General features: G+C 40.4%; 1 protein-coding gene across 1 annotated transcript; it reads left to right on the top strand.

Moving 5' to 3' along the window:
• Positions 1 to 18,064: 18,064 nt before the first annotated feature.
• Positions 18,065 to 32,369, top strand: LOC116902869 (TRPM8 channel-associated factor 3). Its single transcript, XM_032905199.1, has 8 exons — positions 18,065 to 18,095; positions 22,284 to 22,920; positions 25,264 to 26,228; positions 26,511 to 26,608; positions 27,499 to 27,712; positions 27,984 to 28,223; positions 29,523 to 29,860; positions 31,757 to 32,369. Exons 2-8 carry the CDS (start codon positions 22,298 to 22,300, stop codon positions 32,021 to 32,023), a joined length of 2,745 nt encoding a protein of 914 aa, XP_032761090.1. The 5' UTR covers positions 18,065 to 18,095; positions 22,284 to 22,297; the 3' UTR covers positions 32,024 to 32,369.
• Positions 32,370 to 72,089: the final 39,720 nt, after the last annotated feature.

Here is a 72,089-nt window from a genome sequence, read left to right as displayed (position 1 = left end):
TGGGGGAGCTGTAAGGGGGATGTATGGGGGGAATACCTGTATGAGGGAGCGGAAGGGGAGGGAATGGGTGCTCATGGACAGGAAACCGGGAAGGGGAATAACATTTAAAATGTAAGTAAAGAAATATATCTAATAAAAAAAACTGTCTCTATTAGTGAAGAGAAATCATGTAAACAAGAAACTCCACTTTAAAGAAAAGTATCCCTGCCACACATGTGATCCACCATGTATACAGCCACCAAAACTAGGTAAGATGCTGACAGGAACTAGATATAGATCTCTCCTGAGAGACACAGCCAGAGCATGTCAAATACAGAGGTAAATGCTAGTAGCAAGCCACTGAACTGAGAATGGGACCCCTGTTGGAGGAATTAGAGAAAGGACTGAAAGAGCTGAAGGGCCCTGCAACCCCATAAGAACAACAATACCAACGAACCAGAGCTTCCAAGGACTAAACCACTACCCAAAGACTATATACATGGACTGACCCTGGCTCCAACTGCATACGTAGCAGAGAATAGCCTTGTTGGGCACCAATGGAAGGAGAAGCCCTTGGTCCTGCCGAGGTTGGACCCCCAGTGTAGGGGGAATATTGGGGGGGCAGTGGATGGGGAGGGGAGCACCTTTAGAGAAGAAGGGGAGGGGGATGGGATAGGGTGCTTATGTCCAGGAAACCAGGAAAGGGAATAACATTTGAAATGTAATTAAAGAAATATCTAATAAAAAAGAAGAAAAACAAAAAAAATATGTCACATTACATCTTACAAAGGGGATCCAACATCTTGGCAGCCCATGTGAGCAACTGGACCCGTTTTATGTAAAAATTCTTTCAGCTGACCCTGTGCTCCATGCCCTCCCTTTTTTATCTGGTAAATTTGTGAACACTGTTTGGCTTTATTGTTCTCTCAAATCAGCAGAACACAGAATGGGAAAAGTTTTTTATTTTTTTATTTTTACCAACTGCACATCTGAAAGAGGGCTATATTAAAGTTTTCTAGAGTAACAGAACATATATATATATATATATATATATATATATATAGAGAGAGAGAGAGAGAGAGAGAGAGAGAGAGATTTATTAGAATGACTTACAGGCTGTGGCCCAGATAATCCAACAATAGTTGCCTAAGAATGGAAGGCTCCAATAGTTGCTGTCTCAATTCACAAGGCTGGCTGTCTCATCTGAACCTCAGTGCATCATGGAATCCCAAAGAATTTCAAATGCCAGTAAGATAATGGACTTGCTAGGAAGGGCTTCCTTCTTTTTTTTTTAAATTGGATATTGCTTTTATTTACATTTCAAATGTTATTCCCTTCCCTGGTTTAAGCACCCTATCCCATCCCCTCCCCTTCTTCTATAAGGGTGTTCCCCTCCACAAGCACTCCCCCTTTCCACCTCCCCAACCTGACATTCCCCTACGTTGGGGTGTCCAGCCTTGGAAGAACCAAAGGCTTCTCCTCCCATTGGTGCCCAACAAGGGAAAGGGCTTCCTTCCGTTATGTTCTTTGTATGGGTTGGCAGCAGAAGATGTGATCCAGATCAAAGGTAATATATCCTGCTTCAAGAGACTTGGATTAAAGGTTTATTTCCCCATCTTAAAGATTTAGATTAGAAGTGGGTCTTCCCACTTCAAATGTTAATTAAGAAAAAATCTTCACATGTGTATCCAGTCATTTGGCTGTTTATTAATTTCAAGTGGAGTCAAATTGACGTCCAAGAATCGCCATCACATCTCATAAAACTGCAAAGCTTCTGTAAGGCAAAGGACACTGTTGTTAGGACAAAACAACAACCAACAGATTGGGGAAAGGTCTTTACCAGTCCTACAACTGATAGAGGGCTAATATCCAAAATATACAAAGAACTCACGAAGTTAGACAGCAGGGAGACAAATAACCCTATTAAAAAATGGGTTTCAGAGCTAAACAAAGAATTCACAGCTGAGGAATGCCAAATGGCTAAGAAACACCTAAAGAAATGTTCAACATCTTTAGTCATAAGGGAAATGCAAATCAAAACAACCCTGAGATTCCACCTCACACCAGTCACAATGGCAAAGATCAAAAACTCAGGTGACAGAAGATGCTGGCAAGGATGTGGAGACAGGAACACTCTTCCATTGTTGGTGGGATTGCAGACTGGTACATTCTGGAAATCAGTCTGGAGGTTTCTCAGAAAATTGGACATTGAACTACCTGAGGACCCAGCTATACCTCTCTTGGGCATATACCCAAAAGATTTCCCAACATATAACAAAGACACATGTTTTACTATGTTCATAGCAGCCTTATTTATAATACCCAGAAGCTGGAAAGAGCCCAGATGTCCATCAACAGAGGAATGGATACAGAAAATGTGGTACATCTACACAATGGAATATTACACAGCTATCAAAAACAATGACTTTATGAAATTCATAGGCAAATGGTTGGAACTGGAAAATATCATCCTGAGTGAGGTAACCCAATCACAGTAAAACACACATGGTATGCACTCATTGATAAGTGGCTATTAGCCCAAATGCTTGAATTGCCCTAGATGCACAGAACACATGAAACTCAAGAGGGATGACCAAAATGCGAATCCTTCACTTCTTCTTTAAAAGGGGAACAAGAATACCCTTGGCAGGGAATAGGGAGGCAAAGTTTAAAACAGAAGCAGAAGGAACACCCATTCAGAGCCTGCCCCACATGTGGCCTATACATATACAGCCACCCAATTAAACAAGATGGATGAAGCAAAGAAGTGCAGGCCGACAGGAACTGGATGTAGATCTCTCCTGAGAGACACAGCCAGAATACAGCAAATACAGAGGCGAATGCCAGCAGCAAACCACTGGACTGAGAACGGGACCCCTGTTGAAGGAATCAGAGAAAGGACTAAAAGAGCTTGAAGGGGCTTGAGACCCCATATGAACAACAATGCCAAGCAACCAGATCTTCCAGGGACTAAGCCACTACCCAAAGACTATATACATGGACTGACCCTGGGCTCCAACCTCATAGGTAACAATGAATAGCCTAGTAAGAGCACCAGTGGAAGGGGAAGCACTTGGTCCTGCGAAGACTGAACCCCCAGTGAATGTGATTGTTGGGGGGAGAGCAGTAATGGGAAGAGGATGGGGAGGGGAACACCCATATAGAAGGGGAGGGGGAGGAGTTAGGGGGATGTTGGCCTGGAAATTGGGAAAGGGAATAATGTTTGTCATGTAAATAAGAAATACCCAATTTAATAAAGATGGAGGGGAAAAAAAGAATAGCCATCACAAGGACTAATATCTAAAATACTTACAGAACTCAAAAAGTGGAAATCAAGAATGCAAAAAAAAATATTAAAAATGGGATACACATCTAAACAGAGAATTCTTAAAGGGGAAAACACAAATGAATGGGAAATACTTAAATGTTCAGAATCCTTAGTCACTAGGAACATGAGAATTAAATCTACTTTAGAATTGTATCTTACACCAGTCAGAATGACTAAGACCAATAAACAAATAATAGCTCATGCTGGGGAGGACGTCAAGTATGAGGAACACATATCCACTGGTGGTGGGAGTGCAAACTTGTACGGCCACTATGGTCATTCCTCAGGAAGCTGGGAATTGATCCACCCCAAGATTCAACTACACCACTCTTGGGTGTAGGACACACTGTTCTACTACACAGACACAAGCCCAACCATGTTTATAGCTGCCCTATTTATAATAGCCAGAGATTGGAAACAATTTCAAGGCTGCTCAACAGAAGAATGAATTTTAAAATGTGGTACATTACACAGTAGAATACGACTCAACTGTTAAAAAACAATAGCATGAAATTTGCAGATAAATAGCTAGAAAAAATCATCCCGAGTTAGGTAACACAGACACAAAAGGCTGGTATGTATTCATTTATATGTAGATGCTAGCTATTAGGTCTTTAATATGTAGACTACAATACATATAATCACAGAAGTCAGGTATAGAGTATGGAACTAGGGGAGGACTGTATCATCCCAAGAAGGGAAAATAAAATAGATAGTTATAGATAGATGGGGGATGCTAGAACAAGAGAATCAAATAGGGAAGAAGGAAAAGGGAGAACTAAGGAGGGAAATGGGGAGGAAGGACTAAAACTGATAGCTATTTGAGGTGTTTATAAGAAAACCTAATACAATAGAAGCTTCCTAAGTATATACATATATGAAAATTATCTAAATGGAATTACCAAATAACAGGGAAAACAGAACCCCTACCAGAGATCTCTCATTATCAAATGAAGCCACCAGTGCCAGGAATAAGTTACATACAATCACGGTTTGGGCAAAAGGGGCCCCATGGGAACCCACCAACAACCCAGGCTATCAACAAGGCTCTAGGTTGCTCTCCACAAACAGATAGTGAGGCTCTACTGTTGAAGACAACACCTACACAACTTGTTGAACTTGGAGAATTTGAGCTGCTGCCTACATGGAGTCTTCCCTCCTAATGACTAGTGTTCATAGTACTTAGAGCTACTCAGCACACCAGCAAAGGAGAAAGACAAACACCAACTAGCTACAAAGTCTTCAATGTGCAATGCAGAACTGCATGTAAAATGTGCTAGTGAAATAGTGGAACAAATTTTGTGAGGCTACCTACAAATATCTGATTGAATTCAGGACCCACTGAAACCCATCCCTGATATCACTTGAGTAGCCAAGAACCTGAAATTAGATAGGCCAGAAACCCGGGGGCAAACCAAATACTATTATTTTGCTAAAGGAACATTGTAATAAAAGGACTTTTAATAGCATTCGGCAATGAAATGGCTTTTAATAACATTCTGCTGTACTCGCAGATCAGTGCCTCACCCAGGCATCATTGAAGAAGTTTCTTTTCGCAGTAAACAATGATAAACAGAGCCACTGCTGGACAAGGTCCAGAGAGTGAGAAACATGGAATGCTCAATCCTATGTGGGGTGTCTCCATCAACTCCCATCCCTCAAAGCTCATAGAACCCAAAGGAAGAGAGAAGGAAAGAGATAAGAGCTGAGAGGAATAGAAAACACCAAGTAAAGACCTAAACATCACAGGACTGATGTGCATATGACCATTCAGAGACTGTGGCAGCACGTACAGGCCTGCACAGGCCTGAGCCCAGTGGGGTCCCAGTGCTGACAGGGGAAGTGAATCCCTAACCCATCCCTAACCCAGAAGCAATCTCCAAATAAAAACACTTGAAAATGAAAAATTAGTTTTTTCCAATGGAGTCTCACTGGATATACAAACCACTCTAAAGGACTCATGCCCAGAGGTAAATGACAAGATGAACTCAAGATGAATAATGTTTTGGGGAGGTTTTGCTGTTGTTGTCATTGTTGCTGTTTGTTTTCTTGTTTTGTCTTATAATGCTTTAGCTTGGATTTTTTTTGTATTTTCTTTTTTTTTTTTTCAGGTTATCGTGTCAAGCCAGGAGAGGAAGAGAGGAAGGGGGAGAGAGAGAGAGAGAGAGAGAGAGAGAGAGAGAGAGAGAGAGAGAGAGAGAGAGAGTTTTTGTATTTTATTTTGTTATGTGTTTCCTTACCATACAGGTCTTTGCCTATTTATTATGATTTCTAATTTTGTGTTCATGATGATGTGTGTTTCTTGTACTTTTTCTTTGTCTCTTTGTTTTTCTGTTTATTTCTTTGTTTTGTTCTATTTGGATTTGTTTGTTCTCATCTTATTTATTCATTTCTTTTTTGTTTTTAGGCAATTTGTTTATTTATTTTGTAATGCCTGTTTTCGGAGAGAAATCGAGAAAGGATGTAGATTTAAGTGGACAGGGGGTGGGAAGGTGGGGAGAATCTGGGAAGAGTTTGGGGAGGTACAACCATATCAATTAAAAAATAATTATATATAAAAGAATTTTCTGTTCTTTCATAAAGAATAGGATGAGAAAATCAAATTATTTTATTGAGGATTACATGTGGAAGGAGAGAAGGAAGCAATAAAAACAGCAATTCTAAAGCTACTTCCTCTTACTTCCAGTCCATGAGTCCAGTCCCACAATGACTATGTGTCCATTGTTACAGTAAATATTGAATTGCAATCAATATTTTCTACCCTGCCTTTGATCATTCAGTTCCCAGACAAAAGACACACAACTTTTATGTTTGTTATAAGCTTTTAATGCACTAGAGCTCGACAGATATCTACCCTCCAGGCTATTATGTCTACTTCCCTATCAATGGCCCCAAGCTATAACTTGCTGTGTTGCATCTGGGCTGCTCTTAACTCCAATTAGGCAGCCCTCGTGACCATGTTCTCATTACTGATCTAACACATGGTGTCTCTCCTCTTTCCATATTCTTCCTTCTCCCCCTCTCAGTCTCTCCATTGACCCCAAGTCTGGGAACCAAACACCCCACCTACCTCTCTTCTGCCCAGCTATGTAGCCTGTATGCATCTTTATTCACTAATCAGGGATAACTTGGGGCAAGGTTACATAGCAACACTTGGGTCTAAGATTGGATTCTCTCATCCCTGGAGGCAACCAGACCTTGGGGACCAGTACTTAGTATTACAATAATTGCAAAAGACCAAACCTCAACACTCAATTACTGAACCAGCGAAGGTTTACCATGGAAAATTAGCATCCAACATAAGTGGCCTCACTGGAAAACCAAATCATGTAAAGCAACTCACAGTGATTAAAAATAAATTGTCTACACTTAGAAATGGAGTTGAGGCAAAAAACCAATGCTTTCTTGTTCCTGCAGGGACAGGAACTTGAGGTGCCTTGTGCTTCTGTCAGATAACAAGACAACTTTATCAAAGATGCAGCCTTTATGGTGCCCTTGCAGTCCACTCTTCAGAAACATAACTTTCATTTCTCTTGGCTGATCCTGAGTAGACCATTTGAGCAGATATAGTGCGTGGATGGTCACTAAGAGCCACTCTGAATTATAGTAGTGATTTGTGGATCGGGTCAATGAACTATACTAGTCGGGGAGGGGTGGCCGGAACAAGAGCAAAACAAAAAACTCTGCCCTTAAAGAATTTCACTAAAACCAAACAAGCTAAAAGTCTATATTTCACCCTATATTTATATCCACTACCAAGGATCTAGTGGTTTGCTGCTTAAAATGTTCTGTGTTTATTTCCCCCTCACAGGAACCATATAAGAAGTTGTGTTACTGCCCCCATTTCTGGAGGAGAAAATAAAGATACAAAGATGAGAGACAGAAAGGCTGAACTTCTGACTGAGGCAGCTGGATTCCAGACCTTCTCACAGGACAGCGCTAACCTGCTGTCAGACCAGCACAGCGCATGGTTCTGCCTGCATCAAACCCTCCTCAGCTTCTGGATCACAGAGTCTGGATTCAAGAAGAAAATGATTACTGGACGATAAAGGCCATCACAAGGCACACATTATACCAATGGTTCTCAACCTTCCTAATACTGCAACCCTTTAATATATTTCCTCGTTTTGTGGTGACCCCCCCAACTATAACATTATTTTGTTTCTATTTCATAACTGTGCTATTGTTATGGATTGTAATGTAAATATCTGTGTTGTCCCATGGTCTTCAGCAATCCATGTAAAATTGTTATTAGATTCCCCCCAAGGGTGGTCACAAGCCACAGGTTAAGAACCACTGCCTTAGGGCATTATTAACATCATGTTCCCCCTACCTGAGAGGATTTAAACACTCAAAAAAATGAGAGTTCTCTAGAGTCTTAGAGAAAGTTGGTCTTAAGTTTGGGCCTATATATTTTTTAAGGAACTCCAATTGCATTGTTACTATATTGGACAGGAAAACCCTGACCTTTGTATAGGGTATTAGACCCAATGTATACGAACTCTACCTCCCTAGCATGCAGATGCAATCTGAGGTAAGAAGTTGCCCTAACAAGGTTTAGGGGATGACTTATTACTAGTTGTAAAGAAGACACAAATATCCTACCTCCCTGCCCTTTGCAGAATAGGATATAACTGCTAACTTATTAACAGAATGGATGATTAATATCAGAAAAACAGAAGTTTCAGATTTTGTCTTACTAAGTGAGACGCAAAACAACCTCCCACCGAGAAATACTGCCAAAAGGAAATAACCAACACAACTAAGAGGAGTGGTGTCATTTCTGTGGTGGCTGGGCCCCACTTACAGTACATTCTGTGTCACCTACTGTGTTTTTCTCGACCCCTTGTGTCCACTCACAAACATTACAGCTTCTCCCCTTTAAATATAATGGAAACTGCTCTATCAAGGTAAACAGTCCATTGTCCTAGTTTTAGTTAAAACAAAATATTATGTTACTTTTCTCCTGAAGCAAATTATTTTTCAATATGATTTTAATTCTCTGTCTCTAAAATTCTCCCAAGTGAATATGCTTTAGCTGGAGGGAAATGTTCACATATACTTTAGTTCACAATATTGTGCAAGGATGGATTTAGGATCTTAGGATACAACAGCTTTGCCTTCACTAATTAAATACATGCAATATATCTAAATCACACCCTCTTCAGCTTATATCTTCAAAGGATAAATAATTATTAGAAGTAATCAGTTCAAGAACTTTTGAAAACTGATGTCACATGGTTTGGGCTGTCACAACATCTAGTCTCAAAGAAATGCCCTTCAAACAAACATGACTTCTCTCACTTAAACATCATCTTGTGAAGAAAACATTGGCAGGCCATTATGATGTTATAACTAATTTAAATATCTCATTTAATATTTGGACAGACTTCTCCTATCCAATCCTCTGGGTACGAGAGTCTCTGAGGGAGGCACGAAGGTAGTTTGATTCAACATGACTGAGTAGCTAGTGTTGATTCAAACTTCAGAAGTCTGACCCCAAGTAATTTATTTTAGGCATGTTTAGGCACAGCACAATGTGGAGGACTTTTTCCTGGTGATAAATAATTCAATCCATGAGCACAATGAAGCTTAACACATGACTGCATCAAAGATCCTTGTAAAGTACAGGTGAAATCTTTAATAAAGATGAGTTCTATAGGTTGCTTACATGTGACAGCTCCCATAAAGATGGCTTCTATAGATTGACAGGCTCATGATAAGGGTCTGAGGGAAGATCCAGTGTCCCAGTCACACAGTGTAAATGTCACAGGCTATTAACCACGTCTGCTCCCAGCCTTCTGGGTAGAAAACAGATTGTTTATCTCTCCCTTTGATCAGACAACCCTGTATGTTTAACATTCCTGGTGCTCCAGTGCCTATCTGTGAGCTCCCATATCTGGAGTATGCATAAATTAGTGACCTCCTCCTGTGGGGGAAAGAAGTAATATGAAACCAAAGATATCATGGAACCACAATAAAAGCTGACTTTATATTTGGCTCAGAAAAGGTCACTTGGCCAGATGCAACCGCCCCTTGAGCTGAACAAACACAATCAATCTACTCATAGAAAAACATCTAGTATGCATTAGTCTGTTTTTCCTTTGCTATAACAATACTAGAGGTAGGCACTTGACAGAGGTTAGTTGGTATACAGTTCTGGAGATGGAAAGTCAAAGTGCCAAATCTTGTAATGGCCTTCTTCATGCAAGATGTTTATGTGTACAGGACAAAAGACAAGAAATACACAGATGGGGTGTGTGTGTGTGTGTGTGTGTGTGTGTGTGTGTGTGTGTGTTTGTATACCCTGAAGGTTCGACATCTCAACACCAGAATTAAATTAAGCTTCAACCCCCTTTTCTTTATTATTTATTCACTTTACATCCCCCTCACTGCCCTCTTCAGATCTTCCCCTTCCACAATACTTCCCCCTACTCTTCTCCCCTTGTCCTCTGAGAGGGAGGGAGGGCTCTGAGTATCCCCCACCTTGGCACATCAAGTCTCTGCTGGGCTAGGTGCATCCTCCTCCACTGAGGTCAGACAAGGCAGGCCAGCTAGAAGAATATATACCATGGACAGGATAGCCCCTGCTCCATTTGTTCGGGACCCACATGAAGACCAAGGAGCACATCTGCTACCTATGTGCGGGAGGCCTAGGTCTAGCACATGTATCTTCTTTGGCTGGTGGTTCAGTCTCTGAGAACCCCAAGGGTCCAGACTAGCTGACACTGTTGGTCTTCCTGTGGAGTTCCTATCCCCTTCAGGCCTGCAATCCCAACCCTACTCTTCCATAAGAGGCCCCAAAGATGCATCCACTGTTTGGTTCTGGATGTTTAGATCCATCTGAGTCAGCTGCTGGATAGAGCCTCTCCGAGGACAGCCATTCTAGACTCCTGTCTGCAAACCTAACAGAGTACCATTAATAGTGTCAGGGATTGGGGTATGCCCATGGGATGGGTCTCAATTTGGGCCAGTTTGGGGGTTGGCCATTCCCTCAGCTCTGCTTCATCCATGGTCCCTGAATTTCTTGAAAACAGGATAAATTGGGGGTCAAAAGTTTTGAGAAGTCTGCCATCCACAGTGGACTGTCATTCTCCAGCTACCTCTCTGTCCACCCTCATCTGTCCTGTGGATAGTGAACTATATAAGTTAACTTTTCTTCCTCCACTCATCTGCTTGAGCAGTCTGCTATTCCTCCGGATCTCAATTCTCCCACAACCTCTCTGCTTACCTTCATCAGACCTGCAGATCCTGAATCATACAGGTTAACTTCCCTTCCTCCACCCATCTTCCCTGCTGTCTGAATTCCCTGGGGCACCCCAAGTTACCCTGAACAGTCTACTATCCATGGTGTACCTGATTCCCCTGCCACTTCTCTGCCCACTTTTATCAGGACTGCATATCCTGACCCATACCGACCTGCTGATCTAGAACCATACAGTCCAAGGATACCAATCAAAGGCCTGTCACACCAGGACCATTAAGGTTAACCTCCCTCCCAATGCCTACCACAACAGGAACATCCAGAGACCTTATTGCTTATTTCCTGTGTTTTCTTGGATGTAATTATCCTCCTTCAGTTGGAGTTTTTCTTCTAGTATTTTTTGTATTACTGGATCTGTGGATAGATATAATTTGGATTGGTCTTGAAATATCTTGTTTTCTCCATCTACAGTGATTGAGAATTTTGCTGGGTATAGTAGTCTAGGTTGATATATGTGGGTTTTTTAGAGGTTAGAAGATATCTATTCAGACCCTTCTACCTTTTAGAGTTTCTGTTAACAAGTCAGGTGTAATTCTGATAGGCCTGCCTTTTGGTACCTGTCCTTTTTCCCTTGCTGTTTTTAATATTCTTTCTTTGTTCTGTACATTTCGTGTTTTGATTATTATGTGGCAGGAGGTGTTTGTTTCTGGTCCAGTCTCATTAGTGTTTTATAACCTTCTTGTATGTTAACAAGCATCTTTTTTTTTTTTTTTTTTTAGTTTGGGGAAGTTTTCTTCTATGGCTTTGTTTACATTTATTTCTGGTCCTTGGAGCTGGGACTCTTCACCTTCTTCTATTCCTGTTATTTTTAGGTAGATTTTCTTGTGGTATCCCAGATTCCCTGAACATTTTGTGTCAAGAATTTTTAGATTTAACATTTATTTTCTTTGACTGAAATTGTATCAGTTTCTTCTATTGTATCTTCTACGCCTGTGATTCTCACTTCCATTTACTGTATTTTGTTGAAGATGCTTACATCTGTTCTTCCTGTTCTCTTTCCTGGGTTCTCCAGCCCCAGGATTCCCTCAATTTATGTTTTCTTTGTTGTTGCTATTTCCCCTTTCAGGTCTTACCCAGGCTTGTTTATTTCCTTCACCTGTTTAATTGTATTCTCATATATCTATTTAAGGTATTTATTTGTTTCCCCTTTAAAGACCTCTACCTGTTTGATTATATTTTCTTGTATTTCTTTAAGAAATTTATTCATTTCCTCTTTAAAGGCCCCTACCATTTTATAAGATTGGATTTAAGGTCATTTTCTTGTGCTTCAGTTGTGTTTGGATATCCCGGGCTTGATGTTGTAGGGTAGCTGTGCTCAGAAGTTGTCATATTGTCCTGGCTTTCGTGAATTGTGTTCTTTGAAGAGTCTTTAGCCATCTAGATGGCTTTAGTTCCTATATTTTCCTGCTGTAGTAGGTATTAGAAGAGAGGTTAACCTTGATGGTCTTGGTGTAGCAGGCATCTGATGGACATTCCTGGATTGTTTTGATTCAGGATCTGCAGGTCTATATGATTCAAGAGTCACAGATCCAATGAAGGTGGGCAGAGAGGTCGTGGGAGAAAAGAAGTCCACTCAGGATAACAGGTTGTTCGTGGCAGTTCAATGTTCCCAAAGGACTCAGGGAGCAGGGAAGCTTACAATGTATGGTTCAGGATCCACAGATCTGATGGAAGGAGTGGTTGGGGGTGGTACCTTGGGATAGCAGGCAGCTTAGGGAGCCTCTTGACTTGCTCCAGAGGACTCAGCAAATAGAAAGATGGATGGGGAACACTCATAAATGTTTTCAAATGTGGTAATTAAGACTTTGGTTTCCAGATTTTGTAATCTCTTCTTTGAAAATTGTTTTTAGGTTTCTATAGAATATATATTGCATATTGTTGTATAATATATATTCACCTCATACACCCTACACTGCTTTCTCCCACTCCTTCCCACTAATCCTCTTTCTCTTCCTCATACTTTCATATACCATAGATATAGATAGATAGATAGATAGATAGATAGATAGATAGATAGATAGATAGAGATCATGAAATAATATATAATGGAATGTATATATAGAGAGGGACTTCCATGTTATGTATATACAATACCTAACACATAACTTTATTTTCAGTCCATTTCCAATATACATATGCATTTATCTCTGTGAGCAGGTGTTTAAGAAGTGAAGCAGAAATAGCCTTTGCAGGGAAAACAAAAATCAAGAGAATTTGTTACACCATCTCAGCCCTCTAAGTGTTTAAGACAAATAACTATTCTGAGTGAGAGAAAGAATGGTAGCCATCATCATGAAAACAGCATGAAAATAATTCTCTCTGTAGATCAGATACACAAAAGAGAAAGAGTATCAAAACTCATTAATAAAGAAAGCAGAAAATCAAAAGGGATGAAGAAAGGCATAAAAGACATGGAAAGCAACTGAAGAGGATGAATAGATTAATGGTAAGACCCAATGTTGTGCTCTGAAAAGAAACTCTCTTCAATGGTGAAGGAATTTGTAAACAGAAAATAAGGATTTACTGTGGAAGAAAACAAAAGCAAGAAGGGAGAAGCAGGAAGTACAGCTGAAAAAATGCCTTTACATCAAAAAATTATTGTATATTAATAAAGATCAATTTGTTGCTAGGAAATAACAATTATAGACATAAATGTGCTTAATGCTGAATACACACAATTGTAATTTCAAAAATTCTTAGAAATAAATAGAGAAGTCGACTCAAATATAATATCTGAGGACTTTGACAGTCTATTGCATCAGGGAAGATTATTTGAAGAACAAAGACAAGTGCATATATATGTAAATGAAATTGACACTCAAAAAGCAATACAAAATATTGATTTTATAAAGAGATTTTTTTAAATGAAATCACAAAGCAACAGGTTTTGTATAGACTAACAAGAGAGAAAGAAGGAATTTAATAGGTAAAAGGAAACATTATAGTTGATACAAAGAAATAAAAGACTCATAGGAGAAAGTCATGGGAAATCATGTGCCAATTAAATCTTAGAAAACATGGATAAATTCCCGGAATGATGTAATCCACCGTATGAGTTATAGGTGCATTGCTGTGACAAAATTCCTGATAGAACAATCTAAGGGAGAAAGGATTTCTTTTGGTCACAGTTCAGAGGATACAGTTACTCATAAAGGCAAAGCTTGTTAAAATGCATGCTAGTAGTAGTGTACATCTGAGGCCCCAGCCCCTCTGCAGACCAGAAAGCAGAGACATCCTGGGGTAGAACCTTGCTAGATGCTTACTGTCAGGACTTACCTCAAGTAATGCAATTTCTGCAGCTGGGCTCTATCCACCTCCTAATGGTTCCATGATCTCTCAAAGCAGCACCACTAGTTGGGGACCAAGTGTTTAGAGATATGAGCCAGTGGGTAACATTTCATGTGCACAACAGAGTTTATGCACATATGACCTCACAGAGACTGTAACAATATGCCCAAGGTTGTATAAGTTCAAGTCAGATGGATTTCCAGGACTAAGAAGGGGAAGTATACACAGACCCAGCCACAACCAAGATGCTATCTGAAACTGATACTCACTGATAAAGGAAAGAAAAATCAAGTTTCCCAGTGGACTTTCACTGGGTATAGTAACCATACTTCATGGTAGAAACAGAGTTCAATTCTCAGCATCCATATTGGACCACTAACAACTACCTGTTACCCCAGCTCCAGGGACTCTAACAGAATCTTCTGGCTTCTCTAAACTCCTCTGCATACTCTGACACAGACATATACATACATAAAAATGATATATTTTAAAAGAAAGAAATATCAATAAAAAAGAAATATCATTGTGCATTCCCAGATTGTGTACAATGATTGTATGTCAGTTAAAAATAAGCACGGTAGTGTACAAGTTTACCTTTCCTGACCTTAAAGGCCTCTTCACCACTTACCTACTCTGTTTGACTCAGATTCTATACTATTAACATATTTGGGAAGATTTTTCAGTAGTTCTTCCTGTTGCAGTTATGAATTATAAAGTATTGAGCCAGAGAGCAGGCCTCAAAAGTAAAGAAAATATTTGTCACACAAATGTGAAGACCTCCAAATCCAAAGTCAGTGTTGGGTGGGCAGGAAAGCTTCTGTAATTCTGGCTTCCAAAGACACAGACAAGACAATTTCAAACTAAGAAAGCTAGCCATGTTAGTGGTGTTGGTGAGATCTGGGTTCACTGAGAGACCTTGCAATAATGCACAAGGTAAAAGATCCATTGAGGAAGATTCCCACACTCAACCTGTGACCTTGACATACACACACATTTGTCCATGAGCACCCTACAAGGACATATGCAAACATGCACACTCACATGAATATGTCCCCCACACATGCAAAAAGAAAAATAAGTTAAATTAATTAAAATAAAAACTAGCCCAGATTTAAATTACATAGATATTTTTAAAATTTATTAAGCTATATTCCTCATTTGGTACAAAACAGTGAGCACTTTAAAAGCAGCAAAAAGAAACAAATGAATTCAGCAAATTAGTTAGTAAGCATTTGGCCAATGGACTAGTGAGTAGATTCTAGTGAATGATGCTTGACCTGTTGCCTTTTGGTGAGTCAATGGATGAACCAGCACTGTGCCTGGGAATCTTAAGAGGGGTCACAGTTAAGTAGCCCATGACCTATCCCACTACATTGTTTTGTGCCTTTCATCACAGTGACTGCCACCCAACTCACTAGTACTGATATTCCAGTTTCCTCATCAAAGGTCAAAGGGAAGGAACAGGTTTTCTCAGGAAATTCTTCAGTGGGGTTTGCCCAGAATGGTTGAAGATCTCACTGCCTTCACTCATATTTTAAAGCCTTTGCCTCAGTCAGCCACTATGGTTTATAATATTTAACCATTGTCCAAGTTTCATTTAGAAACATAGGAGCAAAAGGGTCTATTTAGCTCACCAATTCAGGTTTCAATCCAGTGAGGAAGTCAAGGTACAAGGAACTTGAAACAACCAATTGAATCCATAGTCAGGAGCAGAAGGAGAATAAATGATTGCTTCTCACTTTATTGCTTGTACTCAGCTCATTTCCCCTACTCTTTAACAGCTCTGCATACACTGCCTAAGGAATGATACTAACCACAGTGGCTCGAATATTCCAATGTCACCTAACTTTATTAAGAGAATCTTAGAAGGTCTCTGATGACCCAGGAGTGCTAAGGAAGTGCCACAACAATACCTCAGCCCATGACTGGTCCCCAGTGATCCTGGTCAATCCAGTTGCAGCCAGAAGTGAGTAAGTAGGTGGTAGAGTGAAAGAAGCAAGCAGATAGGTGGCAGAACGATGGCAGATGAAGAGAAACCAAGAGGTTTATGCACTGTGAAGGGAGGTAGAACTGGAAAGATGAAGATGGTTGGGTGCTGTTCTTGTTCCTTGGGAAATGATGAACTACACTGTCCATCAATAGAACCAGTAACAAACACACGTGGCAGTGGGCCTGTGTCCTCTTCCTTTGAGAAAATCGACCACTATGTGAGTTACAGTACCTGCAGAAATGAGATCCACCACTGAGAGGACGTGTCCTGCTGTGTTTACTTCTTATCATTGGCCTATCTGCTAATCTCTCTAGTTGGTTGTGGTGGCAGTTCAGCCATGAGACTGTTCGACTCTACGTTGAATTAGTTTTACTGTGCTGTGTTTAACGTTAGCCAGAAATTTATTTCCTTTGTAATCTTTGGGTTGGATAAACATTTAAAGATACCCAGAGGCCTCTCAACCTCATGGCCTGCCTTGCAGCATAAGCCACTATAATGTGCAAGTATGAGGTGGAGGAATGGGAGAGAAAGTGTATGGAATGGTTTGAGCATAATGAAGAGAAGCAGCTCTGGAGACTCGAGGGTGGATAGGCCTGATGTGAGTAGCCTGTGATGCCACCTGAGGACATGATGAAGTCCCTGACCATGCTGCTTCAGAAGGACATGTCTGTGGCCATGCAGCAGCAGGGGTCTGTATTGATATCTATAGCCCATGTTACTGCCAAAGACCATATGGATTTCCCAAGAAATCCAAGAGCTCTGCAGAACTGGCCCCACTCCTCACTGATTGCAGCACTCAGGAGAGCTGGCACCACCCATTATTAGCTGCAACACTCTGGAAAACAGGTCCTGCAACCCTCCCAGGCAGGTAGAGCTGACCTTCATGGTACGGATGGGAGCCAGTCAGAACTGAGGGCTTTAGCACAGGAGAGCTGTCACTGTCTCTCATCTGACATGCAGTGGAATGGGTGTGGGTGAGGGAGAGATACCCTTCTTTGTCTCCCCTCAGAGATAGCTAGCTCTGGAGTCATGTGAATGGGAGATTTATCCCTGTCCCTCATAGGCTGCAGCACTGGGGAGAGAGGGCCCTGTAACTTACCTGGTCAGCAGGGGGCAGGGGGAGCTGGCCTTGCCTATTGCTGGCTGCAGCATTGAGTGCGCTACTTGGGGCAATGCTGGAGAGCTCACCCTGGTGGTGAGGGTATTGGACAACTGGCAGACTGAGCAACTCAGCTACCACCCAGGCCCAGATCCAGGGCTATGAGTTGGCCCAACCCAACATCTACCCTAACTATGATGTTGGAACTCATGAAGGAGCAGGTTCTTCTGCTCTAAATCTAAAGCTGCAGGATCTCCATGACCCCGGACAACAACATGATATCTGAGAGGAGTCCCAGTGAAGTAGCAGATGCCAGAGGCCTCGAACCAGACCAATGACTCATTGCAATGAGTATTTACAAGTAAACGTGTGGACAAAATGGTATACTGTGCAACACACTAGGACACATTTCAGCTTCCACTAAGAGTGTTGTTGGTAGTGGTGGCGGTGTTTTTCTTTTCTGTTCTTTGTGTACTTCGGATTTTTATTTTCTCGGGATGAGGTCGTTGCAAGGGCAGAGGGCTAATATGAAGGCTCGAGGAGCCAAGTGGGGCTGGAGAGTGTGGTGCGAAATTTACAAAGAATCAATAAAAAGTTTTTTAAGTGGTTCTTAGAAAAAATACAATCATCCATAGTCATAACCAGAGACAAACCCCCAATGTAGACAATTCTTTATTGAAACTCTCTCGTTGGATCATTCAAGGTTGTCTTGTATCGAGTTGATAATTAAAGCTAGCATTCTTCTTGTTTACTGTTTAGTATGATGGAAGCTTTAAGAGATCTCATTGCTTACCACAGAGACAGACCAGTTTAAAGAGGAGGAAGCTGATTACTGAAATTGAGCTACTGCTGCACCTGAAGGAACTAGAAAATCTCAGAGCTTAAGTCACTTCAGCAAGGGTTATGGATGCAGACCCCTCAAGAAATGACTCACAGGCTTACAAGAAATACAGCTTGAGTGTCCCTCCAAGGTTCAACAAAGTCTCTAACCCAAGCGCCACCCTTCCAAGAGGAAGCAGGAAGGACAATAACTAAAAGGTGAACACACCTCCCTTCTTATATACAGAATCTCCAGTTTGTCCACCCTAAGTTGACAGAGACATCTCTCCTCCTCAGGAGACCTGAGCTACAGTCAGAAGACACACAGGTGAGTGATGTGACTCTTGCCAAAATATTTGCTGTGTAGGTATGGAGGAGGGTATAAAAGCATCCTTTCTTTGGATTTTAGAGTTAAGAGCTATGCTTTGGGCTGTGCTAACACTACTGCTTATTATGTTCTCCAATGCTGTAAAAAAAATACCCTAAAAGGAGTGGTTTATAAAGAAAATATGCTAATTTGGACTCATAGATCCAAAGGCTGCAGAGTCCAAGATCTAGCAGCCACACTGGTAAGAGTCAGACTTATATTGTTTTATTTCATACTAGAAAAAGGGCAAGACAAACTAATTCATGTGGGAGAAGAAGTGTGAGGAGAAGCCTCACTTTATGCAAACCCATCTTCTTGGGGCTTATTCAGATCCTAGAAAGAATGCTTCATTCCTGAATGTATGAACAGTGTTCCTGGAGTAAGGTAGAATGCCTCTCAAAGACCCAATCACCTATTAATGCCCCACAACTCTCAGTGATATTACATTAGCAATCAATTTTTGCATGAGTTCTGAGGGGGAAATACATACTTAAACCATAACTCACAGAGAGGTGGTGTGGACTTGGACCCATGTATTACTAAAGGCATAAGTGTTGGGCTTGGTTCAGTTAGTTTGGTTAGTAAAATGTGTGGCTAGCATGCATGAGTCCCTGGATTTGATCTTCAGTACTGAAAAGTGGGTGCAGTGGTACATGTTTGTAATCTTGGGTTTCAGGAAGGAAGGACAGGAACATCAGAAGTTCAAGGCCATCATCAGTTAGAGAATTGAGGCCAGCCTAGGTTAGATAGAGATCATGCTTTTGAAAAAACAAAGGAAAAAGAAGGAGGAGGAGGAGGAGGAGGAGGAAGAGGAGGGGGAGGAGGAGGAGGAGGGAGAGGGAGAGGGAGAGAGAGAGAGAGAGAGAGAGGAGAGAGAGAGAGAGATGTGATGCCCATATGGAAGTCAGAAGACAGCTCTTGAGAATCAGTTCTCTCCTTCCACCATGTAGATTCCGGATATCACACTCAAGTTGTCAGGCTTAAAGGCAAGCACCTTAATTCCCTGAGCCATCTTACCCAGCTTGTTAAATAATTTTGAATAGGGATGTGTACCATGTCCTTAAGACAAATCTCTACCTGTGTCTTTTTACCCAAGATGCCTTCTCCTCATCCCTCACTTAACAGATGCTGAAGTCAGCAGGTTTTGTAGACCATCTATCCTATGCATGGCCTCCCATCTCCTATCATTAGGTGGGTGACTGTGTGTTTCTCTCTCCCATTTCTGGATTGATTCTACCATACTGAGAATTTATGATAAGGTCTCCTAAGATGTGAGGAGCCAACTATCCTTCCACCTTCAAGCAAAGACAGTAGATGAGTCTTTAAACCTTTCATTTCCTTCTGAAATGATGCTGAGTTCGAGGAGTATTCCTCCTGGAATTTGTTGACTGACCTTTCCCATTTCTTTGTTCAAGTAAAGGTTTCTTTGTATATGTCTCAGGCTACCTCAATAACAGTCCAAAGAACCCATGTGCTAGGTAGAATACTGGCAAATCTACAGCTTTAGAAAGAGCATGCAGGGCATAGTGTGCTCACACATGCTCTTTCTGAAACTTGCATAGGGTGGGCAGGTCTTTTAACTGTCTGAAAACTAGTCATTGACTATAGCTGACATGTCGAGCTAGTGTTGAAACTGGGGTGTCTTTTGTGGCCTTCATGTTTTTCAAAATGAACAAAGCTCTCACTTCATGTGTTGGTTGGGAAGCCTCTCAGAGTAATAAAGTAGCAGCACCAAAAATAATTTTATGCCTAAGGGTCACCACAGCATGAGGAACACATGTAAAGGGTCACAGCCTTCGGAAGGCTGAGAACCACTGTTTTTTAACATCAATTTTATTTCTTTGAGTTTCTTCTCCATCAGTTTTCCTTCATTTAGGAAATATACTCTCATGAATTATACTGTAAATATAATTAGAGAGAGGGGTTTGACAAAGGGATCACAACCCACAGGTTGAGAACCACTATTACAAAGGATTGGCTAATAAATTTGCTTAGGAGACATTAGGTTACACAAGTGAACTTTAGCTTAAAGAGCACTGCCTCCAAAATGCCTCAAAGTATGCTAACCAGCTAGAGATAAGCTTAATTTAGGGTGCTGGAATTTACACGTTTATTTTCCTATTAGGCTCCATTCCCACAACAAAGAAGATTGTCCTGAATTCTAACCAGCCATTATGCCCATCCCCAATGTCATACCTGCAAAGGCAGCTCAAGGGGGCAGCACTGGGTCACAATCATCATTAAGTCCTAGTCTGCCATTAAGTCACCTGTGCTCTTATCAGGAAAAAATATAATTTTACTAGATGGACAAGATGACCCTAAGAAATAACTTTGGCAATAGCTTTGCTGTGTAAACCTCCTTACTACCTAAGCAACCAGACTTGCAGTCTCCTGTCTCTGTTTAAATTGTTCAGAGTGTGACCTGTGGCCAGGACAAAGATTTAAAGATGACAGTGTTTGATGAATGCATAAACCTAGGTGTATGTAAGTTAAAACCTTTTGCTCAGCCCTAATTCTTATTTGGACGTTAGCCCCAGCAATCTAGGCACTTTAGCAAAGAGCTTTTTCTTCATATCTAAGAGTGTGCAGAGTTATCTCACTGGGAAGGCGATGCCTGCTCACAATCTGACTTCGACATGAATCAAAGCCATGTTTTGAGTCTAAAGATCCTGTACCCCACGCCTTCTAAGAACAAGTCTCTGTTCTCGGAAATTTTGGGATCTAGCTTCTGTTGTTAGTAAATGCGTATTGTCAAACAGCGAAAAGGGGGAGGATAGGAATGGCATTTTACACAAAATGACCTCTTGTACACTAAAAACCTCAACCTTTTTAAATAGAGTCTTTATTGAGAATAGAACAGAATATAGAGCTGAAACGTCATGCAAAGAGGATCCTAGACTTCCATTTGTGGGCTGAAAGCAGGGTTCTTATTTCCCAGGAGTGAGGCACCATCTCTAGCTACATGTCTCTTGGGCTAACAAGTACCCTAACAAAAAGTAACATAGGGAAAGAAGGCTTTATTTGACTTCATAATTCCAGGGTCCAGTCCATCATGTCAAGGGCATCACAGGGTAAGGAGCTTAAGGATATCACACCACATCTACCCGCAGTCATGAACACAGGCAGATGCATGTATCGTGCCTACTACTGGCTTGCTGTAGAACTAGCCAGATTTCTCTACTCTTACGTAGTCCAGGACCCAACATATGAAATGATGCCTCTCCAAGTCAAATTGGGTCTTTCCACTTCGATTAACAATCAAGACAACCACCCCCAAGACACGTTCACAGACCAACTTGATTCATATAATTCCTGGTTGAGATTCTTTTCCCAGGTGGATCTAGGTCCTGTCAACTGGATAGTAACTAGCACAGAAAGTTTCTGACCAGAGGAGGAGTTTGTGTGATCATTGATAATTACAATTGGCACCTGAAATCTGAAGATTCGGGAACAAGTTAGAGGCGCCAGAAGTGGAAAAATAACTGATATTTTGCAAAGTTTGATGATAGGGTGTTTGAAGTAGAGAGAGGACAAGGGCAAATAAGATTCTAAAACTGTGCTGTTCTCCATCATTCTGAGCAACTGGGGAGAGCGATAAGCATGTGGAAGTCAGCTTTTGACAGATGCAGATGCCTATGCCAGTCTCTACACAAATCAACCTTTATATCAAACTTCTGAAGGTTGATAGTATCTTCTTTACACAGAAGGAAATAAATTCAAATGTTTGCTCCTTTGAAAAGGTAAAGATGAGCTCAGTTCCTCACAAATAGCAGTAGGAACTGATATGCTTATGAAAACAAGAGTTGTGTGCATCACAGGAGTCTGGCCCAGGGTCAGTCATGGGGGTCATTACAGCTCTTCTACATGAAGAGTAGCTGTAAGTACAGTGTCTGGTGGGCAGCGTGGGGCTAGAAGAGAGGAGAACTAAGACAATGGAAAAAAGCCATAGTGAGCATCTGGGTGGAAGTAAAGAGAGGATAGCAAGAAATAACCAAACAGTGAAAATGCATCCTGAGGATGAAGCTCTCCAGAGGAAATGAAAGCTTGAGTACAGACTTCATTGTGTAAGATTGTGAAAACACTTCTTGATTTCGTTTATTCAGCATCCATTCATTCATTCACCATGCTGAGTCTCTGTTTCCTCTGTAGCAGCTGGCAGAACCATGGCAACAACTCCCGATGCTGCTTTTGAGGCCCTCATGAATGGAGTGACCAGTTGGAATCTTCCCAAAGAACCCACTCCCAGTGAGCTTCTCCTTACTGGAGAGGCAGCCTTCCCAGTGATGGTGAATGACAAGGACCAGGTGCTCATTGCTGCCTCTTTCTATGGCCAAGGCCGCCTGGTGGTCCTGTCCCATGAGAGCTACCTGCTGCATGCTGGCTTGGCTCCATTTCTTCTCAATGCAGTGAGCTGGCTCTGCCCCTCCCCAGGGGCTCCCATTGCAGTGCATTCTTCCTTGGCATCATTAGTTAAAATCCTCGGGGACTCTGGGGTAAACGCACTGGTTCAGCCTGAGCCTGGAGAGGCTCTGGGAGTTTATTGCATTGATGCCTACAGTGAAACCTTGACTGAGAAGCTGATCTGGTTCATGAAGAATGGAGGAGGCTTGCTAATTGGGGGCCAGGCTTTGACTTGGGCTGTTCACCATGGCCATGAAAAGGTGCTGTCCAGTTTTCCTGGAAACCAGGTGACAAGTGTGGCTGGAGTGTACTTCACAGATATCTCTGGGAATAGAGACTGGTTCAAGGTTTCTAAGGAGATACCCAATCTCACACTCTACGTCCAGTAAGTGATGCTTTCCTCGTGGGAATCTCGTTCTTGTTAAATAACAGTCCAATTACCCCATTTTTAAAGGAGATTTCAGCCTAACGATGGATAAATTGGTCATCACAGAGTGAAATAATTATAACTACTAATGCAATTATCACATATGGTGGTTTTCTTAGTTAATGTTTTGTTGTATGAAAAGATGCCATGACCACAGAAACTCTTATAAAGGAAAACATTTAGTTAGGGGCTGTTTTACGCATTCACAGGTTTAGTCCATTATCATCCCAATGAAAAGCAGGGTAGTACACAGGCAGACACAATGCTGGAGAAGAAGCTGAGACTTCTACATCTAGATTGGCACGCAGCAGGAAAGGAAAGACTCTGGAACTGTCTTGAGCTTCTGAAACCTCAAAACCCATCCCAGTGACACATTTTCTCAAGGAGTACCATTCCCTAGTGCTATTTTATACTTGAGTTTATGGGGGCCATAGCTATACAAACTACCACAGTAGTTAAGCCACAATATCTTATGTTCTCTGGTAGACTGGTTATTAAATATCTTGAGGTCAGGGTATTTTGTTGTACTTACAATTAAATAGCCTCATTATTAGTAATTAGAGAGAAGTGGTTACAACTTAAAAGGGAAGTTATGAAAAGATCCACAAAATATATAAAATATAAATTGTGTTTGTTTTATGTCTGGGGAGATGATTTGAAAGAAAAAGTGCTTGCCAAGCAAGTGTGAGGACTACAATTAAATCCCAAGCAACCACATAAATGCTAGGTTGGCATGGAGGCCATCCAATGATCCCAGTATGTAGGAGGCAGAGATAAGGGGTCCCCGGAGGAAGTTTTCTATTGGGCTATGTGAACAGGTAAGCTCTGGGTTCAACTGAGAGATCCAACCTCAATAGATAAGGTGGAGAGTGATCAAAAAAGATTTCTAAACATCAGCCTCAGGCCACCATGTATGTGAATGCACACTCTTAAATCTGTGTCTACACACAGATGTGAGTACACACGCACTAGTAAACAGGCATACATACACATACCCCCTCACACAGAGAGACTTTGAAAAGGAATTGTGTCTGTTCTGCTTACCATTGTATTATTCAAACACTGTGCAGGACCTGACATTGTAAGTAGGGACTAAGTGTGAATGAATGAAACAATGAATCAATAAATCAATGAATTAATCAATCAAGTCAAATACAATGTCAACCTATTCCACATGAAGGAAAATGTAACATGAATGCAGCTTTACATTCAGAAACCTCTCTCTCCAGGAGCAGAGTGTGGTGAGATAGCGAGGGCCAGCCCTGCAGTATCCTCTTCCATAACAGAGCAGGATTCTACATAAAGATGAGATAAAAATTAGAAAAATAGGGTTTTTTTCCATGACTGAAGGATTGAACCAATTACCCAATGCTTTTGACTCCAAAAAGATTGCTTTAAGAGTAACTAAAGGTTTTTTTTTGGGGGGGGCGGGGGCCGTTGGTCCAATCCCAGCACTTGAAAGCAGAGGCAGGCAGAACAGGTTTTAAAACAAGCAGAGATATACAGAGAAACCCTGTGTCGAAAAACGAAAACCAAACCAAACAAAAAGGAGTAAATACCACATGATGGAGGAGAGCAAAGGTATAAATTATTATCAATATGTGTTGTTAAAGATTCCACATGAATATCTATATAAATTATATCACATTCAAGTTTCCCACCTAGTCTAAGAAGGTGAATTCTGGATTCAAAAGTATTTGTTTATGAAGTGTTTATTGAAATTGAAAATTGCCATTTTAAAAAGCCATATTAATCTATGACAAAATATAGCTTATATTATTATGAGTATCGAATATTTTGATTTTTTGGTTGGTTTTTGATTAATGCCACTTTTCACTTGTATTTTCTGTTACCAATGCATTTATAGCAATTCCCACTTCTTTCTTAAAGTTCTTCCTCTCCTTTTTTTCCATGTCCATCTTTTCCTCTGATTAAGTGTTCTTCCTAGTACTAGAGATGCTACTCTTTGACTTTTTAACATGTTGTAAATATTTCCTCCCACCTTTTGTCTGTTTGCTTTGGTTTTGCAGTGTTTTGTTTTGGTGTTTATTTATATGCACACACACCTGCTGTGATCAATTTTATCATTTTTCTTTCCTTTCTTCCCTTCTCATCTTACCTTTCCTCTCAGTTAAAAATGATTTGAAGATGCATCCTAGTGAGGTAAAAATAGCATTCTCCTCTGTTCGCTCTTGAAGGTTTTGGACCAAAAGAGCTGAGATCCAGGGAGGTCTCTGCTGACCTACCAATGCTATACTCACTTCTTTAGCAGGCACTGATGTGAAAACTGTCTCTTTCCAGGTGCGAGGATGAGCTCAAGTATGACCAGCAGCAGCTCCTGAAAGGGATGTCTGAGATGGACATTGAGACAGGGCCAGTCCCCTCCCAGCTACTTGTGCATGGACAGCGAGCATTTCCCTTGGGAGTAGACAATTCATTCAACTGCTTTCTTGCAGCTGCCCGCTTCGGCCGTGGTCGGGTGGTGCTGGCGGGGCATGAGAGTTTGATACTTAATCAAACTATGCTGCCGTTTGTACTCAATGCTTTGCGCTGGCTGATGGGGAATCAGACAGGCAGAATTGGGTTAGCTTCAGAAATGAAAGCACTGAAGTCTGTGTTACCAAACAGCAGTTTCGAGTGGAGTGAAACAGAACTTCTAACCAATGACTTGAGTGTGTTTTGCAGCTGCTCCTTGGGCAAAACAGATCCCAAGAAGGTAGAGGAATTTGTTGCAGAAGGTGGAGGCTTGCTAATTGGTGCAGAGGCCTGGATGTGGGGCCGCAGGAACCCAGACTCTAACTGTATGACACAATACCCAAATAACATCATCCTTAAACGCTTTGGCCTTGGCATCATTAGCCAGGTGGTCCAGCGGGGCCGTTTCCCAGTCCCCAACCCTGAGGTGATAAACTATCACATCCGTAGAGCCCTGTCCCAATATGAGTCCGTGATCAACAGCCAGGGTAGTAGCTTACAAGAGGGCTGGTTGAATAAGCTCTCACAAGATTGTTTCTACATGTTTCAAATGACGCATCAGAGGATTTCCATCTACGATTCTGTGAAGGAACATGCGCTGAAAATGATCCAAAGCCAGGGCTTCCCAAGTGTGACTGAGCAACACCCAATCACAAAGGGCAGCTCTCAGGCTTTTCTGCTCTCCCTGGCTTATGAATTATTCAAATCCGGAGTTGACAGATCTCAGCTACTTCCCCCTCCCACCTTACTACCTCCTACAGAATCTCCAATGACTATTAAAATAAGCACAGGTAAGAAATGGAGAGCGAGCGAGCGGGTCCTGGGCCCATAGAGAAAGAGAGCCGGCTAGCTTCAGCATCACTTCAGGGTGCCCCACCCCCACCGCCCCAAAGTCCATCTTCTTTCTTCTCTATAATCTTTAGCGAAGTTAAGTCTAGGAAGACAGGCAGCTGGGGCACTTTGAGGACATCTGGGAGATCCTGTAGCTCTAGGATTGGGGGAACTTGGGGAGTTTTGGAAGAAGGTGGAATCGTGGATGAAAAGACTGCAACCTTTCTTATGACTCTCATCAGGCAACGACAACTCCTGGGTAAGCACAGGACTCTACTTACCTGAAGGGCAGGTTGCACAAGTAACACTTCCGACTGAAGCCACTCGTGCCAAACTGAAGGTAAAGCACTTGTTTCCCTTCTGACACATCCATAGCAACTTTACCGCCTCTTCTAGTCATATTTTTTTTCTTATTTGGAACAGGGTTTCTCTATGTTGCTCTGGCTGTCATGAAACTTGTGTAGATCCTCCTGCCTCGCTTCAGCAGTATTTTAGATTCTCCCAACGTTCTTACAGACATAGGTCAGAAACACACTTTTTTTTAATAAACAAAGACAATAGTCACTAAAAAGCTGAGTTGTGGCACATAATAGATGGTTAAGAGACTCATTTCTTTTATTATCTTACTATCAAAGTTTCTCTCATTGTTTTTCTTTCCTGGGGTATCTGAAATACTATCTAAATATTTTCCAAGCTTCAACTCCATAAACCATTTCCATAGTCGTCTCTTCTTGAGACCCAAGGAAAATGGCATAGCCATAGGAATTGTGTTTCCTGACATAGACATAGGCAGAGTGTTTTCTGACATAGCCATAGGCAGTGTGTTTTCTGAGTTAATATTTACCTTGGAACTCCTTTTGCCTTTTTATAAGCCCCAAGTATTTATGAACAGATAAGGGAGCCCTAAAGAAAGTGAATAAATGGTACTAATATTTTACTTATGCATGAGATGAGACATTTATCATTCTGAGGTTATCTTCTTTCCACCTCTACCAGGTCTTTTAGATACACACACACACACACACACACACACACACACACACACACACACACACACACACACACAAATTCTATAGTTTCTGTCTCATTTATTTGGGAACTAGTCAGGATAGAGAAAAGATTATCACTTTTAGAAATGCACTCTTACTTCCTCAACTTTGACTCTGTTTAACTATATATAAGAGAGGATGGCTCTGTCATTCTCATGAAGACTTGTGCTCACTATGATAGGTCCTCATTGGCTGCCACATAGACAACATAAGCCAAGCAAAAACTTACATCCGTCCTCCTGTGATGACCTATGTGTACCACTTAACTTCATCCCAGACGTCCATCTCCTGGCTCTATGGGGGCCTTCTCTACATCATGGTGCCCAACAAATACAATCAGGATAATGTGTCTGTCACCATCAGTGGAGCTGTGTCTGCTCCATACTTCAGGCTGGGTAAGTAGGAGACGGATTTTATAATGGGACACAAAGCTGAGGGAAAACTAGAGGAAGAGAAGGGATCTGGTTTGAGAGAAGGCAATGGAGTGATTGGAGGAAAGCTGAGTCTCAAGACAGAAAGTGGGATAAAAATCTGAGCACTCCCTTCTGGGAGATCAGAAAGGAGACATGGAAAGACAAAGGAGACTTATTACTGTGTGGTCTACAGTCAAAGTTGAAATCTAGAAAAAAGATGGTGTGGGTCAGGCTATGTAACCTTTATTTCCAGGTAAGACGACCCAGGAGGAATGGAAGAATCTGATCGAACACAGCAAAGCTCCGTGGGGAGAACTAGCCACAGACAATATCATTCTGACAATTCCAACAGTAAACCTCAAAGTCCTTCAGGACCCCTACCCACTGCTCCAACTCTGGGACAAGATAGTAAAGGCTGTAGCCAAGCTGGCAGCCCGACCCTTCCCTTTCCAAAGACCTGAGAGGGTTGTACTTGACAAGCAGATTTCATTTGGTAGGTACTTCATGGTAAATCTATGAGAGCTGACTTTCAGTTGGACTGACATAATTTTATGGAGACCAGCTGGGGAAGGGGGGATAGTCCACATCCTTTAAATCTCAAACACACAAAGAGTTACGGGATAGTAAGACTGAAAAGCAAAATCTGTAAATTTTTCACATAGAAAACCATATGAAACCATGCCATCAAGAAACATAATTAAATGGAGTCAAAGTTGGGGAAGTAAAAATGCATTTCTAAAAGTGATAATCTTTTCTCTATCCCAGCTTGTTCCCAAACAAATAAGAAGAAACTATAGGATTTATTTGATAAGCATTACAGCACAATAACTGGGCAGTTATTAATCTATTCTAATCTTAGAAGATAATCTGGTTACCTCCCTGCCAATCCCCAAGATACTTACTTGCATTTTAGTATTGATTTGACTCTCTCTAACCCAAGTGTTTTTCTATGGTGTCTTTTGAACTCTCTCCTCATGGTGAATCTCTCTCTCTCTCTCTCTCTCTCTCTCTCTCTCTCTCTCTCTCTCTCTCTCTCTCTCTCTCTCCCCTCTCTCTCTGCCACCCTGGCTGGAATCAGATTCTCTCTCTTCTACCCAGCCATTGGCTGACCAGATTTTACTGACAAAGAAGAGAATAAATAGGAGCAATGTTTGCACAACATTGAGGCAGGAGATAACTTAGAACAAGCATTACAGTGCCATGTCTGGAATGTAGCCAGATACGGGGGCAGAGAAATCAGTATTTGAATAATAGAAGGATAATCTTTACACAGTGTACAAAACAGTACTGGGAAGAAGAAAGACAAGAGATGGGTACTCAGTACCTTTCAGAGGAGCCAGAGGACTTGTTAATGCTGAATAAAACAGGAGAAATAATTGTTGTGGAGGGAACAATGAGGAAAAACTAATTGTCGTCTGCAGACCTTCAAAAATGATTCCTTAAGATTAAGACTAACCTGGAGAAGATTCTTGATATGTTTCCTCATCTAGACATAAGACCTCATGACATGCACACATCACCCATTTGAAAATAAAGGAAATAATAATGAGTGCTGTCAGCCAGCAATACATTCCACATAATCAACCATTCACAGTGAAACACAGATGGACATCAAATTCTGTCTAAGAAACAGAGAAGAAAGCTTAATGGGCTGCAAATAAGCTTAGGTGGTGGGTAGAGCCCACGTGAACTTACTCATGTTCTAGGTCTTCTGGGGTGATAGTGAAGATGCAGATTACAAAAAGGCATCATATGTGTCACTTTTCCTCTTACTTCCCGGTATTTCCCTCAGGTTTTCTTCATTCTGGATACCCCATCATGGGCTTAATTATTATAGTGGAAGGCCTCATTAATGAGTTCAAAATAAGGTCACATGGTGTTTGGGGTGTGACACATGAACTGGGCCACAACCATCAGAAGCCTGGATGGACTTTTCGACCTCACACCACGGAAGCTTTGTGTAATCTCTGGAGTATTTATGTGCACGAGACGGTTTTAAACATCCCCAGGGATCAAGCGCATCCTTCACTGAACCCCGAGCTTAGGAAGCAGAGAGTCAAAGACCATCTGAGCAAGGGAGCACCTCTGAGTAACTGGATTGTATGGACAGCTCTAGAAACTTATCTCCAGGTACTGTGTATATATTCAGGGGGTGGGAACCACCAGACTTCCTGGTAATCCCAAGATCCCTACACAGTGTAGGGAGATGGGTAGATGGTGGACCTTCTTGTAGGTTAGGCATGGCACATATGATGTGGATAACTAAGTGTGTTTCCTCTTCTCTACTCTGTGAAAATCAATAAAATATATGGGATCATTATGGAAAACACAGCAGAATTATATAGGTGTGCTCAGACAATCTATGTTGAAACCCAACTTAACCAAATGCAAATAGATTCTCCTGAGCATCCTTGATAGCTTAGGAGAAATTAATTAATGTCACCCTACTCCAACAATGTATTAGAGTGTAGGGACAGTAGCATGGTAACAAATTGTTCAAAGTGCCATTTTCTTAAGCAAACATCACATATGCATGAAGTCGGACTTCATTGTAAAATAAGTAATATGCAGTATTTTACAACATTTCAAACCCCTTCCCTACCACTTCCCTACTATCTGTGGGAAACACATTGAAAAATATATTCACATAGCCACACTACATTCTCGTATTTCCAGGGAAACAGAGATAAAATAACCTAATTGAGCTAATTAATTAGTAAAGACAAATCTAGAGGCCAGTTTTAATGCTTTAGTGAGTATAGCACTCTGTCTCTGGGTTTTCACTGCCTTTGCGATTTCAGTGAGTCTGAGATAACTTCTGCATCACATCAGCTTCCTTGTTAATAGGAAATCTGTCTTAAAAGCTATAGGACCCAATCACGGTGTCAGTTAAAACATTGATATTCATGACCAATTCAAAGCCTTTGGAGACAAACCACTGGTCTGGGGTCTGGGACTGAATTTCTGGTCAGGTAGCCACCTCCCCCATTACTGGTGTTCCATATTCCAATGTCGCAAGTAAAATCAGTTCTTCCGCACCTTTCAATCTGGTTCTCCAGTACTCTTTTCATAGTCTCCCTATTTCTCAACTGGACTAGTCATGCAGAGTGCTGCCAGCAAGTGCTATAAACCTGAAACCCACCAGTAGTTCCCTGCCGCTTCCTGTAGAACACCACACATCCAGTTCCAGTCCTCACCTGTTACCCAATCTGCTACAGCAGCAAACATCTCACCTTCAGAATGGCTCACCACGGCTCATAGCTACTGACATTTACTAATGATGCCCTTTTCCACCTGACGAACAGTTTTGCATCCTATAAATATCAAGAATCGCCCATGTAGCTTTTAACATGAGTTTCTCCAAAGCCTTTGGGGATTTTTCCTTATTATTTTCCTTTGCAATGTTTATTCCCTGCTTGACATTCTAATGTGGCTTGCATGAACATTCATTGACTGTCTATGCATGTGCCTCTTAGCACAGCTCCATCAATAACTGGTTATAGCTCATATAAATCATCTCCTAATAGTCCAGGCTGTGCTTACAGTTGGGCAAGAGTAAAAGAACCAGGTGGAGCTGGATCGCTCAAGGTTGTTATTCCCAAGGGTCACAGATTCCCAAACTATGAGGCAGCACATTTAAAGTGGAATAATCCCAGCACTCCATTTCCAATGTTTAGCTGCACAAGATGAAAGGATATCACTCTCGTCAGTCAGATCCAGATCTTCAGCATTAGGCTTAGCAGCAAGGGTGATAACTGATTAAATTAATTGCCACTTATTGAGACTTTGATATGAATCAAATGAGTCACAGCACAAAACCTGCCTGAGATTGGATTGAGGAAGCTTGAGATAGGACACCTATCACAGGGGATAAGCTTCTGGAGGAAAAGAAAGGAGAGACCACTGACAAATTAGATCATCATAACAGCGTGGTTTATAACTAAAACCCACCATGTGATTTTATGCACGTGTTCGGGAGCTGACTTGCAGGTTGTATGTCACTCTGCCATTTCCTTCTCTTTGCAGCTCCAGGAGGGGTTTGGGTGGGAGCCATTCATCCAGCTCTTTGCTAACTACCAAACCCTCACTGGCCTTCCTCAAAACAATGAAGACAAGATGAATCTGTGGGTGAAGAAGTTCTCTGAGGTTGTACAGAAGAATCTAGCCCCTTTCTTTAAAGCCTGGGGCTGGCCTGTCCAATATGCTGTGGCCAAAAGCCTTGCCTCTTTGCCAGAGTGGCAGGAAAACCCCATGAAAATGTATACAGCCGAAAGTACAGAACATACAGAGTGAACACACACTAGCTGTTCTCTCTGAGAGAAGATCATTTATGAGATGCAATAGAAAAGCTCTCATAGTTCCACAAAATTCAATTTTAGGGGCGACCCCCCCATTGTTAGAATCATCTTAATTCTTTTTCAGGGTAGAGATTAAATTATGCAGCGGCTTTCAAACTTTGCAATATAGCTGACTCAATCTATTGCCTCAAGATTTATTTTAAGCTATGCGATTTGTTTCCTGACCTTCTTGTTTAGCATTTTTTTTTATGTTCTCTGCTTGTTCACAAAAGCTGCTCGAAGCCAAAGACTTAATTGAAGGACTATATTTTGTTTATAAAAACTTTGTGCTCTTCCTAAAATTAATGTGCAAATATCATTTGTTTGAGTTGTCTCAACAGAATAGGTGACTAACATCTGCTTTGTCAATATTAGTGATATTGTGATGAAGAACTCGCTTGCTTAACTCAGGTGAACCTTTGTGCACAGGAAAACTACCACTTATGAACTATCACAGGCGGGCCTGTCTCAAGTTAGTATGTTACTGGAAGTTAAAGCATTTATATAACACACTGAAATTCATAGACATATATACTCCATGAAGGCAGTGGGTGATATGGATTCATATATACAAATATATATACATATTTATACAAATATATATGTGTCTTTATAATATTATTAGCTTTTACCACAAGTAGACACCTCACCTCTGCCATACAATGGCCACACTGCTTACCAAATATCAGACATTTTTCCTTTGAGAAATAACTGAATGATTCACTGAAAGTTATATCTGTTATTCTTAAAAACATTTTTATTAATATCAGATAGACTAAGACCAAGAAAGTAAACATTGGATTTGCTTGTGCCATACAAACTATGAAATCTATGTAAGATATGCTGCAGTTTGAGGTCAGAAACTTACATTAGATTTCTGTTTCGGAGAATAAATGTCTTTGCAACTCCATGATGTGTAAACATTGAATAGCTATGTATACAAATACAGCCTCCAGGTGAGGAAGCCTAAATTTTAAGGTGACCAATTAGAGATAGAGCAAAAATTTAAAATAGAAGATGGTTCAACAGTTGAAACACTTACCACACAAGTAAGAGGACCAGAGTGGGATACCCAGAACCCACAGAAGAGTTGAATGGGTATAATGGCCTATCTGTAATCTCACCTTTAGCAGGTAGAGAGAAGGGATCCTCAAAGCAAGTTAGATAGCAAACAAACCCTAACAGGCAAACTTTGACTTTGATCAGGGGATTTACCATAAAGAAAAAAAGTGGAAGAGAAAGAAGAAAGTTTCCTGACATCAACCTCTACCCCCCACATCCATGTGCATACATACATACACACATGAACACACATGGGACATACACATGTATATATAGATGTGTGTACCTTATAAAAATACACATAAATGAAAAATTACTATATCAATAAGATAGATCATAGGATGCTAGTTCCACTGCCCTTATCTGAATATATGTTTTTACCTGTTTTGTAAAATTTCCTACTAAGAACTGACTTTCATCTCTACATGGCTGAAATGGGCTGTTAATCAGAGATCCTGATACCCTCAACACAAATGTAAGCATGAATCCATGAATGGTCAACCACAGCCCTCAAGTTGCTGGATCCAGTGACTTTACTACATATGCTTAGAGATTTAAGTAAACCTGCCAATCACTGCCCTTTTTTAAATGCATCACAAAAAACATAGTTAGGGAAGAGTTTCTTTTTAAAATCATGGTGTCTACAAATCATATGAACCTGAATTGTCTTGTATTACCATTATCTTCACATACACACACCCCAACACACACACAAGATTTTGTAAATAAAAGTTGATGAGATATCAAAAAATAAAGAATGATGTCTCCAAGGACATTTTTCAAGAATCTTGATGTAGTCATGACTCAAGCTCCATGGTGGGACTCATATTGTCTTATTTAGTAAATCAATAAAGTGTTGCCTTGCTTCTGTTGATTTGCGTTTCTTTTACCTGTCATATGGAAAAAAAAACAAGTTCCCTTTCTTCAAGCTTGAGCAGTATGGCACCTGTCTTCTTTCTCTGGAATATGTGCTCCTTGTGCCATGTCTTTCTTTAGTTCATATGACCTAAGTTTCAGCATATGAGGACAGTTAGACACAAGATAGTTTACTTCTGATGAAAATGTAGACCAGGGGGTCATCAAGAGTATCATTTATTTTTCACATTTCTGTAACCAAATATCTAACAGAAGTGACCCAAAGGAGCAGAAGTCTAGTTCTGTTCATGATTTTAGAAAATAAAATGCATTGTGGGGACACGAAACCTGCACTCAGAGAGCTGGTTTGCCAAGAGCACTCTCCCTCCTAAGCCATAGCCCACAGGTGAGACCCCACTTTCTCCCCATTGACTGTCCAAGGAGAGACAAGCCAGGAGCACATGGAACACAGGAGCCTCAGGGCAGCCTAGGACAGGACCATTATGGTCTCAATCTACACCCAGAGTTGGCGCTGTCCCACAGCTTTCAGACCCAAAACCTGCAGGCAGAGAGCTGTTCTGCCAGGAGTGCTCTCACTCCAATGATCACAGACTCACAGGCCCACAAAAGGGACAAGCTCCAGTCAGAGACAGCAAGACCAACTAACATCAGAGATAGCCAGATGGTGAGAGGCAAGCACAAGAACATAAGCAGCAGAAAGCAAGATTACTTGGCATCATTTGAGCCCAGTTCTCCTACCACAGCAAATACTGGATATCCCAACACACAGGAAAAGCAACATTTAGATTTAAAATCACATCTCATGATACTGATAGAGAACTTTAAGAAGGATATAAATAAACCCCCATAAAGAAATACATGAGAACACAGGTAAACAAGTAGAAGCCCTTAAAGAGGAAACACAAAAACCCCTTAAAGAATTACAGGAAAACACAACCAAACAGGTGAGGGAATTGAACAAAACCATTCAGGATCTAAAAATGGAAATAGAAACAATAAAGAAATCACAAAGAGAGACAACCCTGGAAATAGAAAACCCAGGAAAGAGATCAGGAGTCACAGATGCAATCATCACCAACAGAATACAAGAGATTAAGGAGAGAATCTCAGGAGAAGAAGATACCATAGAAAACAATGACAAAACTGTTAAAGGAAATGTAAACACAAAAAGATCCTAACTCAAAATATCCAGGAAATCCAGGACACAATAAGAAGATCAAACCTAAGAATAACAGGTATAGAAGAGAATGAAGATTCCCAACTTAAAGGGCCAGAAAATATCTTCAACAAAATTGTAGAAGAAAACTTCCCTAACCTAAAGAAAGAGATGCCCATAAACATACAAGAAGCCTACAAAACTCCAAATAGATTGGACCAGAAAAGAAATCCCTCCCATCACATAATAGTCAAAACACCAAATACACAAAACAAAGAAAGAATATTAAAAGCATAAGGGAAAAAGGTCAAGTAACAAATAAAAGCAGACCTATCAGAATTACACCAGACTTCTCACCAGAGACTGTGAAAGCCAGAAGATCCTGGACAGATGTCATACAGACCCTAAGAGAACACAAGTGCCAGCCCAGGCTACTATATCCAGCAAAACTCTCAATTAACATAGAAGAAGAAGCCAAGATTACCAAACTTACACAATATCTTTCCACAAATCCAGCCCTACAAAGGATAGTAGATAGAAAACTCCAACACAAGGAGGGAAACTACACCCTAGAAAAAGCAAGAAAGTAATCTTCTTGCAACAAACCCAAAAGAAGAGAACCACACAAACATAAATCCACCTCTAACAACAAAAACAACAAGAAACAACAATCATTATTCCTTAATATCTCTTAACATCAATGGACTCAATTCCTCAATAAAAAGGTATAGTCCAATAAACTGGATATGTGAACAGGATTCAGCATTTTGCTGTATACAGGAAACACACCTCAGTGACAAAGGACAGAGAAAAAGGCTGGAAAACAATTTTCCAAGCAAATGGTCCCAAGAAACTAGCTGGGGTAGCCATTCTAATATCAAAGAAAGTCGACGTTCAACCAAAAGTTATCAAAAAAGATAAGAAAGGACACTTCATATTCATCAAAGGAAATATCTACCAAGATAGTGTTCATAGCAGCCTTATTTATAATAGCTAGACATTGGAAAGAACCCAGATGTTCTTCAACAGTAGAATGGTTACAGAAATTGTTGTACATCTACACAATGGAGTACTACTCAGCTATCAAAACAATGACTTCATGGAATTCATAGGGAAATGGATGGAACTAGAAAATACCCTAAGTGATGTAGCCCAGTCACAAAAAGGACACACATGGTATGCACTCAATGATAATGGATATTAGCCCAAAAACTTGGAATACCTAAGAAAAAATTCACATATCATATGGAGCCCAAGAAGAAGGAAGACCACAATGTGGATGCTTCATTACTTCTTAGAAGGGAGAACAAAAATACTCACGGGAGGAAATACAGGGACAAAGAGTGGAGCAGGGACTGAAGAAAAGGTCATCCAGAGACTGCCCCACTTGGGGATCCATCTTATATGCAGCCACCAAATCCAGTCACTATTGCTGATGCCAAGAAGTGCTTACTGACAGGAGCCAGATATGAGTGTCTCCTGAGAGGATCTGCCAGAGCCCTTCTGATACAGATGAGAATGGTTGCAGCCAACCATTGGACTGAACAAGGAGATCCCAATGGAGGAGTTAGAGAAAAGACTGAAGGAGCTGAAGAGGTCTGCAACCCCATAGGAAGAACAACAATACCAACCAACCAGACCCTATCAGAGTTCCCAGGGACTAAACTACCAACCAATGAGTACAGATGGAGGAACCCATGGCTCTGGCCACATATGTAGCAGAGGATGGCATTGTCCAGCATCAATAGGAGGAGAAGCCCTTGGTCCTGTGAAGACTCATTTCCCCAATGTAGGGTAATGCCAGGGCATTGAGGGTGGAGTGGCAGCATCTACATAGAAGTAGGAGGTCGGGGGAGGAGGTATGAAAGAAGGAAGAAAAGCGATAACATTTGAAAAGTAAATACATAAAATATCAAAGACAAATAAAATTTTAAAAATAAAAGAAAAAAGAAGAAGAAAGTGCATTGTGTCAGAAATGGTGTGATGGTTCCTGGAATTTCAGGAGCTTGCTATCTACTTTGTTCTTATCTCAGCATATCAAAAACAGGGAGAGCAGAAAGCAAAATTAGATTATAGCTCTCAAGGCCCACCCAATCCCCAGTAGTCTATGTCTTTAGGTAGGTCTAAAAGGTGTACATCCTTCCAGAAACAGGACCATCAGCCTATGGGAGCACATATCCACATCTGTAGAGCCTTGGATGATGTAGCTCAGTGGTACTCATTTGCTTAGCATGAAAAAATCAAGGAAAAGATCTCCTATTCTCTTCTAACTAGTAACAGGCAACATAAAATATTACCATAGTGATGGTCAAATTGGACAAACAAGAACTGATCTACCCTTTCCCATTTTCCACATGTAAGAGTTAGTTCTTATGAGAATGGCTTCAGCAATGTTTTGTGGGAGGTGAAAACAGAAACTTTCAAGGAAAATGATCAACTTTTAAATAGACTCCTCAATCTTCCATTTCTGGGCCTCTGGTTTCCTTCTTGCCAGCCCCTTTTCTTCTCCCTATCTACTTGAATCTCACCAAACATTAACTTTGAAGAAGCTCTTTTTTTGTCTAGGTATTATGACCCACATCTTTCAACTATGTATAGTCCAAGAACATTCCTATAGCTTATTTCTGTCAGCTAAATAACTGGGGCTCTATATACATACAGCCACCAAACCCAAACAATATTGCTGATGACAAGAAATGCATGCTAGTAGAAGCCTGATATAGCTGTCTTCTGAGAGGCTCTGCCAGAGCATGATAAATACAGAGGTGAATGCTCGCAGCCAGCCATTGAAATGAGAATGAGATCCCCACTGAAGGGGTTAGAGAAAGGATTGAAGGAGCTGAAGGGGTTTGCAGTTCCATAAGAACAACAATACCAACCAACCAGAGCTCCAGGGACTAAACCACCATCCAAAGAGTACATGGACAGACCCATGGCTCCAGCTGCATATATAGCAGAGGATGGCCTTGTTGGGCACCAATGGGAGGAGAAGCCCTTGGTCCTGCCAAGGCTGGACACCCCAGTGTAGGGAAATGTCCAGGTGGGGAGGCGGGAAGGGGGGGGTGGTTGGGTGAGGGAACACTGTCATACAAGAAGTGGGTGGAATAGGGGGTTTATGGACGGGAAATCGGGAAAAGGGGTTAATATTTGAAATGTAAATTTAAAAAAATCCAATAAAAAAAAATAACTGGGGTTCTTTCTTGTTTGTCCTCCAGATGGCGCAGTAAGTCCAGGCTGAAACTTCAGCAGTGTCTGTACCTGTGTATCTCCGCCCCACCCCCATCCCCGCCCCGCCACCGCAGCCTCAGACTGAAGGAAAAAAATAAAGAGGTCTTTTACAAAATTCTGTCTCAGTGTTTGAAAAACAGAAGGAAAAGGGCCAAGAAACCAAAAGCCCACTCCAAATAAGAAACTACAAAGAACAGGAATAGCCGTGTGAAGAGATAGTTTCAGGGTGCTGTGGGGGAACGGTATCAGTGGTCACATCAAGAGCACTGCACGCTACCACCTGACCTGGCAGGCAAGATGTGCCTTCTTATCCAGTAGTATCTGAGGATAGGAGTGCTCGTGCTGGTATTTTAAACACGGTGATTGAAAACCAATGGTTATGGAAGTCATAAGCCCTAAGGAAGAACTTAATGATCCTTTTCTAAATGGTCATGTTGTCAAACTGCCTTCTAAATATTTACATTTCTATCCAAAGATTCGTGCTGCTCCCCATCTCACTCAGAGAAGTTCCTCACTGTAGTGGGTTGTGACTAAGGCAGAGACGCCTTACTGGTATTCTGAGCGCTGGGAGTAAGTGATTGTTCATGTTTAGATACGAATAGGATGCTTGGATCAACCCTTCCATTCCGAGGCTCAGGAAACATCGTAGAATGTGGTGCTGAAAGAATGTAGGAGCCAGAGATGGGCAGGAGGGTTGGGAAATGCCGTCCTCCGGACATGGCACGGCAGTTGCACACATGAACTCAAAGCAGTTGTGGTTACCTATACAAGACTCGCACAGGCTCAAACCCAGCTAAAAGCTCCTCGCTGAAAAACTATAGGAAGTTGAGAGACGGAAGAAGCTGAAGCAGTTCCTGGGGGAGAATCGCTTTTCTGAGGGAGAAGTGTGATCACTGGTAAGTTCTCCATTCCGCAATAGATGACTCCATGTCCATGCACATAAGAAAGACTTGTGGAACTCGGTAGGTTAAAAAACATCCATTAACAGATTAAAAGCTATTTAAAAAGGACATTAAGCTGGGAGAGAGATGTGTACCCACGGGGAAGTTAAAAAGGGAGAGGGGAAAATTAATATATTCAAGATATACTCAAGATACAGTAGGGGCGTGTGTGTGTGTGTGTGTGTGTGTGTGTGTGTGTGTGCGCGTGATTAAAAATAAAATTTAAAATAAAAAAATTACAGAGAAGCAGGAGAGGTCTTAAGAATGTAAGTATATCATTTTAATACATTTACACAGTTGCAGAACGTATAGATTATAAGAAAAAACATTCTATTCATTTTTTCTTAAATTTGGGGTTTCATAGTGACATTTTCCTACAAAATTATCAGATATTTTGTATTTATTCACTCCCTTGCCAATATTACTTATCTTCTGTCTCCCACTTTTAGTGACCCCCCTTCCTCCTCCTAAGTGGTTCCGGCTTCTGTTTTCTTTTACCTCCATCACCACTCCCTCTTCATACCCTGTAATAATTCCCTTCCTCCTTTCATGGCCTAACTGTTCCCCCCCAACACACACACACACACACACACACACACACACACACACACACACACGCTTAGAGAAAACACAAAGAATTTTTCTTTTTAAGACTAGCTTATTTAGCTTCATACAGTGATCACCAGTTGAATACATTTTCCCCCCGTGGTTGTGATCAGTTTGTTTTTCTTTACAGCTGAATAAAATTCCATTGTGTATACATATCACATTTTCTTCATCCATCTGTCTGTTGATGGACGTCTAGGCTGGTTCCAAATCTTGCCTATTCTGAACAAACAGTACAGCATTAATGTGCGAGTGACTCTGCGGTCTTCTCACTGGGAATCCTTAGGGTGTTGTCTTGGTTTCTTGTTGCTGTAATGAAGACAGAGAGTTAAAAGCTACATAAGATAGGTTTATTTTGGCATACATTTCCAGGTTATAGTTCATCATGATGGGGAATTGCAGCAGGAGGTGCTTGGAGGAACTGGCCACATCACATCTGCACTCAAAAGCAGAGAGCATGCTGGGGCTCAGGTGGCTTTTTCCAGTTTATTCAGTCCGGAATCCCAGTCTTAGGGAATGAGTGCCCACCCACTGTGGGTACCTCACTCAGTGTATTTAAGATAATCCTCACAGGCATGTTGAGAGCCCCATTTCTCAGATGATTCTCTATCCTGGCAGGTTAGTAGAACAATAGCCATCATAGGTATGTACCCAAAGAATAGCATAGCTGGTCATATCCTAATTCTAATTTTAGTTTTTTTGAGAAACTTCCATAATGATTTCTGCAGGGGAAGAACAAAATTCTATTTTCCTCAGTGGCATATAAAGTTTTCTTTGCCCGCTCTATCTGCATTGGTTGTCACTGATTTTCTTAACAATAGCCTTCGTGAATGAGATGAGATTGATCCTAGAGTAGTTTTATTTTGTGTTTCACTGTTTTCAAATAGTTACTGGCCGTTTGTCTTTCTTCTCTCGAGAACAGTCCACCGAATTCATTAGCCCACCTACTGATTGGCTGATTTGGAGCAGTACGCAATTTTTTGGTGCTCTTTATAAATTCTAGATATTAATCCCCAGTCATATATTGTTGGAAAAGATTGTCTGCCATTCTGAGACTATCTTTCCAATATGCTGATTGTTTTCTTTGCCATGCAGAAGTTTCTCAATGTTATGCAATCCCCTCTGATCTTAACCATATTTTCTGTATTATTCACAGCACATTACCTTTCATAGGTCTATATTTTAATAATTTTTTACCTATTTTATAATTTTAAAATAATTATATTTTAATAATTTCCACTAACAATTTCAGCATTTCCGATTTTCATGTTAAGTCTTTGTTGCACTTTGAATTGATCTTTCTGCAGGAGAAAGGCATGGATTTAGTTTCATTTTTTCGTGTGTGTGTGTGTGTGTGTGTGTGTGTGTGTGTGTGTGTGTGTATTTGTGTGTTTAAGTGCAATGTTTTCAGCACCATTTGTTGGACAGGCTTTCTTCTAATAAACAAACATTCTGACACCACTGTTAAAGCTGTCGCTGTGGAGGGTTATTTCAGGATACTTTATTCTATTCCATTGATCGACATGTCAGTTTTTGTGTCAGTGGCACTCTGTCCTTGTCACTTAGGTTCTGTAATGTAAAGTTAGGTATTTTGATGCCCCCAGCAGTACTCTGCCTATTCTGTGTCCTTTCTCCTTCCCTCTAAAGTCAACTCTGTGGAGAATTTAATTGGGATTTCAACCAAGACTGCTTAGAATCTGTGGACCACTTCTGGAGCATAGCAACTTTTCACAATACTGTTTCTGTCAGTTCATAAGCATGGGATTTTTCCATCTTCTATTGTCTTCTTCAATTTCTTTCTTTATTGTTTTAAATTTTTTTTTCTTCCTCACAGAGATCTTTCAACTCCTCAATTGGAATGACTCTTAGACTTTGTTTAAAGTTACAATGAGTAGGAGGGTTTGTTTTTTTTTTTTTCTGATTTCTTTCTCAGTAGGATCACTATTGACCTATAGAAAAGCTAGCAAAATTTAGATGTTGATTTTACGCACTGCCAACTTGCTAGGTTTATCAATTCTTAGAGTTTTCTGTTGGAGTCCTTAGGGATCGTCATTTAATTATAAGATCATCTCATCTTCAAATAGGCGCTTTCAACTTAATCTTTTCCTACTTATAAGCCCTTTACTTCCTTCTCCAGTCTTATCACTGAAGGTTAGACGTCACACAGTATACTGAGAAGGAGCAGAGAGAGTGAGCATGCTTGGCTCATTCCTGACTTTACAGGAAATGTTCCCAGGTTTTTCCATTTAATACATTGTTTGTTGTATGTTTTCACACATAGTTTTATGATCCCCATGTATGCTCTTTCTTTTCTGATTTCTCAGGGTTTTTATTCTTAAAGAAAGTTGAAGTTCATCAAAGGCCTCTTTTGCAGCTACTGAGATGAACATGTGGTTTCTGTCCTTAAGTGTATTTATATGTTGTGTTTTTATTTATTTGTGTGTGTTGAGTCCTCTGGGCTTCCTTGGAATGAAACCAACTTGGTAATGGTGTTCTTGAATTCAGTTTGCAAGTATATTATTGAGAAACTCTGTATGTATATTCAACAAAGACACCAGTCTGTAGAGCTCTTGTTTTGTTCTGTCCTTTTATGATTTTGACCACAGGGTGATTCTAGCTCTGTAGAATCAGTGCTGCTTCACTTGCTGTTTTATGGAACAGTTTGAGGGATGTTAATGTTAGCTATTCTTTGAAAGATTGGTAGGACGTTGCAGTGTCTAAAACTTCCATTTCCGCTTCTACTGCACAAGATAAGGTAGTGCCTCAGGAGGCCTCATGCTTGCCGAAACATTGAGAGGCCAGATCTCGTGCAGGTTTTGTGCAGATAACTCCCAGGTCTGAGTTCATGAGTGTAGCTATATGCAGATAACAGTGTTTCTCAGAGTACAGAACACAGGTATAGTATAATTGATTTTGCATATTGGACATAATTAACTGCCTACTCTGTCTCATTAATCTTACTTTTTAGTTATTATGCTATTCTTGTAGATTCTTTCATGATTTCTAAATATATAATCACATTATCTTCAAAGGTAAACATTCTTTCATTTTCCTGTGTGTCCCTATTATAGTCTTCTATTTCTCTCTTTTTTTTTAATCTGTACTCAGAAAAATTCCAATGCTACCAAAGCAATGAGAATTGACATCACCATGTCTCTAATTTTCGGATTTCAACATCCATTCTTTGAACACCACTCTTTGGCTGGCGTTTATTCTGAGAAGAAGGGACTAGTGGCATACTGACAGGTGAATTATGAGATCTGACTTTAACTTCAAGAGAATCACTCAACCGCTACAGGAAGAGTAGAGAATTCTCCCTGTGGGGGAAGTAGAGGAATGAAGTGAGACCAGTAAGGAGCTATTTCAAAGTCCAAACCAAACTTGTATGGTCTTCAACAGAAAAGATTGTTTTGCAAAAATGTTAGATAGCATGAGAGAGAGAATAAAGCCATCCCTGACTCTGTACTCTCTGAATCTTAAGTATTTATGTGACTAGGTTTTATTTATATATATATATGTATATATATATATGTATATATATGTATGTATATGTGTGTGTGTGTAATTTAATAGCTGTTGGGTTTAATTTTTTTTTAAATTTATACAATTTCAAAGTAACTATTTTTTTGAATCTATTTGGTAGGAAGCCTGCAGGGACATAAGTAGAAACAAAGTACTGTTGTGTTTTATAACCTCAAAGCCAGTGCCTTTTATGAAGATTAAATTGTGTTTTAATTTATCCTTTGATAAATATATAACATAGTTTGATCATACTCATCCCCCATTACCCTTTCCTACCCCCCAACTCTTTCTAGACTCTTCTTTTCAAGATGCCCCCTCCTAATTTCATGTCTTTATTATCATTATTTTAGTGACATACAGAGTTTAATTAGAGTCATTTACATTAGCCAGGTTGTAAAGTTATTAACTGGAGCATGAAAAATTTATCACTGAATTTTTTTTCTTAATCCTCAGGAACATTTACCTGCCAGTAGCTGCACAGGACAGGGTAGGGTCTCAGGAGGTGGTCCGTCTTCCTGTTTGCTGAAATGTTGAGAGGCTCAATCTTATGCTGGTCTTGTGCAGATAACCACAGGTACTGTGAACTCATGAGCGTAACCACCCTCCACATCCAGATAACAGTTTCTCGACATTCCTCCCCATCTTCTGGCTTTTGAAGTCTTTCCACTCCCTCTTCCACAATGTTCCTTGAACCTTGGAAATATAATAAAGATGTCTAGTTTAGGCCTTGTTTTTCTTTATTTTATTTTTTATTTTTTATTTTTTTTAGTACGTGTGTATTCCTTGGCCACTAGGCAGTCCTGGAAACCAGAACCTAATGAGTACTCTGTGTGTGTGTGTGTGTGTGTGTGTGTGTGTGTGTGTGTGTGTGTGTGTGTATGTGCATACATTGACTGTTAAACAAATGTTTGCATAAATGAGTGAGTTGATATTTCTAATGAATCCTTAAACTACTTTCACTTTTGGAAGTTTATTTTGAAAAAACTGAACAACTGCAAACATTTGTCACTGCAGCTATTCATGAAAATATTCTATTTTAATAGTAAGGAACTAAATGCACCCTAACTGTTATGTTAGAACAAATTTGGGGCATGATTCAAAAGGTTCCAGGAAGACTCTGTTCACTCTTGGGTCCAGAAGGCCACTGACTCCCACCCAGGCTCTAGCAGACCCGTGGGCATAAGAAATTTCCAGTTAGAGGGCAGGGTTATCTTAGGTCACTATTAACCATGGATTCTAATTACAGCTCTTGAAATCTCCAGGGCTTAATTTTCAAAGTTTTACAGCGCCTTTGAACTGTTCCTGGGGCCTCATTATTGTCAGGCTCTCTACCATGGGCCTGTGTGCAGGGTGTTGTGGGAAAAGAGAAGTGACTAAAGGAGAGAGAAGGAAGAGAAGTAGGTACATCAGGAAACCCCAGGGAACGGACTTTTAATTAAAACCCAGCTGAGCAATTTGCATCAGTGAGTTTCACTGTGTGAAGGAAAAGAGTAGCCTTAGGAAGGACTGCCTGGAGTGGGCTTGCTCCTCCCTCTGAGAAGGTCTTTACTATAAACATTGAAGTACAGATCACAGCAGACATCAGCACCTTCCTATGGGGCGTCTTGCTTGAGTGTGCCAACATGAGCTCCTTGCTACCGACAATTGACCGGTTCAAAAAGTCTACAGTTATTGCCTTGTGTGCCAGGGAAAACAAAAGAGCTTTTAGCTTGTTCAAGATTATTCAGAATTCTAGTACCCAATCTTAAGTATATGTGTTCTGTAGTCTAAGAACTCCTGAACTAAAAGTTGCTTAAATCTGTTTTGTGTCTTCATTTATATAAATAAGGTCACACAGAGAATGTCTCTAAATGACAAAAAATAGGATGCTGTACTTAATGGTCCCTATCTCAATACCACAACAGATATACACTGAATTCTCTTTATGTAACACACAGGTTGGCCATTAGAAAAGGCTGACCCGGGGTTGGGGATTTAGCTCAGTGGTAGAGCGCTTGCCTAGGAAGCGCAAGGCCCTGGGTTCGGCCCCCAGCTCCGAAAAAAAAAAAAAAAAAGAACCAAAAAAAAGAAAAAAGAAAAAAGAAAAGAAAAGGCTGACCCAAGGTGAAACAAGAATGATTTATACTTTCTTAACACGTATATCCTGGATATAAACATGCTTTTGCCTGTGTCTGATTCTATAAACATTAGCTGGCCAAGACTTAGAGCTTCATGAACCAAACAAAGCTAATACAAATGATATTTAACCCCTCTTTAAGTCTCCAAAAATTCTAACAGATGGAGAGAATGCTCATAGGAAGAGGTTGTTCCATTGCTCTGATATTTTGCCAAGGAGGTTATGATGGGAATACATGCAGCGTACCGCTCTGCTCCAGCTTCTTGGTTAGTAAGCACGAGAAAAAAAAATCCTTGGGATGTTTCACAGGGAAAGGAAATATTAGAAAAAAATTGGAGAACTGTACTGTGCCTGAACTGCCCCCCCACCGGAGACTCTTTTTTAAAATGCTAGTTCCCAAGGTGGCAGGTATAGTTTTGGAGAGTGTGTACCTTTAGGAGGTAGAGCCTAGCTGAGAGAAGTAGGTCACTTGGGGTAACTGTTGTAGCTCTGCTCCTAGCTTCTGCCACACTTCACTTTCTAGCACACCAGGATGTAAAGAGCTGTCTATCCTTTGCCCCATAACCACACTTCCATGAATGACTGTTCTCATCCATGCTTTCCTCACCAAATGAATTAAAACCCTCAAATCATAAACCAAAGGTAAATATTTGCGAGGGGTTTTTTCGTCACAATGATGCAGATGTGACTAAGGCACCCATTGCTCATAGAATATGTAGAGACCTGAGTTTGAATGTGATAAGGTCCAGCATCTACAAGTTCAAAACCACAGAGAGGAAAAATACTACGAGGAGAGTTTGGTTATAATACTAGGGCTGTAGACATTGGCCACTTGAGGCCACTAGCAGGATGAATCATTTCTTTTTAATCATTGTTTAAGCTACATTTGTGTCATCTGTTACAAATTCAACATCCTGATGGCCCTGGGCTGACTGGATGAGCTTTAGCTGCAAGAGTTATAGGAAAAGATATATAGTTGAGATTTTTAGCTATTGAACTGTAAAGACATTATTTCCCACTCATTTAGGGAAATAATGATTTAAACTATATCAGGCCTAAATGATGAGTGGGAGAGAGGAAAAGATATATAGATAGATGGAGAGGCAGAGACAGAGACTGAGAGGGTGGAGGAGAGATGGGGCGGGAAGGAAAAGGAAAGGAAATATTCCTCTCCTTGTGTCTGGTTAAGTTAAACAGAATGAACTGAGAGAGGGAAAAAGGTAATCTATGTTATGAAAATGATCTCTGAGCTAATTATATCACTTTGGGTTATTAATATTTTATCTCATTCTTCTCCTAGAAAACTATAATTTCAGAGAAAATAAATTTAATTTTTCTCCTTTTGACCCATATCACAATTTCTCTTGATGCACTAGGTTAATTTGTTTTAAAGATTTTTATTTTGTATGTGTGTGTCCATGTGTGTGTCCATGTGTGTGTGTGTGTGTGTGTGTGTGTGTGTGTGTGTGTATGTGTGTGTGTGTGTGTGTTCATCTGTGTATAGGTATGTGTGTACGAGTCAGATACCCCTGGTCCAGAGTTAAAGACCAACTGTAAGCTGTCCCATATGAATGCTGGATCCTTTGTCAAAGGAGTATGTTTCCTGACTGCTGCGCCATCCCTCCAGCTCCTCCATACTGGATTCCTTACAACTATATATAACTATTCTATCGCTTTAGCAAACAAGCTCTTCCCTTGGTGCTCTACCCTTGAAGTTTCCTGCTTCTCCCCACTTCTCAGTACATCAAGAGCACTTTGACTTTGCTCTCTCGGATTCTTTACCTTCCTGAACCCACCTGGCTGGGCTCTAGGTCATTGTCTTCCCACTTGACCAATAGCTTCCGCTGCCTTCATTACCCATAACTTTTTATTTAATGTTTGGTAACATTTTCCTATTGATTTATTTCCTGATGACCATTGAAAAAGTATTTCTTTCCCACAGTTCAGTGATACTAAGGTAAGTTCAGGCTTTTGTCTTGTCTATGGGGTCTAGTCTCTCCCAGTGTCATTAGCTTTCCTTAAAGTAGTAGCCTGTAGCATTATCTTCTTAACTAATTCCATTTGGCCCAAATTTTTGAGTGCCGTATATATTCTGATAACATCTGAATTTGTATTTTTAGTCCTAACCTCTGCACTGAGATCTAAATAGGCATCTATTATGATGCCTATCCAAGATATCTTACATCTCCTCTTGACCTTTTCTCAGATAAAAATCTAGACTCATATATTAAAACTTTGATATTTTTCTTAATTTTTATATTAACATTTACCATTAACTCATTTGAAGGTGTGAATTCCAGTGACAGCTCAGGTCAAAAGCCAGATTTCATCCTTGGTCTCTGCTTCCTGCTCCCTGTCACGTTCCATTCATCATCCGGGGATATCTGTCCCATCTCACAAGCATAGAGGACCACACTTGCTAAAGAGCATGAATGTGTTGTGCCTTTATTTCTATTTTTCTTTCCTTGTCGTAATGCATTGTTAAGCATGTCTAAGGATATGCTGAAGATAGAGGTGAGTATATATTTTATTTTTCTTGAGTTTAACATAAGTGCTTATGATATTTTAATTATGAATATAACTCTTGCAGGAGGTCTCTGACAGTGGACATACTATTTCTTGCCGGGAAATTTTTTCTATTACTATACTCGACATATTTAATCATGAATGTATATTTAATGTGCCCAACTTGATTTTGGCATGATCAGAGTTTCCTTTCTTAACAGGAAAACTAATAAAATGAGGAAGACAATTCATAACCTAGAGAGGAAAGCCAGTGACATATAGGAAAGAATTCTATCTGGATAAAAAATGTCTAAAAATAAGAAAGGAAATTAGATTTTGAAAAATGGGAACTTTGGAAATTAGACACTTAATGTGTAAGGAAGCAGACTGGACATCATCATGAGAGTTCATTCCTGTAATCAAGCATGTAAGGAGAGACAGGAATACAGCTGTGTTAGTCCACCCTGGGTGGGTACAGGTTACTCTGAGCTATGGAGTAGGATTCTGTCTCACAAATCAGGAAATAAATAACCAAAAACCACAGCTGAACTAAGCCCAACCAACCAACCAACCAGACACACTGTAGAAAGCATCACTAATAAATTCAATCAAACAGGAGAAAATTGTGGGCATGGGATCTAAAATCTGAGAAACTTTGCAAAGAACTTAACAAAATATATTTATGACTTGTATTCTAAAAATCTAAAACAACAAAAAAGAAGTCCCAAATACCTACTGACTCAAATTGGTAGTGTTCCCTATAAATTGAAGATGGCAATATTTTGTTGTTGTCTAGAGGTAAGATCATGTATCCCCTGCTGGCCTGTGATTCACTGTCTAGCCTAGGCTAGCCCATTATTTACCATCTAACCTGGGCTAGCTCAAATGCTTGACTCCCCTTCCCCCACCTCTTAAATACTAAGACTGATCTTTAAAATGTTATATAAATTTCCCCAAAGATTTATTATAATCTTAATAAAATTTCCTAACACGATTCTATTTTTTTAGAACTTGACAAGCTAGACTTTATATGGAAAAATCAAGGAGGCTAGAAGAGCTGAAACAATCGTAAAACAGGCAAAGTAGGAGAACGTAGAAGCATCATTTTTAGACTTTGATTAATCAAGATTAAAAAATCAAGATTAATACACAAAGCCATGTCAATGTGGTGCTACTAAAAGGGCAAACACACAGATCAGTGTAACAAATCCAGTCTACAGATACACTCACATATATGTAACTAATACATTTTTTATTAAAGTTCAAAAAATTCAATAAAATATAATCTTTCAACAAGTGGTTCTTATAGATTTGATAGTCCGCATTAAAAAAAAAAACCATGATTGATACTTCGCACCATGTACAAAAACTGAATGCAAATTTTGATAAATAATATAAATATATGTTAAGTGTTCAAAAAATAATTCCAGAAAAATAGGACAGAATTTTTAATGTCTTAAGTTAAGTCAAAACTTATTAGACATGACAAATCCCAATCCATGAAGAAAAAAATTGAAAAGACATAGTTCATGAAAATTTAAAATCTTTGTGCTTTGGGGAGCTGAAAAAACATGATTCAGTGGTTAAGAGCATGCAGGGCTTTTACGGAGAACTGGAGTTTAGTTCACACATGTTAGGGCAACTCATGACCATCTGGAACTCCAGCAACACAAGCAAAGACAATTAGGACCGTTTGGTCTTCTTCACACTTCCCAAGATCTAATTCTTCTTCACTATTAAGAATACTGCATATTGTTTTATAATTACTAAGAAATAATTTTAAAGTTAGTATGTATACTTTATAAACATGTCTTTATTGTTAAGCAATCATCAGTAAAACAACATATCGTGCTTTTATAAATAATAATATTTCTGCCTTTTAGGTTCTTTGAATTCCAAGCCTTTATCCTGTAAGCAAGTATCACCTTTGAACCTAGAAAAATCTATAGCTTAAAAAATAAATTTCATAGGAATAGACTAGGAAAGTATCTGGTTTATAAATGGGGTAAAAATATTCCTGTACTTTTAATTGATGATAAATTGATAATAGGCAATGTGATGTATTTTTAAACTCAGTTTCTAAACTTGTATTTATCATGCATCTTTCCCGTGCTCTGGTTCAAGCCTTGCTGTTCTAACCACCTGCTCAACCAGGATGGTAAGCATGCCAGGCACACTTACAGCAGGGTTTAGAAGGCGAATTATCAAGAAAGAACAGTGACTTGAAATCTAAAGGACCATCGTCAAACAAAAAAACGAGAAAGTTTTTCCTTGTGAGGTTAGTATTTAACAAAATGTGAGTTTTTCATCATAGGCTATCAGAGAATTGGAATTCAATCAATTGTTAAGAATTTCTTTGTCAGATATACATTGGAAAACTGAGAAAACCACCACCATATGGTTTTAGAGAACTGTTTGATCTATTTTGAGGCAAATTTGACAAGATTAAATTTACTTTTGAATCTCACAACTCTTTCCCTGGCTCACACAAAGCAATGGCAGCTGCTGTTTCCTAGAAGAAGGTGGGGCAGCTGCATGATCTCCAGCCCTCAGCGTGCCATGGAAACTACAGGCAGGAAGGAATGAACCCAAAAGGAAGGCATACATCTTAGAAGTGGAATAGGCAGGAGTTGATTGATTTAGAACTGTGGACCTTTGAGGGCCGATGTGGTCCCATTCTTCATCTAATGGCAGATGAATAACAATAACAACAACAACAATAATAACAATAACAGTAATAGGGATTCTCTTATCTAACAACATGGTGGAGTCATCACCCATTAAAAATTGACTCGTTTAACCACTGAGTCTCAGGAGAGCCTCTGTAAGGATATGAGGTGCTGGAATGCTGTACCATCTCTAATTTGCTTGCTTGTGTGGTTCTTAAAAGTTTGGATACCTTATGACAAGACTCAGTGATTATACTCACGAGCTATGTGAAATGAAAAGGGACTCTAAATATGTTAAGATGCAGTAAAAAAAAATACAGAAAAAAAAAGGGGGACTCTATTCACGTCAATCAGAAGTTCACTGAGATTGCCCTGGTTCTTCCCACCTATCAGGTTCTGAAGAACATCTAGTATATAGAGACAATACATACTACTATGCCCCATACTATAGTGTTTGATGAGACCAAGATCCCCTAAGCCACAACTTCTAACACTGCAGTTAAAGTCTCGTATGCAGTAATGAATGAGGGAATTCTGAAACCCTTGACAACGGGAAATGATTTCTTGATGTGAAATGAGCAGAAATTGATTCAAACTCAAGGGCTTAGTGGATCCAAGATATTTGGGTGGTGCTCAACCATGTTTCATTATGGGATTTCACTGTAGCTCCATATTTGAACACATGATATGTGTGCACTTTGCACTGTGCACATCAACATGCCATCCACTGCCAATCAGTGCAGGCAGCTTAGAAGCCCCTCAGTCTAGATTCGTGATTGGTGGATTATGAACTACAGTGTTTTTACTGTACACACAAATATTTCTTGTCCTACCTAATTATACCGATTTAATCATACAAATACTTATTGTTTTCTATCACCATTTCTTAACATTTTTATGTATTATATATTAGATGCCAATGATGAAAAGGTTTAAGAACTCCTGTCCTAAGTCCTTTGGTTTTAGAGAACATAAAACCTAGCATGGACTAGATAGACCTGTGTCATGAGTTCTATCGCCCCATTATCTAACCTGTTTTCCAGTAGATCTCAGGCGACCTACTGTGTCCAGAAGGCTGTGGATCTATGTTTGCATTCACCATTATTGCAAATGTTAGAGCCTCCGGTATAACTGCCATCATGAACCTAAACCCAACGAATGCAGTGAAAGCTTAAATTATGGCTGCTCTCTTCCAACAAGTATTACCACGAGTGTTTGACACGTTGTCAGAAACACCCCCAAGATCTCTGCCAACATAAATTAGTTCTTTTAGTGTGTGCGACTTATTGTTTACTTTGAGCATTTGCTTCCCCAGAAAAGTGGGGCATGAAAGAACTGTTTGTCCCCTTAACAAAAGATGTATTCAGCAATGGAAGAAATAAGTTCATTTTAAAAATGGAACAATTTCTTCAGAGGAGAAACAAATATTTACTGTAAGAAGGAAGGCTTTTAGATCAAGGGTGTACTTCTAAGAGATCACAATACCCATGGTAGTATTGCAGGCTGACCTAGCCAGCTGAATAATTCCAGGTTGGAGGCTTTTGATTTAACTTACAGAAAAAAAATTAGGACAATCTGTTTGAAATAAAGTTGGAGTTTATTAAAAAACAAACAAAGCCCACAAGTATACACTAGAGACAGGATCAGAATGTGAGCATTAGGTTAAGAGCATGTTTACCTGTTGATAGCTATGTATGTGATGTCACCACTTTTGAGGTCTCGTGAGTTGTTCAAGGGATATAATTTACAATTTCCAAGATTAAGCAAAGCTTTTTAAAAGCAAATTTAAAATGCCTCTACTTATTTATCTTATCTTAATTTCTTTTATTAGATAAAATTGCGAAGTGGTTGTGGTTGAATTGTTCAGGTTTACAGATGTCAGGGTTAAAGTCAAAGGCCATAAAGATGTAAGACACGTGATCTGGCCTTGATCAAAGTCGATCAGCTGCTGTAATCATCTTAACTAGGAAATTTTCCAGGAAAGGAGGTATCATCTATACACAGGAAGTCTTCACAGCAGTTTTGCGTTTTCCTTTTGGGCAGAAATTGTTGACTCAGCTCCCAAGGAATGTAAACCAGACCCTGGGAGTGGAGGAGAGTTAAGAAAAATCTTTTCCTTCCTCAGATCCACTTAATTTTTTCATATTTCTAGCATGTCTCATGAAGGATTTAATTATGGTACCAATTCATCCCCCATGTAAGAGTATTACAATATATCCGCTCTCATGGTGTCATATGAATGGAATTCACTCATCTCCCCCATGATTGTGACAGCAGCATCTAACTTGGTATCAGATCAGCAATATTAGAAAAATCTCTCTGACATAAGCAAATACTGAAAATGTTACTTGTGTGGATGAACTTGCTTTTTCACTCTGTTGTTATCAACAGAGTGAAAGCCAGGTAATGGCTTCCTTCCAGTTTGGAGCCCAGAATAAGCAGCAAAGAACAGAACTGCTCCAGTTGAACCACAAATGTATATGCAGTAAAAATAAGCACACCCCGTAACGACTGCTATGCAGGTTGTTTTTTTATACAAACACCCGACTAGAAAACACATTGGTACCATAGAGCACACGCTGCTAAAGCTTTACAGATGTAATGTTGGCTGTCAGCTGCAAGAAAACTGAGAGTAAAAACTGAAAAATGTAACAGATATCATATACTGCCAAAGATGGTATAGTACTTTCCTGGGATAACTAACAGAAAATACAATTACTAAATTATGGCATCATGCAAAGAACTTTTGGAGAAGGATTTAGAAAGGTGAGTTAATTTCTTGTAGCGGCATTATTATGATATTGCCTGAAATGGTAGAACTGAGGAAATAAATGGTCAGTTTGCAAACACTCAAGAGAGGGGGGGATTTAACATAAGAAGTTGCAAGGTTGAAAGATGGACTCAGATAAAACATGTGATAGTTCTTAAACAGCCTCAGAATAAAGACCAAATTGAGGGTGAAATTGTAGCATTCAATATCACCTTGTGAGAGATTGAGGCTTCATCTTTTCTGAGTATAGAGCTTTCAGGGATGCCCTAACGGAGCTTGGTACCCCTCAATTACTTATCTCCCAGTAACTCTAGAGAGAAGGTATGTTGCATAAAGAACTGGTCATGTTTTAGCATGTTTTCACACGGAATGAAACCCATAGAAAACTCACTGTTTTCGAGAAGATATTGTCAAAATTGTTACCAGCTTCAGCTAAAAGAAGCTGAGAGCATGTGAGATACAAAAATAAACGCTATGTCTTCAACTCTCTGGAAGAAACTCGTAATGACTGACACAGAAAGGTCTCCCAGGGTTCAAAACGAATTTAAACAACAGAGCAGGATGTGATTCCTATAGAAAATAGCCAGGTCCAAATCTATGGACCTAGAAACATTTCTTTGCCCAGCAGGGCTTCGGAAATTCTATCTAGCACTTTTTTTTAAGTTTCTGGTGGAAGTGTTTATTTCTGTTACTGAATTCTTACTCTGTGATTATAGGTGGAGTGTGTGGCAGGCAGTCATGTTCTCCAAATCATTCATCAGTCTTTAATATAAATATATATCCAGACAATGTATGTCACAGATATAGATCAAAAGACTTTAGGATGTGATTTTGTTGGATGGAGGCAGAAGAAATTTGGGAAATATGAGTAATCACAACAGAGATGCAGACTCTGATAGAATGAAATATTACAGCAAATATTCACTTTCCTATAACAGTACCAAGCATTCACATTCTTGCTGTGGACTTGTAGAAATAAAGTTTCCAATCTTTACCTAAGTGACCTACTTTGCCGGTATCCTATTGGGCTAGTATGTTAAATGTGGTATGAGTAGAGGCTTGAAATGAGCATGCATGGTTGGCTTTTGTTTTAGCATTCTTGTCATCCTCCTGAGAACACATCCGTGGGAGCCTCTGCCCCTAGAGCACGGTCCCCAGAGCAAAACACACGGAGGAGAGCAACGGTTTACTTAAAACCAACGGTGCAAAGAAGGTAACTAAGTCAACCCCAAACACAGAAGCAAAAACTAAATGCTCACTGCTTGTCACTGACAAGCTGTCATTTTGTTTTGGTTTGTAGTTACAGATGAGCGAAACTAAGCCCCATTCCATAATTTATCTCTATTCTTCAAAAAAGTATTTCATAAGAATATGATTCTAATCATGAATTAATTCAATATGTTGGAGAGAAAAATCCCTCAAATCAGTGTTTGCTTTTCAGACTACAAAAGCAAAGAAATTACCATAGAGACTACCTCATATCTTGTATCACTTACAGTTCTTTAATTTCATACAATCACGACAATTTCAACAAAAGAGAAGTCAATAAACCTTATAAGGAGTGACAAGAACTGACTAGAGACTGAAGAATGATATTTAATAACAATAGGCACCAAAAAGTTTTCTGGAATCTAGAAGGCAACAAAACCAGGAATGATGGAATGAAGGATTCTGATGAAGATTCCATGGGATGAATATATGGACACATTGTAACATCATCCCATGAAAAAGGAAAAGGTAACTGGTTTGATGTGGGCCACATGGGTATCTACTGAATAGGAGAAAGCAATACGCCTGTTTAGTTTCATCCAACTAGTAAAAATGTAGGTAGAAAGAAAGAGTGAGAGTGAGGAGAGGAGAGAAAGGAAAAGGAGGGAAGGAAAAAGAGGGGTACAAATAGCAAGGACCTAGCTGCTGTCAGGAGGGAACACATGTGTAAGGAAGAGAATACTCAGCTTCCGTACTGCCAAGCTGCACACGATGGGGTCCCTCTCAAAGCAGAGCATTTGTGCATAAGTCTTATATCCATTTACACCTGTTTTTAGCAAATGTCACTAGAACCACAATCAAGAGCTTTAAAAAGACATTCATCTTCAAGAATCAAAGAAATGAGAGCAGTGGTGAGAGCCAAGAAGTTTAAAGCTTGACAGAACAGGTGGGTAGAAAAATCAATGGGGCAGATGAAGGAAACCAGAGATCTAAGCTGGAAGTAGTCTGAAAGTGCAGAGGTATGGAAGATTACCAGACAGTCTCCAGAACCCAGGAAGAGTGAAATGACAGGGAGGCATAAAATAAAGACATGTTTAAAAGTCTTCTCAGAAGCTGCCGACAATAGCTGCCACACTGTTCCCAGCAGAAAGCAGGAAGGTCGAGTGAGTGAATTCCGCATTTAAAGACACCGTACATAGTGCACAGCAGGTCCTATGCTCAGAAGAGGAGCATTGACAGACTCCTCCAACATTCTACCCTCTTGTCTCTTTGCCTAGAGATTTCCAGGTTGTGAGCAGCTAGGTTTATTTCTGACAGGTGACGATCACTATATCCCTTTCTAAGTATGCTGGCATGTCCATGGAAGGCGACTAGAGCTGTCATTTAGAGATCTCCACTGAAATCACTGAGGTACCAACCAATTTCCAAAGCCTACCAAACAATAGTCTATGTTTTATATTGACCCACTTACAAATAAGAACAAAGAGTCAAGAAATACCAACGTAAGAATAAGTGGTCCACGGGGTGGAAAAAGAGGCAAGACTGTGGAGAAAATGTCTCCATGACAGCCTGTTACGGTTAAATAAACTCAAAGACATACTACTGTCTCAGTGTTCAGGGAAAGTATTGATAGCCACATAGAGTGCTACCCAAACAATCAATGAGGTAATTATTAATTTCAGGGGAAGTAAAAACTTTACAAGAAAGAAGACATAATAATTAGGGGTGATAAAATAACCTATAACCCAGTCATAATTAAGGTGAGTATAATTGTTCACAGTATTGTTTAATACTCAAGTCATGATGTCATTGTTATGCCAGGAAAGGAAGTGTGTGTGTGTGTGTGTGTGTGTGTGTGTGTGTGTGTGTGTGTGTGTGTGTGTGTTTCTCTGGTACGTGTTTATGTTAGAAAGGGATATAAGAAAGCCGAGATCTCGTTTCCACAGCAGTAAGCTGGGAAATAGTAGGCAAAATTGAAAATACTAAAACACATACAAGAAAAGATTTAAAAATGCAATGGCAATTGATAAATGCTCGCCTTGTAAAATAAGGACCCGAGTTTGATCTTCTTCTACATCAAGCCATATATAACCAAATCAGAGGGAAGGGTGGCGTTAGTATAACATGCTCACTTGTGATTATGGGAGTTTACCAGCTAGGCCATCAGCCTATTTGGTAAGCTTCAGGACAATGAGAGACTTTCAAGTATGTTGAATAATAATAAATAATATTATGGTAGTATAAACATTAAAAGAAGAAACAAGGTGGGTGGCACTTGAAGAACAACGGAGGCTATTCTGGCCTACACAAGTACACACACATGCAGGCAGCACCTGTTCACACATGAATAAACACACACATGTGTACATACAAGCACGCGAACAAAAATATATTTCTAAAAATGCCATATAATGTTTCAAAATGTCTTTAGTGTCTTTACTCCTCCCCGTATTCCTTTCCCCTACCCTATTTAGCCCTACCCTATTTATGCCCATGATACATTGTGGGAAATTCTGAAAAAAATTAATAAAATAGGAGAAAAAATATTTCTAAGTGTCAGAAGACATAGCTAATGGAATGGAAACTGAAGACCACAACTCAGCCTTTCATAGCTTTGTTTTCATTTTACTTATGATAAGGAGGCAACTAAAGTAATTTTTATTTTCTTAACAGGAACTTTCATAAGAAGTGATGGGGCAGCCATGAAAGAGGCTTATTCAAGCCTAAGCAAGAAGAGACAGCCCCAATAACCCAGAGGGACTAAGCTACCTGCTAAGGAGGCAAGAGAATCTCCGGACACAGCTCTTAGAAGGATCCTGGAGAAAACAGCCTGGATGAACAATCCTCTGTGTCCCAACTTCCTTACATTATCAGTAACAAGACTGAATTTCAGGGTTACAGCGATGGCTCAGTAATTAAGAGCACTGACTGCTCCTCCAGAGGACATGGGTTCAATTGCTAGCACCCACATGGTGGCTCACGACCACCTGTAACACCTGCTTCAGGAGATCCAGTGCCCTCTCCTGGTCTCCACAGGCACCAGGCATGTGTGTGGTGTGCACATAAACATGTTGGCAAAACATCCATACACATGAAAATTAATTACTGTTTTAAAAGATTTGCATTCTAGGTTCTCTGCCTGTAGAGGTCTTCTGCATTTAAGAGACATACGCAGAGAACTTGCAGAGCACGAGGCCTCTAGAGGAAGAAGATGAGCTTGGTGGGTAGCTCCTCTGTGTAAGTTCACTAAGGTGAACAGTAATAACACTTGATGCACAGTGAGGGCCTCCTTGGTGCCGTGCACAGCATATGTATGAAAGAGAGTTTTCACTCTGTGTCCTTCTCATTATAAACTATAAATAGCTCTATAAACCAGGTTAAAATTTTATGGCTCTGTAAATACAGAGAGCGCCTGCCCAGCACTCACCGGTTCTTAGGCATCATGCCAATACTCCATTATATCTTCCTTAAAACTCCCTGGTGGCTGTACACTTGCTACCATTTCTGTTTTTGAAAAAGGGAAACTCAAAATAGAAAAGCTTGTAATGTGCCATGACGCTCACTCATCATAAACGGACAAGCCAGGACTCAATGGTCTAATTCCAAAACCTGCTCATGGAGACCTTGTACACAACACTAACAGCAAATGACAAGATAAAATGGAATAGAACTTAAATAACACACCTAAGGCTACAAAGTCACATGTGAGGGGAGCCAGCACTAAGGTCTTACCTTCTCTGATCGTAAATACTGCCTTTCATTGGATTGTATCACCTTCATGTCGGAAGTCCAGTGCATTAAAAAGCAAGACGCCCTTTGTCTTGGGATTACCATCCAGTGATGATGAGTACATTGATGAGTGGTATAAAGGGACCCCGGGGCACAGAGAAATGCAGAGTACAGGCATTAGCAAGAACGAACTTCCAAGTCTTGGGATATTGAGGGCGGTGGGTGTACTGCCCCTTTCCTCTACCTCTCTAACACCCACAGCTGTAGCACAGACTTGCAGAATCTTGATTCTGAAGACATTCCAAGGGTTTATAGAGCCAGGCTCTATTGCTTACTGGTTGAGCTAATCAGGTCTTGGTTTCACCACGTGTAAAATGCTAATGAAAACCCAGGCATGTCTGTAACTTCAAGCACATGGACAAGTGGAGCAGAATCACTAAGGAATTGAGAGCAGGCTAGGTGTCTTAAGGTTTGTTTTGCTTGAAGAAAACACTATGACCACAAAGCAAGCTGTGGGAGAAAGACTATTCAGCATGTACTTCCACATTGCTGTTCATGAGCAAAGGAGGCCAAGATAGGAACTCAAGCAGGGCAGGATCCTGGAGGCAGAAGCTGATGAAGAGGCTGTGGAGAGGTGCTGCTTACTGGTTTGCTTTACCTGGCTTTCTTAGCTGCTTTCTTATAAAACCCAGGACACCAGCCCAGGCCTGGCACTACCCACAATGTTCTGGACCCACTCTCATCGATAACTAAGGAAATGGATTACAGTTTGATCTTATGGAAGCATTTTCTCACCAAGGTTACTTCCTCTCTGATGCCTCTAGCCTGTGTCCACTTTATACACAAAACCAGCCAGTGCACTAGGCTGCAAGAGTTAGACTTTGTCTCAAAAACTCAAAGTGGAGGGATTAATAATAATGACATCATTTGGAGACTAAATTATTTCCTCAGTATAATTAAATAAAGACAAATAGTTCTTGGCATAGAGTGTTAACATTGATTGTAATTATTGTATTTTTATTTTTTAAGGATTCAAGGACACACTAACTCTGAAACAAAGTCTTCTCATTAGGTCACCTACCTAATATCATTAAGATTATCTTTGCCTCTACTCTGGATATTTCAAGCTTTAGGAGTGGATGTCCTTGTCTTCTACCTCAAACCTACTTACGAGTATCTTACCTCATTCCCTTCGGTCTGTCCATTCAGTTGTTAAATTCCTGATGAGTGGGGCCCTAATTATTACTCCCAGGACTCATTACAAATTCTTGCTTCTCTTGTAACAACAGTCATTCCTGCAGATCCTGGCATGTGTAAAGATATGAACTACAGTGGCTTGTAGTCTCTGCCAGCTTGCGCTGGGGCTCACTTCTGAACATGGAGTTTACATTTTATCTCCATCTTCTTCAAATCACAATTCACAATAGAGCCAAAGCTGGTTCAGTCCTTTAACATTTTAAAATATTTACTTTTTATTGGTTATTTTGTGTATTTACATTTCAGATATTATTCCCTTTCCCAGTTTCCCCTCTGCAAACCCCCTATTCTATCCCCCAACCCCTGCTTCTATGAAGGTGCTCCCCCTCCCACCTACCCACTCCCACCTCACTGCCCTGGCATTCCCCTACACTGGGGAATCAAGCCTTCTTCACTGGACCAAGGGCCTTTCCTCCTATTGATGTCAGACAATGCTATCCTCTGCTACATATGTGGCTGGAACCATGGGTCCCTCCATGTGTATGTATTCTTTGGTTGGTTTGGTCCCTGGGGACTCTGTGGGGTCTGGTTGGTTGATATTGTTATTTTTCCTATAGGGTTGCAAACCTCTTCAGGTCCTTCAGTCCTTTCTCTAACTCCTCCATTGGGGTCCCCATGCTAAGTCCAATGGTTGCCTGTGAGCATCAACACCTGAATTTGTCAGGCTCTGGCAAAGCCTCTCAGGAGAGAGCTATAACAAGCTCCTGTGAGCAAGCACTTCTTGACATCCACAATAGTGTCTGGGTTTAGTATCTGTATATGGGATGCATCCCCAGGTGGGGCAGTCTCTGGATGACCTTTCCTTCAGTCTCTGCTCCATACTTTGTCCTTGTATTTCCTTTAGAAAGGAGTCATTCTGGGTTAAAAAAAATTTGGAGATGGGTGGGTGGCTCCATCCCCCAACCGGGAGCCTTGCCTAACCTCTGGATATGGTCTCTAAAGGTTCTCCCTTCTCTTTGTTGGGCATCAGCTAGTCTCATCCTTACTGGGTCCTGGGAACCTCTTGCTTTCCTGGCATCTGGGACTTGCTGGTGAAAGATTTACTTTTTATGTGTATAAATGTTTAGCCAACATGTGTGTAGGTGTACCTCATACATGCCTATAGCCTACAGAAGTGAGAAGAGGGAGTCAGATCTCCTAGAACTGAAGTCACAAATGCTTGTGAGCCATAATGTGGATGCTGAGAACCAACCCTAAGTGGTCTTTTGCAAGTTCAGCAATTGGTATCAATTAAGCTATCTCTTCTGACCCCAGCCTGCTATAATTTGAAAAATAACTTTATAACCAATATTATTTAATTTAACCTGCATTAAAGTATTTGTGATTAGAACTTCACTGCCCCTAAATGGCTGAGATTTGGCCAATGATTAATTTGACAAAACTTTTAAAGAAATAGTGGCAAAAAATTAGGAACTGGGTTTTCTGTTTCCAGACACTCTTTAGAACAAACTGCCTATAAGTTCACAGACTCCATACTAGTCTTCTTCCACCAGGTACTTAACTATAATATAGCCCAAGATATTATATTCCACCCCGACCTTTGTCTTCTACCTCTGTGTCTCCAACAGCAGCTCTTTTGTACAATCTCCTGAATAACTCACGAACATCAGGACTCATTTCTGCAATTGGCATCCTTTCTATGTCACTCTTACCTTGCTGTATATAATTCCACTTTGTTACTGGTCTCATGATGCCCCTGGAGGCAACATCTGGGCCCATAGTCACATCCCAGTCAGGATCTATGCTGATGACTGAGGCCTTCACTACCACCAAGGGCCATGCAGAGATCCCTGGTTTGGGCTGTTGCCTGAAGCCATGTTGATGTCTGACCCTTGTTCTGAGCTGGACCCATTCCATGTCTTCCTCTCTCTTTACCCCCACACCAGCCACCTGAGGTGTATAGGTGAACTGGTCCCAGGGGCATGACAGTAGAAGAGCTGGCCCTACCCCTCACTGACTGCAGCACTTGGAAGTACAGCACCACTGTAACCTTTATCTGTACAACACCATATCCCCTGGGCAACACAGGGGAGCACAGTTGAGCTGGTTACCCCTTATCTGCCATATGGGGGTACAGGTGGAAGCATGGTCATTTTGTGGTGGCCATCTACTTCTGGCCATAGGGCCTAACCCTAAGTGCAGGTAAGAGACCCAGTGAGACTAAACTGTCTTTCATCTCACTGCATTCAAATATAAATTATGTCATCATCAAGAAATTTCAATGTATTTTCCATGTCAGTTATTTTCTTTTGGTACTATATCGGCGCAGGTCATAAATACTTTACCAATAAGTATCCTTTATACAGATTTATTCACATGTTCATCTCGAATCTTCACAAGGCTGCCCCAGATTTACCCATCAAATACGACATTTGTTGTGGAATGTAGGCAATATGTTTTTATGAAATTAAAAGGTCCTGTTTCTATCTCTCTACGCATTCTCATCATTTCTCTCATGTACGTCATCATCTCTCTCACATTTCCTGAGGTTGAGCCTTGCCTACATTCCTGGCAAAGTGACAAGTGGTTTTTAAAATAATTGTTTCCCAAACACTGGAGGATAGAAAGATGGCTCATCAGTTAAGAGCACTCACTGCTCTTGCAGAGAACCCAGGTTCAATGTCCAACACCCATGTGGGGGTATCTGTAAACCCCACTAGCAGGAAGAGTAACAACCCACGTGAAGTAAGAAGAAAATCAAATTCAACGTGACTTAGCTGATGCTAGTTCAAATCTAGAGGTGCCTAGACAGTTTATTTTAGGCATATGTAGTACCATATAATTTGGGAAAATGTTTTCCTGTCTAACACAATCGCCCAGGCACAAGGAGGCAAAGCTTCTTCCATGAAGATGGGCTCTAGAGATAGGCTACATGTGTGTCCTAAGGGCCTAGGGGGAGGAGCTGGTGTGTTCTTGCTCATTCAGATAAGGCACAGGTCATCTAGTCTATAAGTCACCTCTGGTCCTAGAAGTGGGAGCTTGGAAGCTCCTGACCATACAGATAACACATAGGTCACCTACACTATTAGCTCCCTCTGGTCCTGGTTTTGAGAGCTTGCTATGGCCTGACCCTGCAGATAGTTCAGATCACCAGGTTATTAACCATTTCCATTCCCAGCCTTCAGGGTTGAAATCCAAATGATACATATTTTTTTCATTTTCTTTCTTTCTTTTTCTTTTTCCTTTTTTTTTAATACATCCTGAGACCAGTTTCCACTCTCACCACTCCTCCCAGCCTCCCCACTACTCCCAGTCATGCCCCACCTCTACTCACCCCTCCCATAGATCCACTCCTCTTCCATTTTCCTTTAGAATAGAGCAGCCCTTTCAAGGATATGAATGGAACATTGCATAATAAGTCACAATAAGACAAGGAACAAACCCTCATATTAAGACTAGACAAGGCAATCCAGTAAGAGAAAAGAGGTCTCAAGAACAAATAAAAGAATTAGAGATACTCCCACTCCCACTGTTAATGATTCCCACAAAAACATGAGGCTAACAATGACAACTGATATGCTGAGGACCTATGGAGGAGTCATACAGGCTTCATGATTGCCACATCAGTCTCTGTGAGCCCCTATGAGCCCTGCTTAGTTGATTCTGTGGGCTGTGTTTTTGTGGTGTCCTCAACCCCTCTGGCTCCTACCGTTCTTCCTCCCCATGTTCCTTTGGGTACATCTGTTTCTTTGAAAAGACAACCCTGCACGCTTAACATTCCTGGTTGTCCTAGTGCTATTTGTGAGTGCAAAGAGCTTTGTGTTCCTCGCACACATGGTAGATTATAACCGTCTCTAACTCCAGTTCCAAAGGACCAATGTCCTCTTCTGGCCTTCACATATAACAGGCATACATGAGGTGCACAGACATACATGCAGACAAAATATTCATATACCAAAATGAATTAATAGATGCTTTTAAATAAAAATTAAAAACACTGAATTTGCTTAATATTATTGATGTTTTATTATTACATATAAGAAATTATTTATAAAGGTATTTGTAGATACAGTAAAAAACATCTGAAATTAAATGCTGATTTTTCCCAAAAAGAAATAAAGGAACTGAATGCAGTAATGATCATGAATGACATTAACATTGAAAAGGTCATCTTTTGTCCTCAGTGCTTCCAATATAAACGAATTTTACAGGTAGATTTTTATCTTCATTTGAAAGGACACATAATCCCCAAATAATTCAAATGAAATTCCAAAAAGTGGACAATTATAATAAACTTGAAAGTATGCCATGAATCTAAATTATGCAAAATGCACACATTAAATAGGTTGAGCAATTTTTTTGCATTTACATTGAAAGCAGTCAGGACAAAGGATGGCCTTCTAGATGTTAATGTTCAACTCCTCTATTTCTTTTTGGGCAAGTCAGCTTTTATTAACTTTTACATAGTTTTTAAATTTATTTTTTAATCTCCTCTATGCCTATTTTAATTCTGTATTTGTCTGTTTATACAGTTTTTCCTGCTTGTGAATTATTTTCTTAGAATTTTTAGAGAATCCTTATATTAGTCACCTTCCTATTCTGTGATAAAACCTCATGACCAAGGCAACTTAAGAAAGAGTTTATCTCCTCTTATATTACAGAGGAACGAGGATTCATTGTGGTAAAGGAGACAGCAGCCAGCTGCAGGCATGACGGCAGGAGCAGGAAGCTATCACAAGTGCAAGGCCGAGACCATGAACAGGAACAGGAAGTGTGAAAGGTCAGCGTTACCAGACCTTTAAAAGTCCGTCCCAGTGATGTACTTCCTCCAGCTGCAAGGCTGCACCATCTAATGTCTCCAAAGGGTACCACCTACTGGGTGTTCAGCAACTCTTAACTGTGGAGAACGTTTCTCATTCAAACCATGACAATCCCTTAAAGGCTTAACATGAGTCTCCATGGTGACCTGTCTCTATGTCATTGATTTCTTTATTCAATTTGTTTTTAATAACTTAGGTTTATTCTGTTCATTTTTCTCCTAAAATCTATGTTCCCATAAATAATGGAGCATCTTCTTAGCTCATCCAGTTCATTAGAAAGCATATCCAGCTTCTCCCCAGAAGCAGGGCCCCTGCAAGCTATCTGGTGACAAATGGCTAATGAATGTGAGGATGATGATGTCAGTCAGGATCCCCAGCTTCTGTTTAAACACAGCTCTCACATGACCCCTTGTCTGAGAAAACTCACAGCAGTCCCAGAAAGCTGGATAACAGCACCACCAGTCTGAGGAATGCCAGGACCCAAGAAGAGAAATGCATTTGTTGACACTAAGTCTTCAAAAGAAGTCAGCCTGCAGTCAAATAGAACATTATATAGAAGAACCCAAACTCCTGTTATTAATAAACTTTGCTTTCACTCAAGACTTAATACATCTTAAAATTTATATCCAAGACTCATTTGGCTCCATTTCTAAAATTCCGAAGCATAATTATGTTGCTATTTCTGAATGAAATCCTTCTGTGACTCCTAACTACTAGGGAAGCTGGTTCAGGCTGTCCCAGTCCAGTCGCTTCTCACTTTACAGAAAACTGTGTCAGAAAGACTGAGAATAAGGGCAACTTCTGAAAATTTAATGCCTAGGAAGAGTGGATGGAGGAAACTCAGACTAGAAAATACAACGATGGTGTCTGTGCACCACGACCATAATTGTGTGATTTGTGTGGCCTTTTAGACTTTACAAAGTGTTCACATAAACAAGATCTCATTTACAAATCTGAGAGCACTAGAATTATATTATATTCACTTGTTTTAGCCATTCCAATCAGGGCCTACGAGTTACAAATAGGGCCTGGGATGATGGCTCAGCTACCAAAACAACTGCTGTGCAAACATGAGAACCTATGTTCAGATCCACAGCAACATGAAAATATAGGTGCCGCTTACAATACCGAGGTTGGAGGGGCAGAGAGAGGCAAGGAAGTCCCTGGAGTTCACTGGCCAGCCTGTCTAGCTAGTTGGTGAACTCCAGGATATGTGAGAGTCGCTATCTCAAAAAACTACGTGGCAATTAAGAAAGATACCTAATGCCAACCTCTTCCACATGCAAGCATAACCATGTGCAAATGCACACTTACGCAAAAGAAGCAACGCATAGAGTCCATGTAGCCAAAACATTGTCAAATTTTGGGATAGGAACCAGGAACTTCAGAAGCCACCATTTTTATTTTCAAATGTTTCTCCATCAAGGGCCTTTTGGTGTGCCCTCACATCACACTGGGTGGAAGAGGGAGATGCGCTCATATACTCTTATCCAATCTGACACAAGACCTTTCCATACTAACTGGGTAGGGACTGACGCCATTGTTTGTTGTCAACAGAGGAAGTCATACTAATGTAGCATAGAATCATCTATATTTTATAACTATGTAAATGTGAAGACTGGGAGTTATGTAGAAGAGAAACAAATGGTCTCAAATAAAACCCAGCACATAGACTCTCACTCAGACTTCTATTCTGGTCTCTTCTTGACTTGGTAAACTAACATTTGAGTGTACCATCAAATTCCCATCAGTTTAATGGCAATAACTGCTGACCACACTTATACCTCTCTCATAAGGTAAATGGCAAACTTCACATAGACTAGTGTACTAGCTGTCTGGCAGGGGTTTGAAACTTAGTATATCCTGACTGAAATGCCTGATTGAATTTCTAAACCTTTGTCCATGTGGAGCTTCCTACTCTCAGGTAACCACACCTCCTCTTTTCCCCCCACCCCATATCCAGCCCATTAGGAAACCATGATTGCTCTGAATTTAAAATATATCCTAATCCAATGTTTTTCATCAATCTATTGCTAATCTGATCCAAGTCATTTTTCTACCAAGATATCTGTAATAGAATTTCCTAACCTCTCTCCCCTGAGTTCTTCCCTGGTCCCCTACAAACAACTCTAAACACAGCAGAGGAAAGGAAACTTGAATATTATTTCAGCCCTCAGTCTTCACACAAAAGCCTCTCACAAGGTACTTCTTACTGGCTTCTTACCACCCTCTTGCCCTTCCTTGTGCTACTCTTCGGAAACGCTGGTTTTATCACAGTGACACAAGCATATCAGGCCTGTTCCCCACTACACGGCCTCAGCAGAGGCCTTTCTCACATGTTCCCCCATGCCCACATGGTTCACTTCTCTACATCAAATAAAACTTCACCTCAACCCCTTTAAAGTTCCACATACTAGCTCCCACATTTTCTTTCCGCTTCTACTTTTTCCTATTAGATTTATTAGTTTCAAATACAGTATACAATTACCTTAATGTAATTATTGTCTATTTCTTTTTCCTAGAATATAAGTTGTATACAGGCAAGAATGTTTAACAATTTTGTTGTCTGGTCACCATCACCCAAGTTTTAGGTCAATACCTGGAAGCACATATTACCTTTCAATAAACATTTACTAGCCTAATAAATAAGAGATTGATTGAGATAATTAATTAAAACCAGTCACCTCTTAAGAAATATGATTCTGGTGCACATATGGTCATGAAAGATAATGACAAAGCCATCAAGAGCATGTATTCAGTTCTGTTTTTTTAGGGTTCCCTGCCTGAACTGTCTCGCTAACATAGCAGGGTCAAAAGAATTGCTTAGATTAGGGTTTTCACGGCTCTTTTCTGGGGACTTTGTACATGTGTGGGAGCTAGGGGATTCATTCAGACATCCTAGTTCTCATTGCTGAAGCTGCTAGAATGTTGTCATCTTGAACCTCCCCAGTGCCTGACTTTCTGCAGCACAGTCTGAACTGCTGCTTGGAGTAGCATGGACACATCAGAGAGGAATTGCCATGATAGAGAAGAAAGAAACACTCTGGGGAAAGTGTGATGCCAAAGGGGAGGACCAGGCTCTGGGCAGATGGGCAGCTCAAAATAGGAAGTCATTTCTCTCTGGACGACTACAGAGTTGTACCTTTGCCAAGCTCCACCCTGGTCTCCAACCTTGAGAAGAGACTTTGTGGGGATAATTAATCACAGAATATTTTTGCTCTTGCCTTCCCATTGGAATGGACTAGTGTACTCCGTTTTTCCCCATCACCTCAACTCTCCAGGGACATAAAACAAGCTAAGATTATAGCTCCAACCAGACACAATTCATCGGAAACACCTGGGACAATCCTCCATCCGGGTTTGCTGTCTCCCCACTTCTCATTTCTTCTCATCCCCATCAGCATCACCATCTCTTGTCAGTCTCCCTGTGTTTCTCCCTTTCCTTCCATACTTACCCACTGCAGCATCTGCTTGCCATTTTACCCAGGATCTTGCCGGCCTCTAGAGACCATGACCTGAGTCACTTCTTCAACATTCCCAAGCCATCCCTCTCTGAACTCAGGTAAGCAGAAGACTGGTGATGGATTTCATAAACAAACAACAAACAGAGAGAGAGAGAGGGAGAGAGACAGAGACAGAGACAGAGACAGAGAAAAGAAGAGAGAGACCATAGGAATAACAAAGTAAAATAAGTTCTCATTGAGTGTGCACTATAAAGATAGCACTGATGAAGTAGGTATCCATTCCATTACCCCATCTTCTCTCTGTCAGATCTAATAGCTCTCTCCTCAGGATGTTACACAGTGCACATGTTCAGTGTGCTCTCATCTGCAGAGCTCTGCCTTTCTGAGTACACTGAGGTATAGTATGAAGCAACCATAGGCACCAGGACTATGCAGTTTGCTTTCATTTTATTTATTACTTTGATTATGTGCTGACCCTCTTGTCTCTGCTTCCCCATTCACAAGTAGGAGATTTTTGTGTCCCTGTGTAAACAGAGGCTTTCATGAAGAGGGGAATCCAACAATGCATGGGTCCCATAAGATAATTTGTAAGAAGACAAAGAAGGAACCATGCTTCAGTTTTTAGAGACAGAAGAGAGAGTATTCAGGATGACCAGGTCTAAGGTCATTGTTCAGCTTTATGGAAGTCGAAACTTTACCACTGACAAGAACAAAACAGGAAAGATTCCATTTATCCCTTCTGTTTTGGAATGAAGTCCTCAGGCCCTGGGACCACATCAACCATAGGCCTTTCCACTGTGGAGAATGTAGGTCCCTGTCCAAGGCTGGCTGCAGCAGGTTGAGCAGCCTGCATTAATCTTATTTAATCTAATTGTTTACTGTCTTCTCGTAAACTCGGAGGTCAAATTCAGACTGGAAGGAAGTAGAAAACTGGAAAGTAAGGGAGAAAAATCTGATGCATTCATGGTCACAAAACAGCCAGATGATTCCAGGAAGCCACTTCCCTCAGAAAAACACTCATCACAGAAATAAGCACTTTTTCCCCATAAAGGCTGACCTTTTTATTTGTCTGTTTTCATCTCAGTGAACATGTTCTAGCAATATTGAAATAGTGTTGGTTTCCCTCCCTATGCATCTATATTACCCACCATTTACCTCTAACTCTGTTGCCAGCAAGGAAGAAGAACCCATCTTTTAGAAGGAGAGCCTTTCAGTTTTACAAGGTAGCCCCTCTTGCTGTCTTGTAGCATGACAAAAAAAAAAAATCTAAATCAGGAGTATTTTCAAAAATCACCTTCATAAAAAACAGTAATTGATTTAAAAATAAATTTTGGAAATGAACCAATTTTCTAACAGAGCAAAGATATTGATACTTTCCAAGTAAAGTAAGTGATCCCTGGACCTAAGATACTTTTCAAAATCTAACAACACAGTGATCACTCATTTCCTGTCATAGGGTTGACCTTCACAGTGTCAGAACTGGGGCAGTCTCTGCACCAGACAGTTTTTATGTAGAACATTAAAGTGCTTGGTTTTGAAGCTTATCTATCTGCCTCTGGAGGAAGCCTGTGTTAAAGACATTCATTAAAATGGCTGCTGTTTCATTCAGGGAGAGAATCTCTTTCAACACATCAAAGGCAGCGAGCCAGCTCTACAATCAGTAGGGCTCCTAGATTTTCATGGTTCAAAGTTCCTATCCAATTGAAGGTAAGGGAGAGCAGGATGCCTGGAAAATATCCTCTTCCGAAAGTCCTAATCCCACACAATTGATTTTTGGAGAAAGGAGAACAAAGCATGGAAAGTATCCAGAGCGCTTTAAACAGATACACTCAGTACTGTATCCTCTAAACAGACGAACTCAGTAATGTTGGGCCCGCTCCCCTTGAATCATCAGGAAGCATTAAGTCTGGGAAATATTAGTCAACGTCCATGGTAGCATGTTGACCCAGAGCTGGACAAAGGTCACCCGTGTGGCTACCATTTTAAGAACTCATGGGTAGCCACAAAAACTGTCAAGATCACCTCATCTGTATAAAATGTAGGATCTTTAAATACTTCAAAAAATGCAATAATGGGAAGAAAGCAAGAATGTCTGTGTAAAACAAAAATTTCTCTGTTAATTCGCTTAGCTGCTCTTAGGGAATAAACATGACACCGAGAAACTAACAAGAGTTCTTACACTGAGACTCACAAAAAGCCTTTGACAAGGTCTCATGTCACACTCAGGAAGGATTTAGCAAGCTACTTTATCTTGTAAAAGAAACAAAGCCAGTGGATAGAAATGCCACACAGGCAAATAATACATCTCCCAGGAATCAAAGCTGAGATCATAAATAGCTGAAAAAAAAAGAGTACACAATGTAATCACTAAATCGAGATGTGACTCAGCAACCCTGAGTAAATAAACTGTCACACTGATGGAAAGACACCGCAGGGAATGTTCACATTAGTAAAATATACCAGCACGAGAAGCTTAAATTCAAGGGACTTTATTCCACAATGTTTAATTGAAATATATAATAACATAACATATAAAATTAATGCATTTCAAGACATCTGACATAAAACAAGGTGAAGGACTAGAAAAAGCAGCTACTACAGTCACTTTTCAGGCAGAGCCCAAAGGCCAAGATATCAATGTAGAAGCGAAAGTTACATCTCAATATGTGAGTTACTTTCTTTGTGGTAGCCACTGTGCTGTGGCTTTTCCTTTTACTATTCCTAATCTCTGTAATGACTCTAGGTAGCTAATGTCATCACCTTCATTCATATAAAGAGGTGAAGCATCAGAGAAATTGAGGACCTCGCCCAAAATCAGTACAGCTGGCAAGTAGTTAAGATGATATTTCAACTGAGAAATATATGTAGCTGGTGCAGTGGCATAAAGATAATTACAAACGCAGGAGAAAAATAGTAGCATAAAGATATTGTGGTAGGTAGATGCTAGCTAGAAAGAAGAAAGAGGGAGGAAAAAGGAGGGGTGGAAAGAGAAAAGAAAGGAGTGAGGGTGGGGTAGGAGAGAGGGAGGGGAAGCAGGGAGAGGATACATAGATAGTAGAGACAGAAAATGTAAACAGACAGACAGGTGATAGGTAGAGATAGATAGAGAGAGAGAGAGAAGAGAGAGAGGAAGGAGAAAGGAAGGAAGGAAGGAAGGAAGGAAGGAAGGAAGGAAGGAAGAAAAGGCAGGCAGGCAGGCAGACAGACAGCAGAGATCTATAGATTGTGGATAAAGTAATCTGTAGCTATATCTATTTATACTCACCCAGCATACAATGTACACTGGGACCTCAGGAAGATAGCAAGCACACAGGCCAAAGAACTTGAAGTATCGGACTAGTCAAGGGCTGAATTTTCCAGGAAAGAAAGATGAATACTAAAAGGATAATAAATCTAAGGCTTCCAAGTAAGAAAGCATAAGAGTAAGACTACCCACAGTGTGCCTGTATGCCTACTGTGTGCCAAATCTGTTCTAGAAGTCTCCACATTCTCTGTGGAGTCCTCATCAAATTTCTCTTTTGTTGTCTGCATTCCACAGCGAAGCACCAAGCCTGTTAGAGTTAGTTCATTTGCCCCCTCCTTTCCAACTCAGGCATCCAGAAAACAAAGTACCCTTAAACTGTGAGTGTTCCTTGTCCTTCAGCAAAAATTAAGGGGGAAAATAAAACATATTTTGAATATATGTTATTTCTTTAAAAAAACACTAAATAAATTATTTCACTATCATTTATAGAAAGTCGTAAATCAGAGGCTGAGTCTAGTCAGGATATCCAGGTTTATTCATAAGTTGTGAAACTTGATTTGTTTTAGGACAATGAATTCTGCTATGGCCTTTCTTATTGGTTCTTTTGTGAGTTACGATGCTAGCTTACAAAAAGGATAGACAAGTGAGTTTCAGTCTAAACTGTAAGGCAATTATTACACACACACACACACACACACACACACACACACACACACACACACACACTAGAACTATTCTGTCAAAAGTACTGGGACCAGTCTAGTTCTGCCCACAGCCATTTTTGAAGCTCCAGAGTGGGTAGCTGCCTCTCTGAGACTCACATGAGTTTACTAAGGTGTTGAATCTACCTTGACTAACCCTTAATCTACCTTGATTAACCCTTAATGCTGGAGAGCTTAGCATGTATG

This window comes from Rattus rattus, chromosome 6 (assembly GCF_011064425.1).
Source record: "Rattus rattus isolate New Zealand chromosome 6, Rrattus_CSIRO_v1, whole genome shotgun sequence".
NCBI classification, from domain to species: Eukaryota; Metazoa; Chordata; class Mammalia; order Rodentia; family Muridae; genus Rattus; species Rattus rattus.
Note: the sequence above shows the minus strand (reverse complement) of the source record. Positions and strands in the feature narration are given on the sequence as shown.

What these genes read in the sequence shown, in the direction of transcription:
- LOC116902869 (XM_032905199.1), top strand. Translation starts at nt 22,298, where the DNA reads ATGGCAACAACTCCCGATGCTGCTTTTGAGGCCCTCATGAATGGAGTG. An exon ending in GACTATTAAAATAAGCACAG is followed by an intron (nt 26,229 to 26,510) that starts GTAAGAAATGGA and finishes GACTCTCATCAG; the next exon opens with GCAACGACAACTCCTGGGTA. An exon ending in TGACAAGCAGATTTCATTTG is followed by an intron (nt 28,224 to 29,522) that starts GTAGGTACTTCA and finishes TATTTCCCTCAG; the next exon opens with GTTTTCTTCATTCTGGATAC.